The sequence below is a fragment of the Bos javanicus genome, chromosome 6, assembly GCF_032452875.1.
Source record: "Bos javanicus breed banteng chromosome 6, ARS-OSU_banteng_1.0, whole genome shotgun sequence".
NCBI lineage: Eukaryota > Metazoa > Chordata > Mammalia > Artiodactyla > Bovidae > Bos > Bos javanicus.
The window spans coordinates 15,168,964-15,240,279 of NC_083873.1; the positions used below are offsets into that span (position 1 = coordinate 15,168,964).

The 71,316-nt window shown below is 43.8% G+C and overlaps 2 protein-coding genes and 1 long non-coding RNA gene across 5 annotated transcripts; 2 read left to right on the forward strand and 1 right to left on the reverse strand.

Annotated features, from left to right (window-relative positions):
• Positions 1–16,245: 16,245 nt before the first annotated feature.
• Positions 16,246–18,638, reverse strand: LOC133249255 (uncharacterized). The gene is made up of 2 exons (XR_009736894.1): positions 18,278–18,638; positions 16,246–17,323 (listed from the first exon to the last, which is right to left on the reverse strand). It is a non-coding gene; the product is annotated as an uncharacterized LOC133249255 (long non-coding RNA).
• Positions 18,639–19,463: 825 nt separating this feature from the next.
• PITX2 (paired like homeodomain 2) lies at positions 19,464–39,790 on the forward strand. 3 transcript variants are annotated; one of them, XM_061419390.1, is made up of 5 exons: positions 19,464–19,927; positions 23,785–23,840; positions 24,305–24,442; positions 35,791–35,996; positions 38,529–39,790. In XM_061419390.1, exons 2-5 carry the CDS (start codon positions 23,795–23,797, stop codon positions 39,090–39,092), a joined length of 954 nt encoding a protein of 317 aa, XP_061275374.1. In that variant the 5' UTR covers positions 19,464–19,927; positions 23,785–23,794; the 3' UTR covers positions 39,093–39,790. The 3 variants fall into 3 exon arrangements, with proteins under 3 accessions (XP_061275374.1, XP_061275375.1, XP_061275373.1); XM_061419391.1 differs by lacking the exon at positions 24,305–24,442 and having other exon boundaries at positions 19,552–19,927; XM_061419389.1 differs by lacking the exons at positions 19,464–19,927; positions 23,785–23,840; positions 24,305–24,442 and adding an exon at positions 33,997–34,926.
• Positions 39,791–40,581: 791 nt separating this feature from the next.
• LOC133250038 (uncharacterized) lies at positions 40,582–45,047 on the forward strand. The gene is made up of 4 exons (XM_061421206.1): positions 40,582–40,652; positions 41,148–41,184; positions 41,491–41,918; positions 44,755–45,047. The coding sequence occupies exons 1-4, from the start codon at positions 40,582–40,584 to the stop codon at positions 44,993–44,995; spliced, it is 777 nt and encodes a 258-aa protein (XP_061277190.1). The 3' UTR covers positions 44,996–45,047.
• Positions 45,048–71,316: the final 26,269 nt, after the last annotated feature.

A 71,316-nucleotide genomic window follows, 5' to 3' on the forward strand; every position in this document is an offset into this window, starting at 1 on the left:
AGAATCCACCTGCCAATGCAGGAGACACAAGAGAAACTGGTTCAATCCCTGGGTACGGAGGGAGTGGGAAACGGCAACCTGCTGTAATATTCTTGCCAAGGAAAGTTCCACGGACACAGGAGCCTGGCGGGCTACAGTCCATGGGGTCACAAAGTGTCAGACACGGCTGAGCATACACACACACAACAGAGAGTTATAATCAGCCTTTTCTCCTTGCAACAAGTCTGGGGGTGGGAGTTAGGCCTAGGGAATAAGCCCTGAAGAGGTGAGACAGAGGTTGGAGAAGAATTAGGACAAGTGAGGGGAGGAGCTCAGTGAGAAGGGCTCACAGGTAGCCAGTAAGCAGTGTGGGGACACCAAATTCAAAGAGACTGAACACAAAGCAAGGAATGGTCTCTCCCTCTCTCAATCCTTCACTTCATTTGACCTCATGTTCCCAACTTTTCTTTGGGGGATTTTTTTTTAAATAAAATCCCTGTTTTTGGTGGAAAGATCATTATTGCCTGTCTGTATCACACACACAAAAAAACATTCATCTTTCCCTGAGGCCCTTCAGCTGTCTCCTCCCACCAGCAGAAACCCACATCCCTTGGCGTGTGTCTAGTCGGGAATGATAGAAAGGATATCCATCCTATGATGTTATTTATATAATGCCAGTGCTGGAATATCAGCTCTTCCCCATGTATTTCCTGCGGCTGCTCCAACAAATTATCACAGACTGGGTCACTGAACACAGAAATCTATTCTAGCACAGTCTTGGAGGCCAGAAGTCAGATGTCTAGGTGCTACACCTTCTCCAGAGGCTCTGGAATCTTCTCTTGCCTCTTCTAGCCTCTCATGGTGGTCTGCACTGCCTGCACTCTGGCTTGTGGCCACACCGTCCCAATCTCCACCTCCACGTTCACCTCGTCTTCCCCTCTGCATTCTCATCAGTCAGCCTCTGCCCTTGAGATAAAGAGACTTGCCACTGGCTCTAGATCTGCCCAGCTAATCCAGGATAACCTCATCGTACCAAGATCGCAACTTAACTACAACTTCAAATACCTTTCTTCCAAACCAATTGACATTCACAGGTTCTAGAGATTAGGATGTGCTGTGTATTTTAGGGGGCCACCATTCAACTATACTCCATCAGGACAAGTGAGAACACATGGGACAATACAGGATGAAAAAATGGAGTTGTACTCTATTTTAGAACTCACCTCATCAAGGAAAATGCCAAAAGAAGAGGTTGTACAGTGATGCTCTGAAGAGCAGGCCAGAAAAGAGCACTGGGTACCTGTACCAACAATGTGATAAGCATGCATGTGATCTTGGATGGTTCTCTTATCCTTTCTGGGTCTCAGTTTTTTATCTATCCATGAGGGATTGCTCAAATATTCTTTGAGGCTTCTTCCAGACTCTGCATCTTATGATTCTACTGAAAATTCCATGCATATCTGAAGACCCAGAATGCCTACTTAGAAAACAGACAAAAGTAATACTATCACAGCTAGTCTTTCAATCAACAAATGCTGCTGAGTGCCTTCCTTTTGCCAGGAAAAGGAAGGGTATATCGATAAACAAGCCATCACATTGAATAAAAAAATTCCATGATGCTAAAATTAACAAGCCTCCAGGAAATCAAGCTGTTTTATACAAAGTCTATCCTGTAGAAAAGAAGAAAAAGGAGGAAAAAAGAAGAAAGAACCCTGGCATAACTAATCTGAAACAGGGCTGCCTAGTTACCACTAGAGACACTTGATTTTGTTCTATGCTAGGGGGACATTGTGCTGGAAAAGAGTGTGAATTTTGCATTCAGTTCAATCTGAGATTGATCCTAACTCAGTGAGATCTTGAACAATTCACTCAACCTTCCAGAATCTGCTTGTTCATGGGGGAAATGAGGAAAAATAATAATGCATATTTCACTGGAAAATGGTGAGGCCCCTACTTGACAAGGTACAGCAGGAATTTAGTGGCAGCTGCCTGGCATGTGTCATTTCCTTCCGTGTGCCCTGCCTGGGAGAAAGTAAACAGATCGGACCTTAAACAAGGTTGTAAAGTGTTTAAAGCTCACTTTTCACCTGCTCTCCTGCACTTTTCTTTTCCCTCCTGTTGGTTACCTTTCCAGGCAAGGAACTTGTCATTGACAGTTGTTTATTGGTTGAACTGAAATGATTCATCCCAATATGTTGCCTGGAAGCAAATTTCCAATTATTTTGTCTCTAACTGTAGAATGTATGTCAAAGAATATTTGGATATAAACAGAAAGATGAGAGGCAATCGGGACGGGAGCAGAGAAGCTGATTCTGAAGTCCCCTGAAATGAACCGGGCCTCCTCTCCAGATTCAGAAGAGGAATCTCATTAGACATTTGGGAAGTGCGTGCAAAGACTGAACGCAGTGGTACGCAGACTTGTGTTTCTCACCAAAGCCCGGCTGAAAGCTAAACTCTCTCATTCTAAAGATGATTTGGAGTGCTACTAAAGGTGATTTAAATAAAATAATGACGGTTAGTGACAGTGCATATATTCAAAGCCTACTGCATTGTCACATTCACATTTACCTATTGTGACTACTTCCTATGTCCCCAAGATACTAAGATGCATAATGAATGTTTTCTGATATAATTTGTGTTTTGTTAATATTTGATGTTTTTTTCATGCCCAAGCCTTTCCCATAGCTGTTATCCAAGAAAATACCCCCAAGGCTTCTAATTATAATTACGAAGTTCCTGAAAAGTGCACGAGCTAAAATTATACTCTTCATTGACAGAGGCAGTTGGAGTGTGTACATTTGGATCTGGAGTCAGACAGGCGTGCGGCTGGGTTTGTATCCCAGCTTGTAGCTATTTGCTCACTCTGTTTTTGCAAGAACTTAGGAAAGTTACTGTTCCTCTTTAAGTCTTAGTTTTCTTATCTGCAAAATGGGGACAATAGCAGTACCAACATAATAAATTGCTTAGCACAGTATACCCACTACATTTGAGTTATTATCATCATCCAAAGCATATACTCATGAAAAGGAAAGCTGATTACTTCAATCCTGAGAATGAGAAAAGCGTTAGTCTGAATTAATGAAATATTTAACTGAAAAATAATATTAAGGAAAAGGACATAAAAGAGTCCCACAGTATTGCCTGGTATAAGTAAGACATATTTGGAGATCCATATAACAGACCTAAGATGGGTAATTTGACTTCAGTGAAACATAAAACTTAAAAAAAAAAAAAACTTTTTTAATGAACTAAGTTGCCAAAACAACAGTCCAATGTAGTTATATTATCAAAATTGCCAGATAGGTCATTTTCAGTCCTGATTATTTTCATCACAAGGATGGTTTGTCAATTTGATCCACTTATTCTTCTATTCCACAACAGCAATTGTTGATATCAGGGAATTGTGCTAGGAACACAGAGATTGACAATATTTAGCCTATGGCCTCCCAAAGCTTACAAGCATGTACTGGGCAGCAATAATAATGCAAGTAGTCTAGATAATCATTTGGAAATTAAGGTAATTTAATGTTTTTCATCTTTATAATAGAAATAGTTACATACATTCCTTATTTCTCAAGATTACTGTTAAAAGTAAAGAATTTGTTAAATAAGATCTTTAAATCTTTGACCAAACAGCATACGAAGTATATGGTTCATTTTGATTATTTTTATTGTGACACTATATTAATATTAAAACTATTTTGAAGACAATTTAAAATGTAGGAAATTGATAGAAATATAAAAATTCTGACTAATTTGAATGAGCTCTCAGAGCTATTGATTAGATTAATGTATTTGTCTCTATCTGTTTATCTACATATTTATTTCTTCTGTTACAAAAATTAAGCTGAAGCAGCACAAGCAGCTCAAGTATGCAGCACTTAGAAGCCTAACCCAGGTTCAGTCAGTTCAGATCAGTTCAGTCGCTCAGTCGTGTCCGACTCTTTGCGACCCCATGAATCGCAGCACGCCAGGCCTCCCTGTCCATCACCAACTCCCGGAGCTCACTCAGACTCATGTCCATTGAGTCAGTGATGCCATCCAGCCATCTCATCCTCTGTCGTCCCCTTCTCCTCCTGCCCCCAGTCCCTCCCAGCATCAGAGTCTTTTCCAATGAGTCAACTCTTCCCATGAGGTGGCCAAAGTACTGGAGTTTCAACTTTAGCATCATTCCTTCCAAAGAAATCCCAGGACTGACCTCCTTTAGAATGGACTGGTTGGATCTCCTTGCAGTCCAAGGGACTCTCAAGAGTCTTCTCCAACACCACAGTTCAAAAGCATCAGTTCTTCGGTGGTCAGCTTTCTTCACAGTCCAACTCTCACATCCATACATGACCACAGGAAAAACCATAGCCTTGACTAGACGGACCTTTGTTGGCAAAGTAATGTTTCTGCTTTTGAATATGCTATCTAGGTTGGTCATAACTTTCTTTCCAAGAAGTAAGCGTCTTTTAATTTCATGGCTACATGTATACTTGAAAGAAAATAAAAGAGCGTTTCTTTCAAAATATTATTTAATTTAGACTTTCATTAATGGGCCCTGTCATTCTACCTGGTGTTTTGTTGTTGTTTTTCTTCTGTTTTTTTACAAGATAACCCACTTAGCAAGCTGTTGCCAAGTCACTTAGGAATTTTCTCTTCATTATGACAGATGACAACAAATCAGATTTCTAATTTCTCTTCATATAAATAAATTTTTAAAGCAAGTAGCAAAAAATAAAAATAAAGAGTAAGTAGCAAAAGAATCGGAGAAGGCAATGGCACCCCACTCCAGTACTCTTGCCTGGAAAATCCCATGGACAGAGGAGCCTGGTGGGCTGCAGTCCATGGGGTGGCTAAGAGTCGGACACAACTGAGCGACTTCACTTTCACTTTTCACTTTCATGCATTGGAGAAGGAAATGGCAACCCACTCCAGTGTTCTTGCCTGGAGAATCCCAGGGACGGGGGAGCCTGGTGGGCTGCTGTCTATGTGGTCGCACAGAGTCGGACACGACTGAAGCGACTTAGCAGCAGCAGCAGCAGCAAAAGAATATAATCCAGAATGGTTTAATGTTCTTAGGGAGAAATAAAATTTTTCATGAATTTCAAACTTGCTGTACTTTCAATACAGTTTCAGTACAATACAATAACTACCCAGCTTCTTTGACAGAGTATTTGGATGAATGAAAAGGGACTATTTTTACCTTCCCAGGGCCAAAACAATCTAGTGATTGAAACTGGCACATGGTACACCATCTAAAAATATTTCAACATATCATTTTATACTACCAAGACCATGTCACTTATTTTTTTTAATTGGCCTGAGACAAGGAGGTTTTCATTACCTCTCACCAACATTATTCCAAAGAAAAGTCAGCTTCAGATTAAAGCCATATACTTTTTTAATTACGTGTAACCGTGCCAAGGTGTTCTTGGGGAGGAAAAATAAAAAGCTCCCTTATAACCCTTACTAAGAATCTTACCATGGGGACTTTACTCTTATTTAAATTAAGAGTCAATCCTTTATTAAATATATTTTAACTAGCTATTACTATTATAGGAAAATCACCTCTATGAATGAAGAGATTAGAGGTAGGAGCTGCAGGGAGAGTCTGAACTGGATTGCTTATTCTCTTACAGTTCATCAATACTTCACAATGCTTTGTAAAAATATAAGGCATTATTTTTACACTTAAGCATTATCCTATACTAAATGAGGTATGCAGTTAAATTTTGTGCTAGAACTTAAACAAGCATTACACAAGTTCACAACATATTTGAGAAATAAATTGTAAGTGATATAAAAGAATTTATATTTCAGTTCTTTAAATGAGTCAAAGAGCTTTCCCAATTTGATTACTATTTATCTTATTCTTTGTCTTTGTTGTCAAAATTATAAGCAGATAGGACTCACAGGAAATGTTGATATATAATGTATGTATATATGTACATAAATATTTAGACATACATTTATACAGGGTGGCCTATTTAAAATCATAATACTTTACATCAGATCAGATCAGATCAGTCGGTCAGTCGTGTCCGACTCTTTGCGACCCCATGAATCGCAGCATGCCAGGCCTCCCTGTCCATCACCAACTCCCGGAGTTCACTCAGACTCACGTCCATCGAGTCAGTGATGCCATCCAGCCATCTCATCCTCTGTCGTCCCCTTCTCCTCCTGCCCCCAATCCCTCCCAGCATCAGAGTCTTTTCCAATGAGTCAACTCTTCCCATGAGGTGGCCAAAGTACTGGAGTTTCAGCTTTAGCATCATTCCTTCCAAAGAAATCCCAGGGCTGATCTCCTTCAGAATGGACTGGTTGGATCTCCTTGCAGTCCAAGGGACTCTCAAGAGTCTTCTCCAACACCACAGTTCAAAAGCATCAAGTCTTCAGCACTCAGCTTTCTTCACAGTCCAACTCTCACATCCATACATGACCACAGAAAAAACCATAGCCTTGACTACACGGACCTTTGTTGGCAAAGTAATGTCTCTGCTTTTGAATATGCTATCTAGGTTGGTCATAACTTTCCTTCCAAGGAGTAAGCGTCTTTTAATTTCATGGCTGCAGTCAGGAGAGAATATTTAAACACATATTCATTCCTCTATGTATAGAATACAGAGTATAGACAGGGAGAATATATTCATAACCATGTGACTATTTTATTTTTTATTTTTTTAATTTTTTTTTGAAATTTTGTTTTATTTTATTTTTTTTATTCTTTTTTTTTCCCACTTGCATAATATCTAAGACAGAACTATGTCATACCATATTCTTTTTTTTTTTCTGAAAAATTTCACAATATAATGTAGATAGTTTACCATGAAGAAATTAAGAAAAGAAAATAGTTTCTAATGTTTATCCATGTATTGACTGTTCGTAGTGCTCTTTACTCCTTCCTGTATTTCCCAGTTTTGTTTTGATATTATCATCATTCATAAAGGACTTTATCATTTTTTATAGCTCGTGCATGCTTCCTTAGCTTTCATTTCTCTGAAGGTGTTTTCACCCCCATTTCAAAAGATACTTTCAATGAATATTTATTACAGAATTGACAGCTTTAATTTTTCAGCACTTTATTATTTTTTTTTATTTGATAAATTTAACGCCTTTTATTGCCATACCTCATTTTGCTGTGCTTTGCTTTAGTGAGCTTTATAGATACATGTTTTTGTTTTTGTTTTTTGTACCCAGATTATTGTACCCAGCAAGGATCTCATTCAAGTATGAAGGAGAAATCAAAAGCTTTTCAGACAAGCAAAAGCTGAGAGAATTTTGCACCACCAAACTAGCTCTCCAACAAATACTAAAGGATATTCTCTAGACAGGAAACACAAAAATGGTGTATAAACTCGAACCCAAAACAATAAAGTAAATGGCAACGGGATCATACTTATTAGTAATTACCTTAAACGTAAATGGGTTGAATGCCCCAACCAAAAGACAAAGACTGGCTGAATGGATACAAAAACAAGACCCCTACATATGTTGTCTACAAGAGACCCACCTCAAAACAGGGGACACATACAGACTGAAAGTGAAGGGCTGGAAAAAGATTTTCCATGTAAATTGGGACCAAAAGAAAGCAGGAGTCACAATACTCGTATCAGATAAATTAGACTTTAAAACAAAGGCTGTGAAAAGAGACAAAGAAGGTCACTACATAATGATCAAAGGATCAATCCAAGAAGAAGATATAACAATTATAAATATATATCCACCCAACATGGGAGCACCGCAGTATGTAAGACAAATCCTAACAAGTATGAAAGGAGAAATTAACAATAACACAATAATAGTGGGAGACTTTAATACCCCACTCACATTTATGGATAGATCAACTAAACAGAAAATTAACAAGGAAAAAAAAAACAAACAAACAAAAACATGTGACTATTTTAAATCATTTTTTAATTAAAAAGGATAAAAATTAAATGAAGCAAAATTCTATTATAAAGTTTAATTGTTTTACTTCTAAGTAGAATAAAAATATCTGATTTAGCTTTCTTAAATGTTTTATGACAGCTTAATTCTCATAAGTGTTTTTATGTAGGTATGAACTCAAATATAAAGGAAAAAAATTCTGGCAAGAATAAAAAATTCAGAAAAATCCATAGTTCAAAATAATAATTAAAACCACAGTCAATGACTTCCAACAACTGAGATCTTTTTCAGTTCAACTAAAACCTAATAGTAGTAAAGAAAAAAAAAAAAACACATGGCTATTATATCACAGCCCGGTTATCAGTTGTTTTAAAGATCCAGAATAACATCAATCACAGTTTTTGAATATCTGCTTATCACCTGAGGTGGGAAATCAGACATAATGAATCAATTAAAATCCATGAATTCTATCCAGATCAGTAATTCATCCTATTTTAGAGATTATATATATATATAATTTTTTTTTTAATTTTACAAAGAAAGGGTGGCTTTCTTGTTTTCTCCCAACTCTTTGACTCCACATAGCATGTCTTTGCCTTCCACTATCTATGGGGCGTAGCCAGGCCTGCATAGGACAATGACCCCATCAGTAATAAACAGAATACAGAAGCAGATTCCTGAGGGGGCAGCCAAGATTCCTGCACCTGGTGATAGAAGAGAAGGAACCCTGAAGGTTCCACTACTTCCGTCCCAGCTTCCTTCCTCAAGCTCCTCTTTCCCAGAACACTCCTCATTCTACTGGGGCTACATGACCTCCAGACTCGGAGCATCCAGGATGTACCCTTTGGGGAAGAACTCTCATAAATATCCATACCTGTGCAAGATTCAGGTTTGCTGGTTTGGTAACAAAGCAAAACAAGAGCAGCCTTGAACCTGATCCAAATCCTCCTCCTTGCCATTTCTTATACTCCAGATTTCTGAGGTCAGGACTAGCTCAGCAAACGAACTGTAGCTTTTAAGTGAAATAGTCCTTGGAAGGGCCTGGGAGTAGTGTACTTTCTTACTTTTTTTCAAATCTCCAAAAGATGTAATTAAAGGAAAAAACTAAGATAGCAATATTTAAACTAAATCACGATATTCCTTACAATACAAATAATGTTAAAGAGGTGAGATGTTAACTTCATCTGAAATTAGAAGTAAATTTTCTATTTAAAAATGTAATACTATTTAAATTTAATCTGGGAAGCGAAAGACTCAGCAGTCTCCTAAATCAATTTGCAAAGCAGCCGACTCTAATATTCTCTCATCTTTGCCCAACCCTGCACCCTACCACATCTGTTTAGCCATCTCTCTTTTCTTTTTCTGTGATCATTTGCATATAATTAAAAGATTTGGTTGGCCTTTTTAAACTCAGTTTATGCCCATTAAAGATCTAGAAACACATTTCCATCCTCCAGAGCTCAGCTTAGCAAATTACCACAAAATGAACCTACCAAATTAACTGAATCATCTTGTTGAACCACAATCTTAGATTCCTCCTCTCCTTTCTTCTCATTTTAGTTGAGTTGAGTCATTCCTTTCCCTCTTGTGATTTTTTCTCTGTATTCCACATATTCTTGTGGATTTGGAAAGGGTGGAAGGAAGATGAGGAAAGAGTATGATTTATGTCCTCTTTCTAAAATATAAGAAAACAATAAATAAATCCTTCCAGATAAAAAGCATTATCTTCATTTTCATTGACTTTTGTAGACCCTACTTGATTTCTGTAAATCAGAAACCAGTAAAATGACATTAATGCTTTGGAAAAAGAAGTATGAGTTGCCAACTGTGGCAAAAAGAATAAAGAACTGAAAGGAGGCAGCTTTAACCCACACAATTCACAGCTGCTCTCCTGTGAGAGAGGAAGATGTTATCTTCCAGGGAATGCATATCTGAGATAAAGAAGAAATAATTCAGGGGAGAATAAGGAGAGCAAATATAAAAAAAAAAAGAAAGAAAGAAAATGAAAGGACTTCCCTGGTGGTTCAGTGGTTGGGACTCCATGTTTCCAATGCAGGAGGCACAAGTCTTACCCTGGTCAGGGAACTAAGTTCCCACATGCCACATAACACAGCCAAACAGAAAAGAAGGAAAAATAAAAGAAAATGAATAAGAATCCTTTTGGTTACATTCAGGAAAAACAACTCCCCACCCTGCCCCCCTACCAAATTGTGGAACATGTGAATTTAAAAAAAGAAAGAACATTTCTATCCAGATAAGGAAAATGCATGGAAAATCATACTTGGCCCAATATTACTCCAACATTTTCTTTCAGGAAATTTAAACATTATAAAATGAATCGGTGACTTCAGTGTCTTGAAGTCAGGCTTGGGAAAAAAAACTAAACGCATTTGTGAGAAAACACACTTCCAAACAAAAGGGCAGTTGTTACAGCATCATGAGTGACATGAACAAAATGATCAACATCCGCCCAAGGGCCAGCACAAATATCAAACGTGCTGATAAGTGGAGGCGGTCCCCTTGTCACAAAAGGTGTGGTGTGTGTACAGTGACCACATAAGCACAAGATCATGGCACTTAAACAGCAGCAGCACTGTTGGTTACATGTGATATTTGACAAATACGACAACCATCTCAATCTGCTCAAGTAGCACTCATGGGAAGGGTGAAATTTCATCAACATTGGTTAACTTATGGTGTATTAAAAAGCCAGCAAGGAGATAAAGTGATGGATTAAAAGATAAACTACTCACAGGCAGACAAACAGAAGCACAGATAGAGTTACAAACAAACGTGTGCTTTACTCAGACAGAAAGAGGATAACCAGCCCCAAGAAGTGATGTGTCTGCTAGGAAAGCCTTGAACGTAGAATTTTCTGACTTCATCTTTAATTTAGTTCTTCCAGCGCCATGCAGCACAACCAGGGATAACTCTCTAAAAGTCTCTATAATAAAGTTATATATCTATTAAATGAAGCTAATAATGTTTTCATATAGTTCTTTGAGGATAAAAGACCTTTGAAACATTTACAAAGGTCCTCTATTCATGCCCTCTATTCATTGGAGCTACTTGACATGATATCAATCTCTTCAGACAGATACACAGTGTATATATGAAATTGTGAAGCATCCAAATGCATTACCAGTAGACCTTAATGTGCTCTATGCTGTAAAGAATTACTGATGATCTTTCTGGGAGTAATTTAAACATTGGACGAGGGCATCTTCTAGATCCTTTCTAGTTCTTTATTCCTTTGAAGCCTAATTTCTCTTCCCTGTTTAGGAAGAAAATACTGTGAGACTCACAGGATAGAGATGAAAAATAAGAGTGTGTGTCCTCAAATTTTTCTTTCAAAAATACCATGGCATTTACTGGAGATAGTCTGGATTCCTGTGACAGAATGAGTTGAGATCCCCCTTGAAATGAACTCACATGCCACTTTCCTTTATATGAACTTACTCTTCATGCTTCCTTACTCTACACACATCCCAAAGGAATGGGATGTTCATTGCCAGAAAATAGGAAACTGGATTGATTCTTCCTTTTTTTTGTCTTATATAAAATTGGGACTCCATGCATACACTTATATGAATCTCTCCCTTTTGGAAAAAGCCATGTGGAATCAATGGTGGCTCCTTTTTGACAAAGAGACAAACTTGAATTGGGAAGAACCTTTGGGGTCAGTAACGGGCCTGAGGTGATGAAATGGTCCTGGTGGAAGGTTCCTTGGCATCCTCTCCTGGCGAATGTTCTACCAGCAACTGGTCCACGGATGTTCCCACAGACAGTGTCCTTGGGATTGTTATTTCTCCCCTTCATTTGTCTCCTGACACCCCTCCACTCACGGTTTCTTCTTCAGCATAGGAAGTCATCTCATTTAAAATTTCAAGTGACTTGACTACAGTAATAGAGCTCTTAGGATACAAATCAGACAGAAGTAGGTAAAGATAGGTAGGAATCCATCTCTCCTTTGAGCCTGGCACAGATTAGCACAACAACCAGATTCCTAACAGGTTTTTCTAGATTTCACTCCCCACTCCACCTGCATGTTGTCCTTATTCTTATTACAACGTGGATGTTCTTATTACTCAATTCTTACATTCATCTCTCTTTGGTTCTGGGATAAAACTACTCAAACCTTAATTTAGATATTTTATACTCCCTTAGAATCTCTGGGAAAAGAGATCTTATAAACTAGATTCCCGGGTCTTATTAGGCTCAGACCAACCTGACCATTAATTTTCCTACTGTTCACAAACATCCCTGAACTTCTTTCTCTTTCCTGGGATGACTGGCCCATGACAGATACTGGAGTTTGGCCTTTCTTTTATTCAGACAATTCTCTTTTCCTCCTCTCTCGCACTTCAGACATTTCTTTCTCTATCCCCCAGGTAATATATTTGCTTTTCTTGTTTCTGCAGTTTCCTTTTGTTTTTTGAAATGTTCCATGTGGAAGTTCTATATTTCTTTCCCTCAGAGGCTTCTGACCCTCCAGTTCTGCTTATCAGTGTACTTGTTAACATTTGGAACTCTGAAGACAGACAAATCTAGATTCAAATTCCCACTGTGCCACTTACTGCCTACGTGATATGAAGGAATTTCCTACTCACTCTGCACTCCGGTGCTTAGAAACTCTTGCTCTTTTCAGGTGGGTGACCTTGGGCCAATGATACAATCACTCCAAACTTCACTGTCCTCATTTGTAAAATGACAGTACATACCCTACAACATTAGTATGAAAAATAAATGTGATGATCAATACAATGGCAAAATAATCACTCTATAAATATTAGCTATTACCATTATTAGCAATTCAAATTGCCAGACCCATTTGGTGTGTATCAGGTTTCCTGACTTCACTTTGTTCTCAATACAAATGCTATTATTTCTTAAATGTGGAATTTATCAGACCTCATTAGCCAGAGGCATTTTCTCATGGTCCACATGAAGTTTAGAGAGCTGGGAGAGCCAGAAGCTTTTACACAGTTAATACTATTTAAACATGTCTGAGTCCTGGTGAGTCCTCACTCGTCCTGTTTCTTCTGTGTGCTAGAGCTTACTAACAGAGCAGTTTTCACCTAAATGCATCAGAACCTAAATGTGGACATTATGACAGTAAGTATGAGAACTACAACCAAAGAATATCACTGAGCCAGAGACCTATAAAACAACCAACCTGGTGCAGACCACGATGCAGGACTCCACACACATACCGAGTGCTTTGGGATCCCAGAGTGAGCAACTCAGGGCTCCAGTTAAAGAGAAAGTCAGAGTGGGAGACCTGACCACTGCATCAGTCACTTCACTCGACTCAGGCTTATTCCTGCTGAAGTGTCTGATGATCTCCAATGCCCCCTTCCGCCTTCATTGCTCTAAAGGCCACTCCTCCAGAAATGAGAACCCAGAAAAGAGCATATCGTCTGTGAGAAAAGCTATTCCTGATGCTGCATATAAGTTAAGTTCACGAGGTACATTTGTAGGATGACACTAAGTCAGATGCAGTTCAAGTACCAATTATTATACAAAAAAGAGCTTACTTTTTGTATGTTGTTATCTCTGGTGGTGGTGGTGATAGTGGACACAACCCATTCCTCAAAAAGGAAAAGGAACACATATAGTAACACTAATTATTAATACTTGCAAAACAAAACAGAAGTTCTGAAGGAAGTAAAAACTGAGGGTTTTTTATATTAAAGATTTCTGTTATTTGAAAACCAAGATTAAACTGGCAGGAAAGTCTACTTCAGAACAGTAATTGAACTTGCGCTGCAGTGAAGGTAGATTTAAACAATGATGTGAAGTCTGGTGAGAACTAACAAACCCCAGCAGAGGGTCTAAAAAGATCATACGCAAACAATATTAAACCCCTGAGCTTACAGAAAGCATCAACTCAAGGGGTTTACCCCCAGTTCACCATGTCATATGGCTCTACTTTCTAAAGTCACTATAGTAAATTAAAAGAAATTCTGTATAGCTGCTTTAAATGGGGACTCAGATCAGTAGGTGTACATAAAACATATAAGGCAGTTTGTGTCTTATTTACTCCCACTATTATAAACAAAATCAAACCACTGAGATTTGTAGACTTTAGGGGTCTCTTTTTCACTGTTGAACCCAAGGTTATTTCTCCTCTTTAACACCAATAACCATGTTGACATATTTTTCCTAACTCTGCATGTACTGAAAATAGGTGGTTGCAAACAAAACTCAGAAACATAACTAGCATTCTAAGAAAATGACCCTGAAATTATTCTTTTTACTGCGGCTTTACTTGATGCTCCATGATGCAGGCTCCTGAGGGTCTCCTGCTTGGAATGATTGAATGTAGATGATAACCAGAGTTGAATGAGGAATCCTGAAATTGGGGATTCTGATTCCTAATGCAATCTGTATACCAATCTACAGCATGATTTCCTCTTTGTTTACCATTTGGTAAAGAATGTAGGTGGAGATGTTGTGGGCACATGGACACAACCGTTCAAACTGCTTTGAAAGGGGAACGCAGAAGAGAGAGAGATCCAAGTGCAAATAGGCAGGCATTTCAGATTTCGAGAGACAACTGAAAAGGGAACATCTGTTGCATCCCCTGGGTTTGAGGGCAGTCTGTGTAACTCTTCCTATCTCTGAGAGTGTGCACAAAGTGGAGACGGTGGAGACTTCCAACCTCAAATCTAAAAAAGATTGAGAGATTTCGGAAGGCCCGGAGGCGCCAAAGGTCAGGGGGATCAATATACAGACCCTACCGTGGGGGAAGGGAAGAGGAAGGGAAGACTTGTATTGAAAACCGCTGCAAAAGGGAAGCCAATGAGAGGGAAGGAAGTTTCTGAATAATTAAAAAGTTCAGAATAAGCAAACCCAGTTGCCACGGGGGAAGGAGGTGGGATGGGGGATTTTAAAAAAGCGGTTGATGTGGTAATTAAGAATTTTGGTGAGCGCCTGGGCAGGTCACCTCCTTTCTCAGATCAGAGCCCCATCAGAAATTCTTTCAAGTGTCCTTCTGCGTCGCCAAAGATGACAACAGCAAATCAATAAGTGCTTGAAATGAAAGGGGATGTTGGCGAGCCCCCAGGCTACAGATTTCCCGCCGCCAGCCTGTTCTGAACTCCTAGCGTGCCTTTGCACCGTCTCTCTTAAGAAGAGCTACCTTTTATTCCAATTCTCAGGACGAAGGTAAGTGCTCAGTTAGCATATCTATTAAAAGTCGGCTCTTTTTCCAGCTCTCGCTTCGGGCCGAGAGAGCGCTGCCTCCGTTCGCCAGCCGGCCGGCGAGGGGAGAGGAGAGGAGCTGGCTGGCCAGGCCGCCAGCGGGGCCACACACCTCCCGCGCTGGCCCAGCTGGCCCCAGGATTGAGCGCTTCTAGGTCCGAGCTGGAAAGTCCTGCCACAGCAAACGGCCTGAGCGACGGCGGCCTCCGGAGCGCTTCTTCCACTTCATTTATTTACAAATAAGCACAAAATCACTAACAACAGAGAAGGGCCCGTGCTCCAAAATTACAACTTGGAATCACCGGAAACTCCGTTCTGAGTTCCAGACCTTGGTCTTTTCCCCTACCAATAACCATCTCTCCCCTAATATGCCTTGTTTTGACAATCTTTCCAGAGCCCAATATCAGGAGACGTTTTAATTAGGTAATTCATTAGTGAGTCAATACAGACATTGATATATTCTTTTAGCTCAAGTGGTTAAGTACTAATTTCGAAATGATTATAAAACACCGGAATAGGCAACACATCGTAATTTTAATTTATATGCAAATCAATTGGTTCATCTTTAACACCCTTATAAAAAAAAAACAATTATTGTATTGTAGCATCGGAGGTAGGATCAGACCTCCTGAATAAATTTGGAAATAAGGCCTGGACTGGGAAGAAAATTTAGAACAGCCAACAAATCAATAATGTTTGAGGCAGTTAAACATCTTTAGCCATTGGTATTTACATACTCGCTTGTTTTCAGATAAGGAGCTGGGGAAATTGCTTGCCAGAGCTGAAATCATAATCCAGAGTGAAAAAAGTAAATGGTAGCATGCAGCCAGTCACCGCGGGCTTGAAAATAATACTGTACCTTTCCTAAATCCTAACTCTTGGGTGAGAGGAAGTTGGCAGAGGTCACCCCACATTTGTCCTTGGTTTTGCCCTGGTTTGATCACAAAATGCTATGTCCTCCCTGAGTTTCACAATATGCTCCTTATTCTAACAGTTCTGTCACTTGTTTCAAAGTGTTAGAGGGAGGGGCATAATTCAGAATCTCACTAGAACTTTTCTGAACCCATGTAACCAGCACCACTTTTCCTATGCTGATTTATTGGGGTGAGGGGTTGCCTTATGTCTAATTCTCTGTCCCCCCCAACACACACATTAAACCTGATCATCAAAAAAGACAAAAGGAATGGGCAGTGAAAAATGGTGCAGCGCACAGGTTTAATGGAAAGTTATTATCTTTAGACATAGTTCAAAATTTTGGAAAAGTGAAAAGCACATTTACTTCTGGGGGAAAAAATTTGTAAGATGTTCTAGAACAGTGAATCTCACCAGGCGATCGGCGCTAGGGTTGTTTATGTAAAAGTGTAACATCCTTGAAATTCACTGATATAAGGTCAGTGTCTCCCCACCACGGCTCCCAGCCAGGAGATCTGGCCCTTAAGGAGCTGGTACCTTTGATGCTACAATCTTGTTTACATCTGCAGGGCAGGGAATTGCTTGCTTTGCTTGAACGCTCCCTCCACCCCCTTCTAATTTGAAGTAATCGGAATCTAAATACAATTGCCAGGGCCCACTCTTCCATTTCTGCTCCGAGGAGAGAAAAACCTGAAGTCCACGTCTTAAATCAGCTCGGTCGGTGGTTTGTAGCACACACACACACACACACACACACACACACACACACACCAGCACCCTGCCTTTCCTCTGCATGCCTAATGTATTCCCTGGTGGTTCTGGGCATTAATTAGTTGTTTAATAGGAGTATGACTAAAAATGTAAAAGAAGGATTAGGAGCATGAAACGTATGTCCAGCTCCTTCCACACACTCGAGGAGGGAATGAGAATCATTCTGTATCTTCTATTTCTCCAGGAGCCATTTGCATTTCCCACCAGCTGCTCACTTCAGCTGCACTGGCGCTGGGCGAGGCGAGGACCCAAAAGCACGGCGCGGTGTCTGCGGCGGCCGGGACTGGGGTTAACTAGCCCCTGGCAGGCGAGACTCCAGACAGAAGGGGGGCGAGGGGAGTGTGAGCTTCCCGGAGCCCCTCCATCCCAGCCCCGGTTTGCAAACCTCGGAATACTGAAAGGGGGAGGGGGTGGCACGCGCTTATCTGCGCGTCTCTCCAGCGCAGTCCCTTTCTCTTTCCCTTGTCTCCCCGGGCGTCTCCGACTGTCTCTGGTTTTCTCACTCTTTCCCCACTTTTCCGTGAGATTCTCCATCCTTGCCTCCAGATGAAGGCAAGGTTGTTCTGCTCTGAGCGTCTCTTAATCTCTATAAAAATAAAAGAAAAGAAGGAGGCAGACATTAAACCATAACTCAGGGGTCTGGGGAGGCGGCAAAAAATCTTTGATGGGTAGAGAGGAAAATGTCTTTCTTGGACTAAATTATGTGATATGTTGTGACCTTAGATTTCAGTCGTGGGACTTGGGAGAAATTTGATTTTCTTGCCTCAGCACGATTTCAGAAATCAGAAATAGAAATCCTCCGAGACAGAGGGGAAATAAAAGTAAAAACAGCACGCGGGCATTTCCCCCTCATTTCTCTCCCCTTAAATAAAACTGTCTTGAATTTCCACCAGTAAAGAGAGAAAGTTTGAGTTTTCACGGATGTTATGTGGAGGTTAGAAATGGCTTAAAAATCTAGACTTCTCGTCAGTTTTCTTCCTGGCTGAAGAGGCTAACCCTTTCCATAAAATGAGTCCATCTGTCGACTGTTAGCTATTTCAAAGTGAAGGGATTTAGCACTCAAAACAAATTGAGCAAGTTTGTTTGCCTGTTTTTACTGCTAACTCAAATGAATTCAAAACACGGAGTAATTCAAGAAAACACATAACATATTCCAGACAGCTCCCAAATGTAGGGAAAGCCCAGCACCTATATGGTGACCTGGGTTATTTTAAACACCAGGCTTTCAAAGATGTATATATTTCACACACATTCTCCTGGCGTCATTATATTTTCTTAAAATTGCGAGATTTGGTATACTGATGTAGGAAGAGCAATACAACTTTTAGAGGGGATTTTATCCTCTCCTGAGACCCAAAGATGGGGGGCCTCTCTCATGGTGGGCCTGGTTGAGTTTTGCTCCTATGCAGGAAATAATATTAATGAGAATATAGGACCAGGAGCTGTGGTTGTTTTCCCATACTTTCCAAAAACCTACACTAACAGGATGCCCTAGAGACTGAAAGAACTTTGTCCAATTTGCCTGGCAGAGCCTTCCCACCTGGTCTTCCAGCGACTGGTGTTTATAGTCCTACCACTCAAAGGCGGGGTACAGCGAAAATATCTTCTGGCCACCAAAACACAAGCCCTTGCTGGAGTCAAGAAATCAGAAAATCAGGGTTTAGAAGTAGGGCACGCTTCGGAGAGCGAGGGGCAAATGCCCCTTCTGTTTTTACCCTTCTGTTTTCACACGTTCTTCGATTTTTAGGAGCAAATGTGGATTTGAGGGGAGCTTCCTTTCCCACCCCCACTGCCATCCCTTGCAATTTAATACCATGCCCGCCAGGAACCTTAACCTCGTCATTTTAAAAAATGAGATAGCCGTGACCCGGAGTGAACTTGTTGAGTGTAAGTACAGCAGAGGAAATTCTAGACTCCATGAGCACCGGAGCCTTGTCCAGCGCAATCCCTCGGTGCACACCGGTCAGTACGCGGCCGTGCCCACCTGCGCGCAGACACCGGGTGCTGTGCGCCGGGTCCACTCGCCTTGACCTCGACATGGTGTCGCCGCCGGCTGTGCTGGGCCTTCCGCGGAGGACAAGCCGGTAGCTCCCTTCTAGCTGTCTCCCTCCTACCCTCTTCCCAAACCCAGCCATCCCACCGACCCCCTGCTCATCCCACTTTTCCAGATTTCTGCTGTCATCCTCTTTCACCCCATCCCGCAACCTTCTCTCCAGCTTCCGGCCTTCCTCCGCAATCCCTGGTATCTATGAACTCTTTCCTCACCCTTGCAAGGCCTGAAAGAAGGTCACACACAGGCATATCAAACTCACACCCTACAAGCCTCGCCCCCAAACAAACCCAGGCATACTGTCCTTTGTTCCATTTCTTAGGCCACTTTCTCTGTCCCTGCCTCCCTCCCCGTCCGGGTTTCCACACACACACACACACACTCGCTCGCTCTCTCTCTCTCTCTCTCTCTCCAGGAGAACGTTTCTCCCCGACGTCTCCCCGACGCCCTTGCCCTTCCCCTCTGATTTATGAGAGCTCCTGGTTTGGCGCAGAATCCTTTTTCTTCTCCTCCTTCCCATCCTCCCTTCTTGCCCTCATTTCCACAGTGGGAGTGCTCGCGCCTGCTGCTCTGTCCGCTCCTGTCTGAGCGCCCTGCCCGGCTCCCTCGCCTGGTTTCCTTCCCCGGGCTCCTCCTCGGGCTCCCGGCTCCTGGGCCCGCGGGCCTTCACCTCCTGCTCCTGCCGGGTTTCCCGTCGCCCCTGCTGGCTCCCCCCGCGCCCTCCTGAGCGCCGCGCTCGCTCCTTGATCGCCCGCCGCGCTGCAGGCTCGGCCGCCCGCCCGCCCGCGCGCCCGCCACTGTGCAGTGGAGTTTGGTGGAATCTCTGCTGACGTCACGTCACTCCCCACACTGAGTCGGAGCCGAGGGAAGAGAGAGGGATGAGAGCGAGGGAGGGGAGAGAGAGTGCGAGAGCGAGCGAGAAAGCTGGAGTAGAGCGCAAAGAAACTGCCAGTGACGGCTAGATTCCGGAGGCCGCTGCGCGCCCTTGGACCCCTATCGGAACTTGGCACCCTCGGGAGCCCCGCAGTCCTCTCGGCCCGGGCTTCTCGGGCGCCGGCGGTGCAGTCCGCGTCTCGGTTCGCTGGAAATCTCTCCGGGACGCGGCGGGACGCGCAGACTGCAGCTCTCTCCCGGTAGCGGGTAAGTGGAGGCCGTCTCTCCCGCAGGGATGTGAGATAATGCGAGTTTGGAAATTTGTTCCACTTTGGAGAATCTTCTCCGAAGGTGATTTGTGGCTCTTGGGGGCTGTCTTCCCCCCGAGGTAACGCAGTTGGCAAACAGACCTTGCAAAGCCCTGTTCCTCTGGTCCCCAGCCACAGACACTAACAATCTATGGGGTGCTGAAGTCGAGTGGGAAGCGAGACCATGGCTGGCATTTAAAAGGAGGTATCTTCCCTTAAATCTTGGTGCCAACACTGCAGGGACAAATCCTCAGACAGAGGATTAGCATTCTCAAGATGAAGGGCCGGGTACAAAGTTTCAGCTACTGAAAGATTAGCCCCCTTCCCATTGTTACCAATTGGAAAAAAGATTCCATCTTAACTGGCAGTTAGTGACCTCTCAGGCCCAAGCGAATTACCTGGGAGCCAGGCCTGAATGCCAAGCTCACACAATTACTTCGGATTATAAATCCTTTAAATTGATTACCAGTCAACTCCAATCTTGCACTTTGGGAGATACATTTTAAATGGATACAGGGGAGACGACTATTTTCCAACCATCCAGTAAGGGAAAAATTATGATTCTAAATCTTAGAAATATGTTCCTCTTTTTATTACAATTTAATGATTTCTTTTCCGTAGCAATTTAGATGTCAAACCATCATAGGGTCCTGTGATTTTTATTTTATTTGTGCAAGCAATATGTCTTATTAAACTAAAAATTTTTTAAACTTTTACTACCATGAATTAAAATAATATTGGAGTTCATACATCCTAAAATACTTTATGAAAAATTAATTTGATTAGAGATATTTCCTCACATTCTTTTTAGGCCATTAATAAGAATTAATGTTGCTTTTAACATCATTTTGGAGGAAATCCATCTAAAAATACAAACACCAGTTATGTAAAGGAAACAAAGCACATAAGCAATATAGGCTGAGGATTTCTGTTGATATTACATAAAATAAGCATCCAAAGTTTCAATAGTCAAACTTTGCCTAAAAATGAAATAGCTACTTCATGTATGGAATGTTTTGCTCTACCTCAGCAAAACAACACTTAAATTATTCAGGTGCTTTGTTCCTCAAGTTGAGCATGTTTGTCCCCAAGTGTTCCTAAATCACCAATATTAATTGGTTTAAAAGAAGGCTTAAACTGCTAAAATACAGAACTGCATTAAGCAGTATTTTAATTTCCTTAAATGATTACCTACTGCAAATTAATTTACTGACTAATCTCACTAATTTAGTTCATTTAAAACATATGTTCTTATCATGTTTATTTTTAAACTTTCATCAAAGATTTTGTTATAGGATAACAATGTGAATGGAAAGGAGGGAAATGTGAAAGGATGTGGAATTATTAGGACTATGTTTCATTCCTACAATTTCATCTTATGGCAATCATCAGAAATTATTTTTAAGCAAATTGTTCTATTTCTTAGGGCTTGCCTGCTTGCATTAGCCAGTGTGGTTCAGGGTGTTCCCATTAGCTGTGTTGTGCTTTTTAGTGAGCTCACAATAGAAAACTCAAGTTGACCAAAACAAGATTGCCTGGCATATACATTCCAACCAGGACATGAACTTTTGGGGTGAGAACACCTTTCCAACAGGAAAAGTTGCTCATCTTAATTTGTGAGATTAGCCACTGAAGCCCCTCTCTAAATCTGGCAGCCAAATTTGTCTTGTAAGACTTGTCTTGACAGGGCAAGTTTAAGGATCAGCAGACGGGAGGGAATTGGAGGTCTCTTTTAAAAAATTACCTTCCCCAGTTATTTAGATTCAATTCATCTAGCAGGTTTGGTCATTATATGAGGGGGAAAAAAGTGCAAATCTCAGGACTCATTTTGACTGCAAAATAAATCCCCAAGTCACAAGGACATGTAGGAGTGAGCTAAGGAACATGCCTTGACCTTCTTTTCAGTCTTTAGAGAGGAGTTCTTGAAGATTTGTTTTGTATTGCTTTGTTTGGTCTTCAGCACTGAAGCGTGGGAGTGGGGGGGGGGGGGTAGGGGAGAATGTGTAATAATCGACTGACTTTACACTGAGCAATCCGATCTTTTTCTTTTATAGATTTTACTATTTTTAAAAATAAAAACTATCTGCGGTTACCATCTGCAAAGCTCTGGCTACCGGCTAATAATGCAGCCAATTCAGAAGTTAAAAAAAAAAAAAAAAGATTATCGAAATGATGATGACATGCAAATTTTCCCCGAAATTATCATAAGTAAACATTTGAAGTCTGGACTAATAAAATCCCATCTGTGTTACTTCATATCGAGTTAGTAGAAAGCTGTGATAATGAATTTTGTAATATCTCACGAACAGACATCTCAATCAGGGACTAATCCTGTGATTTTACTGCAGAATCACTAAATCTGGAACCGCCAAACTGCTACTTCTGGGCCCCCGAGCCCGCCAGGATCGGCAGAGCCCCCGCCCGCGTCCACCCGCGTCTCCAGGCTGGTGGGGGAACCGCCTGGAGAGCCCCACCCCCTGGATCCCCAGGCCGCTGCGCTAGGCAGCGACCTTGGCCCGAGGCCCCTGTGTCCCGGCTCCTTCCAGGAGAGGCCGAGGAACCTAGAAATGCGACTTAGGCCAAAGCCAGACCCTCCCCCCCCCAGCTCCCTGCCCAACCTCTGCCCCTCGAACAACCGGGCAAACGCCCGCCCGAAGCCCCAGCCCTGGATCCGAGCGAGAGGTGCCCTCCTGCCGCCGGCGTACCCTGGTTAGCGTGGAGCGAGGCAGGCGCCGAGATCCGAGGGGCCTGGGGAGCTGGGACCTTCATTCTTTTCTTCTGTCTTTAAAGCAGCCGCCGCTCTTCTACCCACCCCGACAGAGCCCCCTTGCCACCCACCTCTCCCGGTTTGCCTGTGGCGGAGAAGGGGGCGCGCATTAAACGCCTGGCTCGCTGCGTTGTGGTTGGAAATTTAAAAAAAGATTTGGTTTGCCGGGCAGGAGAAGGGGGAGAACTGGGGGGAGCCGTTCTCTCAGAGCTATTTCTCTACCCTTGGCGGGCAATAAACGCTCCGGGGACGTTTGCCCGCTCTCCTCAATCTAACTCACTCCACCTCGGTTCCCCTACTCTGCGATCTTAAATCATACTTTTGGGTAAATAAATGACCGGGTGAGTATCTCCAGGGGAAAGTGTGGCTAAATATGGAAAAGTGGCTTCTGATAGAAGAGAGGCCCGAAGCCAGTCCGCTCTGAGCATCCTAGGCCTTGGAGTCCTGTTTGTTTCAGAATTACAGAAAATCGAGGCGGGGGTGGGGGGGGGGGGGGGGGGGTTCTATCTAGGACAGGAACAACTTGACTCTAACACTCTATAAATGTTTACTGAGCTTCAGCTAAAGGACAAGCGCTGTGCTGGCCTTCGCACACAGCTCCCCACGGAGAAAGTCCTCTTCACCAAAATTTTGTATCCCCCCCCCCCAAGCTTGTCCTCGTGTTCAGACGGGCTTTTAACCCCTGACACAGGCACCCCTGTGAGTAGTTCCACAGCTTGGGTTCCCAGAACGCGGCTTTATCGGCCAAGAGCCCCTGGACCCATTGGCGGCAGCTCTGTAGAGAGATCCCCCCCACACACACACACTCCCACCCCCTCACACACACACTTTGGTAAACATTCAGATGTCCAGGACCTGGGGCAAGGGTGGGGATGAAGCCAGGCTCGTGCTGCCAGAGACTGCCAGGTCCGAGAAACACTCCTGAAACCTAGTACGGAGAGGCGCCTGATGGCTTGTGTTGAAGTCATCTGCCCCACAGGTAGCCTCCTGCGAGCCCTGTGCGCCCGCCCGCCGCCGCTTCTCACGGGCCTCCTTCTCTTGTTTTGCAGGTAACGGGGAATGGAGACCAACTGCCGCAAACTAGTGTCGGCGTGTGTGCAATTAGGTAAGAGTCGTTTCTTCTGCCAGGGTCACCCGACCTGAGACCGCGCCACGCGAGGGCGGCGAGAGGGCACTGGTCTTATAGCGAGGCCGCGCGAGGGGCACTTCCCGGAGGGGCCGGCCAGGGCAGGAAGGAAATCAGAACCTGGACGCCGGGGGACTCTCCTAGTGGGGGGCTGTGGGTGGGGAGGGAACCGCGCGCCGCGTCTCCAAGCCTCGGGCCTGCTTTTCGCGAGAGCCGCTGGTAGCCCGGGAGGCGCGGAGACAGAACATCGCCCTGCGCCGGGTTGCCAGACGGTCCCGGAGACTAGTCCGTCCTCCGCTCTTTCCTCTAACTGGGTCTCTGCTCTTTGTCCCTCTCTTTCCTCGTTCCTGCCTCCCTCCCCACTCTCTTCCACACCCCGATACTTTCCCCCGCCGTCCGGGGCGTCTCTCTCCCTGCACGTGGGGCGGGTGCGCGTGGCCCAGGCGTGCAGCCGGCGGCCGTTGAATGCCTCTTCTCCAAAGACTCCGAAATCAAAAAGGTCGAGTTCACGGACTCTCCGGAGAGCCGGAAAGAGGCGGCCAGCAGCAAGCTCTTCCCGCGGCAGCATCCCGGCGCCAACGGTAAGACTTGGAGCGAGGCGCAGGCCGAGCGCTGGGCGCCCGCCTCCCGGCCTCCGGGGCTCGAGTGAGGCGCACGCGGGCGAGGCCGCCAGACGGGGCGCGCCTGCTCGGAACTTAAGACTCTTGGCCTCGGGTTGGGACGGGAAGCAGCCGTCCAAGGAACGTTAATTCCTTTCCCGAAATTATACTGCACTCCTGAGACCCATCACCTCTCCCTCTCCCTCTTTCCTGATGATCTCCTGATGTGTGGCCTGATGTACGCACACCCCGAGCTACCTCCGTGCCTCTAGCTGGAGTGGAAAAGTGGTCCAACAGCGACCTCTGTCGCTCACTACGTCCCACTGCATGCAGCACCAGCAGGGCCCACCCCGTCCCGGCGGCCCTCGGCCGCGCCCCGCCCAGGCTTGTGGGTGCGGGGTTTACCGCTGAAGGCCAGCGCGCGAGGCTTGGGTTAGCATAGGTTCGCCCCGGTGGCTAGGTGGAGGAGCTGACAACAGCCCTACGGAGCCGGAGGGCAGCGACTGCGCGCAGCAGCTGAGGGGGGAATGGAGTGTGTGACCCGGTGGCACCACCTACCTGTGGTGCTGGTTGCAGGGTCTGGGTTTTGGCGGTGCGATCGATGGTCTGGTTTTATTCTGGAAGAGTCAAGGGCTATTGCTGCTCGAAGTCTGCAAGCGTAAAACTTAAAACGTCCTCTATGCACAGACCCAGTTGAATTGAATCGTGGTCTTTAGGGGTGTGTGTGTGAGGGGGAGGGAGGTTGAAGGGACAACCTTTCCTTAGGAATACAAGAAAAACTCAAATTTGCCGTTCGTCTATTCTCCATGTTTTCCAGGCTCCTTAATAAGTAAGTGCCTATTCTTAGGAGGTTGTTGACCTTTGATAATGTGAGGACATAACCACCCACCCACCCACATACACACACACACACACAGACCTCCGCCCCTAACCACCACTTTCTGGATTAAAATGTAAAGATACATATGTAATATGTGCTAGAGGGGGGCGAATTGGGACCCCCGCCAAGTAAACTTGCCAAGAAGAAAACAAAGACTCCGCATTGGGCTTCCCAGTGAATCGGAGAGAAAAGCACCATTTGTTGGAATAAAACGCCCAAAGTGGTATGGAGCTAACCGGCCTCGACACCGCGAAATATCGCTAGTTCTCCTGCTGGGCCAGTTAAACGCTCACTTGTCCAGGATTAACCCCATGGGGTTAAATGGGGCCTTGCAGAGATAACGTCGGGTGATTTCTGTCATTAAGATTGTGTTAAATTCTTCTTCTGTTTGATAATCGGTCGTAAAAATAAATTATTACACCGGAGTATGTTTGGGATATGGTTAAAAATCAAGAGCAGCGATGACTCCCGGAGAAAATGCTTTGTGCTGGTTGAGCCCTGGCTCCGGCCGGACTAGGGGAGCTCCCCAGTGTCGCTTCGCACAGCGCGGGCTGGCCGCCGCCCAGCCGAGGCTGACATTTCTCCTGCTTTCGGGGCCGAGAGATGCCAAATGTCTTTTCCTATTCTCACACGCATCTACCTGTTTATTGCCCCCAGGAATGGTTTTGAGGACAGGTGGTTACCATGGGAGTTTAGGACCTCTTAACCGAGAAGTCTGAGGTGGGATGTGGGCTTCCTATGTGGGCAAGAAGTGGGGGAGAGCCGGGGAGTCCTGTTCGCTGCAGTCAGTCACAAGTCACATCCTGGGCAGGTGGGCCTGGGTGTTTGCTTTTAATAATTAGCAAGTAAATAAAGAGCTAGAAATAATAAATGATTTTTCTTAACCATTACGTTTAGGCCCGGATTACTTTAGTGCTGGAAAAGGCTCTTCTCCACACAGCCAATAGTGTGTTTTCTGCCTTTTGAACTGAAGAAGAAAATTGCTGCCCAAACATGTTTAATGCCATTAATTAAGAAGAGACACGTGATAGGAAAAAATGCTGAAAATCTTGATGTTATTGGCTTCTAGGGAATTGGGTAGACCAAAAATGTCACACGAGTGGGGCAAAGCTACATAGTACCACTGAAAGAAGGTTGCCAGAGTCCCCTTAATGAATATAAGTAAACTTAACTTATGGAGTATGCAAACTCCTAGCCACAGCTTCCTTTAAATAAAAAAAAAGAAAGAAAGAAAGAAAAGATTTTTTCTCCTTAACTCTTTAATAGGTTTTATTTGCTTTTTTTTTTTTTTTAAGCGAAATAACTGACTAGGGTCACTATGATTATTTGATTCTTAAAAACTAGCTTACTTGCTTTTAAAAAGAAAAAAAAGTTTATAATGACATGCGATTTTCAAAAAGGGCCATGATATCCTATTATTATATTGGCACTACCCTCTCCTCATTTCCCCCAAACACCCTGTCCTCACTGAAGACTGAAAACGTTCTCTGAGTTGACAGGGTCGACCTCCTGGAGGCCCCTACTCTGTGTACCATCCCAGTTGAGTCCCCATTCTCTTGATACCCTTTGGAATGACCCAACGTCTGGCTCGAACCCTTAAACGGGAGTGGGCAGGAAGTAGGCTGAAGACCTCCTAAAGCCAGAGGTTTGAGAGAGGGTGGAGAGAGGAGCGGCTAGGTATGGTAAGTGAAGAGAGGAAGAGTTGACACGTTAAACAGTACTCTCCCCCCTTCCCGGCCCCCTTACAGAAGGGGCAGAGGCCCGCTTGGAACATCTCCCTAGAACAGACGTCCTTGGCTTTCCTTCCCTTTGGGTGTCCCAAAACGAGTTTCCGTTTGGCAGAACTCAAAAAGTTGTCTTGACCTTCAGGAAGAGGATGGAATGATCCTCCCCTGCCAATAACCTTTAAATTTCGGGGTAGTGACCCTGGATTGGGGGCTGTAATCCACCGACCTGCCGAGATCGGTCCCGGCGCCTGGCTTCGCGACCAGACCTGGGGCGGGTATCTTCCCCGGGCCTCCCCCAGCGACTCGATTAATTTTTAAATCGTTCTGGCAAAGCAGTTGAGCTGAAAGCGTTCGCCCCGGGCCTCTGGTGCGCGCACTTTCTTCCCTAGGGACGAGGACGCCAAGGCCCCAACCGCGACACACACCGCCTCCCGAGGCAGCAGCCGGCTCTCCGTCTTCCTCAGAGCACCCGGGGTAACCCCGACGCCTTAACGGCCGCAGAGCCCTATTCATTCAATCACCAAGTGCTCGCGAAGCACATTCACCACTGATTCCTAATGTCCCCCAAAGCAAGTCACCCGATTTCTCTACGCCATTACCAAACGACTTTAATGCTAACAAGCAGACCCACAAAAGCAGCCCAGACCACCTCTAGCAAAAAGCAAAACCGTGCTGCGTGGGGCGGCGGTTGGACCTGAGCTTGGTCAGAGAGAAAGGGGAGTATTTAAAAGGGTGGTGTTAATCTTAGTGCTAACAGGGGGAAGGGGACCGGGATGTGCTGGAGGAGAGTGAGGAAGAGCGGACGTGGGGAAGGAGAGCATTCCTTTTTTTTTTTTTTCTACTCACAGCCCACCCCGCGCCAAATCTGCAGTTTATCCGCAGAGCTGCCTCTCCTTTGTGTGTGTGGATATGTTTTCCCCAAGAGGGGAAATTGTCCGAAAGTAGTCAGTCCCCAGCGGTAGGCAGTCTTGACCGGTCGCGTTCTTCGGTGCCGCCGACGCGGTGCGCGCTCCAAGGTGCGCAGGGCTGGCTCTGCAGTTAACCCGCACCGCCCGCCGGTAATATATGCAGCAGTTGTTAGAGCGACTCCGGGGAAAAGGAAATGTATAACGAAAGCTTATTCGTGAGCAGGAATATACTAATGGAACAATCTGATGTCTTCTTAATCCTATGTAAAAAGCTTTGTCGTCTTCCTAATATTGACTGAATGGGTAATTAATGGCTCTTCATCTAGGCGAATACCCTATAATCCAAAGATAGGCAAAAGACAACAAGCCCAAGGTGGAAGACAAAAGGCCCAACTGCGGTCGTCACCCTCCTCCCTCCCACCCTGCACTGAGGGTCTTCAAATGGGAAAGTTTCCTCTCAGGAGAAAAAAGGCAAGAGTAGGAGAATATGCATACTTTTCCCGGGCTAGATTTAACCACAGAACCTGGCTGCCCAGCTCCATACTCCACAACTCTGTCTCTCCCCCACCAGCCCTTCCCTCTGCGTTTCTTTCTTCTCAATTCCTCTAGAAAGCCCCCCACCCCCCGACCCTTCACTGTGGCCCAGTTCAGCACGTTTCCCCCCAAGGCACCCATTTTTCATTTAGAAAAGCGATTGATCACAGAGGACCAATATATGAGGTCCTCTGAGTCAGGCAAAGAAATAAGTGCCTTTCTGAAAAAAGATAGAGATTCCATTCTTTTACAACCCAAGACAGACAATCGGTGAGAACTAAGGTAGTTGGGAGGGGATGGAAGAAATTAATAGAAGGAGAGGTAGTAGGCAAAATTATGTATACATGTTAAAGAGTGATCAGGAGTGATGGAGTCAACTCCACTGTGAGGATCTGACATGAAGAGTGCCCAAGATTCTCCCAGCGTGTTTTTAACAGGCTGACATTTTAATTTAAACCTTTAGAAGTAATATATTACTTGGGTTATTACAATGAGGTGGGTTCCTTTTTTGGGGGGGGGGTCAGCTGACAGCTTTTAAAATATTATTTCACTAGGGAAATAAAAGCTTCATCTCAGATTATAGGTGGGTATTTTTGGATTTATGTGATTTATGGTCACCATGACAACTAATGCTGAATGTTAGCTACCAGCATGTCTGGGAGAGGGGAAGACAGAAAGAAGGGGAACAAGAGAAACAGAAAGGGAGACAGACATGAGCAGGAGAGGGGAAAAATAGAGAAAAAGAGAGAAGCATTTCAATCCAGTTTTTTAAAAAGTGACTTTAGTTAGTCCCATGTCACTTCTGTCTCTCTGGACCTAGAGATTGATGTTTATTCATTCCTTGTCTTTCTTGTATCCCATACACAAGTATACCGTTCTCTTTATTTTTCCACGTGTAGTTGTGTTCTGCGATTAAATGAGCACCTAATAAACCTGTAGCATTAACAGGCTGCTGTGAAAAGGCACTACTGCGTGCCTGCTTAGTGATTGTAGCACCCCCACTAACACGACCCAGAGCTTCCTCCAATCTCTGGCTCTTCTCTTCCCCTGCCAGTGTGGGGTGAAGAGAACCCCCCAGCCAGTTACCACAGACTTGAGGTGGTTGTGTGAGGGACAGAGAGATGGGTACCATTTTCAGGGACCCAGAGAGGGTGGGTGTTGCTCAGTACCTCTACAGACTTCTGATTCTGAAAGAATCTGCCACTTTTTGCAAACCTGCACTTTTTAAAATTGCATTTACGGAACTGGGGTGGGGGGGTGGATCAGTCACAATAAACCTTTAATTTCTGGGTGTTCCAGCTGCATGGCTCAGGTCTGGGAACAGCAAAGAGGCCCTTTCCAGCATGATTTGTGTGCAGAGAAAAGCCAGGCAGAGGAAGGAGGGGAGGCAGAGCCACTTCTCGGGCAAGGTGCAAGGTCTCCCTCTGAGCTCTGCACCCTACACTGCATGCTCATGCACACACACACACACACACACACACACACACACACACACACTCATGCCTGTCACAAGCCTTCGAGCTGAGTCCGGCAGGATCTCATCCTTGAGCTAATCTGGACCGTAGCAAGACTCCCACCCCTCTATGGCTTGACAGCTCAAGGAGACATCTAATTTCACTATCTTTCATATGGGCTTTGAGGACAGACTTTTTCCCCCCAGAGTCTCGAGTCGCTCGCTTGGGTCCCAGTTCACATCTCTGCTGCCCGCTGCAGAGAGGTTAGCGGTGCTGCCTCACCCCTCTCATCGAGATGGCCAGAGGGCCTTTGTGCAACTAACACTAAAGAGTGTGAAATTAAATAAGACCTTAAGACTGGTAATCGGTGGCAAATACCAGCTAGAAACATGCCTAACCCTGTGTCACACATTTCCCTCCTCAAGGGTCTTTCTTTGAAAGAATAAGCAAGAAAACCTGATCAAAACGATATCTTCTGAGTGGAAAAACCAAACCCATACTGCGCTTCCTGTCCTCTCCCCACCCCAGCCATGCAGCTTCCCTGGACCAACTATGCTGATTTTTTTTTTTTTTTTCTGGAATGACAATTTCTGTGATGGCTGCTGAAGACATAGTCATTTCTTTTTTTAAAAAAAATATTTATTTGTTTGGCTGCACTGAGCCTTGGTTGTTGCTTGTGGGATCTAGTTCCCTGACCAATGATCAAATCTCAACCCCTCTGCACTGGGAGCACAGCCTTAGCCACTGGACAACAAGGGAAGTCCCACAGTAATTTCTAGAACCAGCTAAAGAGTGGGGTGGGGGATAGGTCATGTAATAGTAGTGTTGAACTTGCAACATACCTAAGATTCCCTTACTTTCAACTCCTTTGTCATCTATATTGCCCAGACCTGTGCACCCACAAGTTTTTTGTAGACTAAATCTAAAAATTGCCCACCACCACTACAGTTTTAACTGAAAAGTGTTTCTTGTACTATACACTTGCTTTTCCTCTTCTAGACTTGTCATGTTGGAGCACCCCTACCAACCATGGAGTGAACATGTTGGGTGGGCCTGGCAGGGTGTCACCCAGTATCAATGTGTAAAGTGATCTGAAGATTAGGAGGGAGTTGAACCTCTGGCTAGAAAAATGCAAAGAAATACCTCCCCTGCTCCTTTGGGGTGAGGGGAGGATATATTATGTACATTCATTTCTATCTATAGAGGGGTATATGCATGATTTTGTTTTCACTTAACCAGAGTTCTTCAAATAATTTCTTTCTTTATTCGCCACTTGACTTTGCAGTGAATCAATACAGTTTAAGATTCTTATCTTTGGGGGCTTTCAAGCTGATCACCAGCACTTACAACATCTCCTACACTTTGGCACTGTGAGGAGCTCCCACTTGCCCTTGGGTTTTTCACCCACTTTGGAGTCTAGGTTAGGTCCTTCATACGTGTGTATTTGCCTTGAGGAAAGTTCCGTTCATTGAAAAAGCCAATGAGCTTAAATCAAAATTCCATGCATTTAATGAGAGATGGGCTTAGAAATCTACATGGCTCTGTGGAGCTTCTCAGCTCTTCTGAGTTTTGAAAACCACTCAGAGCCTTCACCAAAAATTGTAACTCCAGGATTTGAAACTTGAAGAAACAAGGAAGAGAGTATGTTCACTGTGGAGGAGAATCTTTCATTCTCTGATGTGATGGAGTTTCTTTGTGATATGAAGGCATGAGCATGTGCTGTTGTGGGGACTGTAGCTATGCCGAGGTTTAAGAAAAGGTATTGGAATATGATTAGTAAACATATTGGGCAGAAAAGAACTGGATTCATATTGACTTAGTTATAGGTCATCGGCTGTCAGTGCAGTGGGAGGAGATATTTACTTTACGCATATACTTTATGATCTTGAGGGAATTAGAGGAAATTCAATAAGAAAATGGCTAGAAACATTTAAAACCCTTATTTAAAAGACTTAAGCAAATTAGAGTCTTATCAGATTAAAAACCACTACAAATGTAAGAGCATTGTCTTCGGTGAAACACTGGGGGGTCTGAGAAGGAGAGTCTACCAAATCTCAGGGATAAAACGCGTCATTTAAGCACCCGATAATGAGCAGAATGTAAATTAATTTAACCTTCTTTACCAACAGGCTGCTTATGTAATATGTATAATTTAGTGATAAGATTTCAGAACCTAATATAGCTGGATGGATGAGTCTCAGCTAATGCAGACCTGTCACATGGGGATGTGTTCTGCTCTGAGCAGGTGTGTGTGTGCATGGAATGGGGTTAACTGGAATAAAAGGTTAAAAAAAAACAGAAATGCTGATTTAAAGCTTCCTATGAAGAAAGCTCCTCCTGTTAGCTAAAATCTTCTTACACTAGGATGATACTTTGGGCAGAGACTAAAAAATTCTCATTTGGTCCTTTGGACTGCTCTCAAGCTTGTTTAAGATGGGGGAGGAGTTGCAGATACCATGAGGTGGGGGAGCAGGGCAAAGGAGAGACACAAAAGTTACAAACATATTTGTTGTCCGCTTTATCCACTCCGCCTCAAACTGAATGAATTTCTCAATCTTGGGAACAAGAACAAGGAGGGAGTTTTTTGAAGATACCTCATACTGGTGTTGCAAATCATTGACTGTAATGTCAAACAAATACACATTCAGGGATGATAACACTAACTCCACAATAAAGCAATCGTCAATGCAGAAACCCAGGGGAGATTAGTTTGTGCTCTTCAGCTGACCTAAGCCAGAGGACAAAAGGACTTTCACAAATTATTTTGAATAATATCTTTGGATTTATTTCTTTAATTTCTGTGGAAATAGTGCTATAAAGATTTACGTGTCCCCAAAGGTGTTTTTTCCTTTTGTCTCAAATAAATGAACAAGGCTTTATTTTTCCTTGTTGAGTGTCCTCCTAGGCTTTTGCCCTTCACCCACAGCCTACTTCTCTGCCTGCTTGGACTCCAACAATTCAAGACAGCCTTGAGCTCCCTAGGAATAGAAAATGACTTCAAAATTATCCTTGAAATTGGTTATTTGGCAACATTCTTAATTGTACGGAAATTCATTAAAAGCATATTTTATATATAATTAGCTCAAAGTTGTTGATTCTACAGGCTTTATGGATTTGAATCTGATTGATAATAAAGTAAACAAGAGAGTCAAATTTAAAGCAAGATTCTCTGTTGGGTTAGGAGGTGCTTAATACAGTGTATAAGGAATTTGAAAGCCCTAGGATATGTGTCTTAATCAACGTTAAGTAGAATGGATAAGCTTTCAGCATTTTGAAAATGCTGGGTTAGGGTTTCTGTTCTATTGTGTGTTTTCTGTCTGGGGACTAATAAGCATTACAGAGAACGTGATCTGAGGCGACTTTTTATTCTTGTATAAATCCAGAGTGAACCACCAAACAGTTGTTCGTTTAAAGTCAAGGTAATTTTCTTTTGACGGGTCCATTTGCTTCTGATTTCTAATTTATTAGCCTCTCTTCTCAGGGCTCTGTCTTCTTTGCAATTAAAGTAAAGCTTCTTCAGATTAGCGCTGGAGCATTCACTTGACAGGTTGTTTGGAAAATTTAAGATCGGAGAGATGATTTGTTGGTGTTTTAAATTTTTTCTGGTTTTAAGTAGTATGTCTCCTTTCCTTGCAGGGGGAGAAAAACACCTCTAGGTAGGGAATGAGTGTAGTGAGACGCAAAAGGGGAGGGGGGTGCTGGGTGCCTGCCTTGTTGATCCTTGTACCCCTCAGCCTTCGACCTTTCCGCTTTTTTCCAAAGAGCTTTTTACTCCCAGCCTCGTCTTTCCACCTCCCCATCAAAACTAAAAGCCGGATCGTCTTGGGCCGGGCCGGAGCAGAATTCCCGGGAGCCGGCGGGTGTAGACTCTGCGGGCGCACCGAGGTATTAGCCCGGCCCCGCACATCTGATAGGTGCAGACAGGATGGGCCCGCCGTCACGGCTCGGGGGCTCCTGATTGGTATGGAGCCACGTCACTCCAGCCGGCGAAGGGTCTGGGAGGAGGCGGAGGCGGGGAGGGTCGGGGAGGGTTGGGGAGGGCAACGGCCGAGTGACGTCTCGGCACCAGGAAGCCCGCCTCTGGTTTTAAGATGTTAGGCCAACAGGGAAGCTTAGAGCCGCAGAACTGGTCCGTCGCTCGTCTGGGTGCTGGGAGCTGAGCTGCGGCGAGGCCAGGCTCGAGCTCTACTGCCCGAGGGGGTGTGCGTGTGCGCACCGCGGAGGGTGCGCCCAGAGGCCCGCGCCGCTGCCGCTGCCGCCGCCGCCGCCGCCGCCGCCGCCACGGGAGATCTAATATCAGCTACCTGTCCCTGTCACTCTTGACACTTCGCTGTCAGGGCTGCCGCGCGGGGGGCGGGCAGAGCGCGAACGGCGTTAGCTTTCCTTATTGGAGGGGTACGAGGGGGAGGGAGGGAGGGAAGAAAGGGGTCTTTGCCCACTCTTGTTTCGCTTTGGAGCTTGGAAGCCTGCTCCCCAAAGACGCTCCGAACCATTCTCTCCTACCCACATCCCCATGTCTCTCCATTGACCCGCTGACTTTCGGCCGCTGGATCCTTTCGCTTGAGCCTTCGCAAGGAGCCGGGGGGCGGCTCGGCTCCAGGACTCCGCGCGGGTTGTGTTCCCGGCTCCGCCCGCGGCGGCCACCGCGAGGAAACTCCGTGCCTGGAGCGGGAAGCGGAGCAGGCGGCTGCGGCGGCCACGGGGCTTCGGCGGGGCAGCAACCCAGGACTCGTAGGGCGGCGCGCTCCTTCGTCCATGAACTGCATGAAAGGCCCGCTGCACTTGGAGCACCGAGCAGCAGGGACCAAGCTGTTGGCCGCCTCCTCGTCCTCCTCTTGTCACCATCCTCAGCCGCTGGCCATGGCTTCGGTCCTGGCTCCCGGTCAGGCCCGCTCCCTGGACTCTTCCAAGCACAGGCTGGAGGTGCACACCATCTCTGACACCCCCAGCCCCGAGGCCGCAGGTAAGGCGCCGCGCGGCCCCGAGGAAGTCGGCCCCTCCTGGGGGAGGCGTGGTGGGAGTGGTCGTTCGGCTCGCTCCCCGCAGAACTTCCGGAGCCAGGGTTGTACGTATCCCGCGTCCCTTCGCTCTGCATTGACTGCCCGGCTGGGGTGGCGCGAACCACGCGAGTCGTTCTGCACCGCCCTCTCCCCCCATTACGACCCTGACCTCCCTTCCTTTTTCTGGGTCACAAAAATCCCAGCATCTCCGTTCTAGACCTTCAGAGGCCGCCCCCCCCCCCCCGCCCTCCCCAACCCTTATGCGGTCCCTGTTCTTCTCTCGGCTTTCAGCTCCGAATAAGCTCCGCTTGTTAGAAAAATAGTTGTGAAACTACGCCTCAGAAGAACGGGCGTTTTTTGTTTTTGTTTTTTTCTTCTTCTTCTAAAGGGCAGAGGAACTTTGGTGCCTCGCCGAATCCCAAAGCGTACTTTTCCTAGCCTTTGGAAACCGCATCGATATCTGAGCTTTCTACCGGGGGAGTTCTGTAAAACACGCGCGTGAGGGTGCCCCGAGAGATTTGATGTGTCCGCTCAGAAGCGCATAAATACACTTGAAAGCACAGGCTATAAAAATGAATGTGCCGTAGCAGTGAGATAAACATGTAAATAAAACGTGCGGCGCTGGGGGAGGGGAGGAAATGGGGCGCGCACACCCACACTCACGTCTGTACACCCCGCAGACGCAGCGCTTTCCGTGGCCCGGAGCGGCGGCTCGCACACTCCTCCCCCGCCAGACAGCCCGGCTCTGGCCTCTGCCGCCTGGTCCAGTTGGCGTTGGCAGGCAGCAGGTGGGCATGCTGACGGGGACCTCTGTGTTTCGTTTTCAGAGAAAGATAAGAGCCAGCAGGGAAAGAATGAGGACGTGGGAGCCGAAGACCCGTCCAAGAAGAAAAGGCAAAGGCGGCAGCGGACTCACTTCACCAGCCAGCAGCTACAGGAACTGGAGGCCACTTTCCAGAGGAACCGCTACCCGGACATGTCCACGCGCGAAGAAATCGCAGTGTGGACCAACTTGACGGAAGCACGAGTCCGGGTAGGAGCCCGCACGGAGCCGGGGAGGGCGCTGCTGGGATGCCGGCCCTGTAGATCAGGAGGGAGGGCGAAAGGCAGAGCCGTCACCAACCTAACGGAAGCACGAGTCCGGGTAGGACCCCTTACGGAGCCGGGGAGCGCGCTGCTGGGGTGCCGGCCCTGTAGATCAGGAGGGAGGGTGAAAGGCAGACCCGTCCGGGAGAGCTCGGGTGGGTGCCTTTGCAAAGGCAGAAGGCCTCGCGGAGGCCCCAGTTGTGAGGTCACAGCTCCCCCTTCCGAGACCAGCCGCGAGCCTGAAGCAGGCGCCGGGAGCGGCCCCGGCTCACCGCCCCCTAACACAGCGCGCTCCCAAACGGGGCCGCGTGCATTCCGCTGCACAGGGCATTGTGTTCCCGGTGTGCTTTCGCCAGACGAGCGCTAATAAAATCCTTCCCAGGCCGGGAGCTGAGGACAGGCTCCGACCTGCGCGCATTTAACAAGGAAAACCCGCCTGAGACACGCAAGGGTTGGCCCTCCCTGGAGAACTTTCGTGCCCGGCCTAGCCGGGCCTTTTCTTTACTCGGCTCACCCTCATCACAAGGTCTTTGCGGTTTTTCTGCCACTCAGTTGTCTCCCACACCCTATACTCGGTTTTGTGATCTGCGGAAGCAGTTTTAATACAGAACTGCTATCCTGCTGTCCTCTTAGAAAGAAAAAAAAGAAGAAAGACTTTTCTACTTGGTTTATTTATCTTCTCTCAGGAGACTGTTACACCCTTCCTCCCAATTATAATAGTTTTATTAAAGAAAAGGCTTACCTTTGTAGCAAATCTGTGCTTAATGAATTGGCAAAAATGAACTTAAATAAATTACACGGTAGCAATATCCTGGTTTGTGCTGGTCGGTGGAAAACTCCAAATTTGTTAGGATTCTGGAAGTAGAAAACACATAGCAAGATCCAGAGGTTTTGCTGTTTAAAAAAAAAAAAAAAAAGCTCTGGATGGAAAAAGAGCCCCCAATTAGAACTGAGAAAACACTGTATAACACTATTGATGAAAAGAATAGACCAAAATGCGCTCCCAAAGCAGAGAGAGGAAGGCAGTCTCTGAGTGGCATCTGTGTAGGGAATGAGGCTAAGCTAGTGGATATAGGAACCAGGATGAAGTTGGAAATGGTTTTAGTTTAACAGCGCAGACCTATGTTCAGGCCCGGGCCGCGTGGTTTTTGCGCAAGGTCAGTTTCTCGTTAGCTTTCCTGCGCTTCTGGGGAACGGGCCTCGCACGTACTCTTCTCGCCTGGGCAAAGTTTAGGCGGCCAGGGTAGAAAAGGCAAGTAATTTAAATGAAAACAATCTATGGGGTCTCCGGAACCCTTTGGAAAAACCCTACCCCACCCTCTTCCGCTTTTCAGCAGTCCCTCGCGAGTCCCCTGCCGCCGCTGCGCTGGGCTCTCGCTCCCTCCGCCTGCCTCCTTCTAGGCCCGCTGCTTGTCCAGCCAAGTGGGGAATGAAGCTTGCTTTTTATAGCTGTCGGGTGCAAAGAGGAAGGGGGATAAAAAGGAAATCGAGAATGAAAGGGAAAAAGAAAAAAAAAAAAAAAGCGGATTAGGCGTCTGGGCCTGGCTGAGATGTGTAATGTGAAACATCACCGGTGTCAGCTCGGAAATCTCGAGCCAGGCCTCACTCCAATACACAAAAGCCGCCGTCTGGGGCGACGGGCGGGCCCGATGTGGATTGAGAACGGGGTTGCGTCTGGGCCATCGGACGCGGGTGGGGGCTGGCCGGGCTGGGCGACCGCCGGCAAAGCCCTGCAACTAGGCCGGGCCGGAGCAGCGCCGGGCGCGCGGGCCTGCCCTGGGTGGGCGGAGAGTGTGAAGGAGCGGAGCGAGGGGTGGGGAAGGCTGTAGGAGAGACTCGCTCAGGGTTCCCGGAGATGTACACGCCAAACTCATGGGGTTTAATGAGCTGTCGGGGAGGTGGGCTTTTGCTTTTTTTTTTGGTTCTTTTGGCTAGGCGAGGAAGGGGGTCGCGGCCGGGTGCCTGATGAGGGCGCTCGTTCTGTGGAGTAGCGGGGCGGGAGTGAAGATCCCAGAGGGGAGGAGGGGTTGTGGGAGAGAGCACGGGCCTCCCAGCCCCTTGTCCTCATCCCTGGGTCTGTGGCTTTGGAATGCAAGCAAGTTTGCAAGGTGGCCGGGGAAGGGTTGGGCAGAGAGCCCGCTGCTCCGCATTTATTTTTCAGTAAGTGTTTTTGGCCCCTGAGGAGGACCGGGGTTAGTGAACACGCCACCCGCAGGCCGCCTGGCGTTGAGCTGGGGTTTGTGGCGCGACTCAGAGGCCGGACTCGCAAGCCTGAACCGGTCGGGGCCTCTGTGTTGGGACGGGGCTCTGGCAGCTTGGGGCGCAGGGGAGGGGAGGTGGGTGGGGGCGGCTGAGGAAACTTGTGGTGGCGAGGGTGTACACTTAGGTATCGGAGGGGGGGATTGCTAGTGCTTTCCGGGAGCAAGGTTTTGCTAATCCGATCTGTGGCGTCTGTTCGATCCTTGCCCTCCATCCCCAGGTTTGGTTCAAAAATCGCCGGGCCAAATGGAGAAAGCGGGAGCGCAACCAGCAGGCCGAGCTGTGCAAGAATGGCTTTGGGCCGCAGTTCAACGGGCTTATGCAGCCCTACGACGACATGTACCCGGGATATTCGTACAATAACTGGGCCGCCAAGGGCCTCACTTCGGCCTCCCTGTCCACCAAGAGCTTCCCTTTCTTCAACTCTATGAACGTCAACCCCCTGTCGTCGCAGAGCATGTTCTCCCCGCCCAATTCCATCTCGTCCATGAGCATGTCGTCCAGTATGGTACCCTCAGCAGTGACCGGCGTCCCGGGCTCCAGCCTCAACAGCCTGAATAACTTGAACAACTTGAGCAGCCCTTCACTGAATTCCGCGGTGCCGACGCCCGCCTGCCCTTACGCGCCGCCGACTCCTCCGTACGTTTATAGGGACACGTGTAACTCGAGCCTGGCCAGCCTGAGACTGAAAGCAAAGCAGCACTCCAGCTTCGGCTACGCCAGCGTGCAGAACCCGGCATCCAACCTGAGTGCTTGCCAGTACGCTGTGGACCGGCCCGTGTGAGCCGCGCCCCACCGCACGGGGAACCTAGGACCGTGGATGGGGCAGCTCTGCCCTTAAAAGACTGGGAATTATGCTAGAAGGTCGTGGGCACTAAAGAAAGAAAGGGAGAGAGAGAGAAGATATAGGGAGAAAAGGAAACCACTGAATTAAAGAGAGCTCCTTTGATTTCAAAGGAATTTTCTCAACGTCTGACATCTTTCACTAAAAGTATTTCCAACAGTTTCGAGGACACACAAATGTTTGACTGGATATGACATTTTAACATTACTATAAGCTTGTTATTTTTTAAGTTTAGCATTGTTAACATTAAAATGACTGAAAGGATGTATATATATCGAAATGTCAAATTAATTTTATAAAAAGCAGTTGTTAGTAATATCACAACAGTGTTTTTAAAGGTTAGGCTTTAAAATAAAGCATGTTATACAGAAGCGATTAGGATTTTTCGCTTGCGAGCAAAGGAATGTATATACTAAATGCCACACTGTATGTTTCTAACATATTATTATTATAAAAAAATGTGTGAATATCAGTTTTAGAATAGTTTCTCTGGTGGATGCAATGATGTTTCTGAAACTGCTATGTACAACCTACCCTGTGTATAACATTTCGTACAATATTATTGTTTTACTTTTCAGCAAATATGAAAAAAAAATGTGTTTTATTTCATGGGAGTAAAATATACTGCATACAAATTGGTCTGGATTCTTTCTGCCCTCCTCTGTCACCTGGCCAGGGTTTCTCAGTCACTACTTCCTAAACAAACCAGTTCCCTCTGCCTGCCTAGTTAAATACACAAGGCAGCAGGACTTATTTAAATTTGGTAGAAATAAATTATAGTCATTCATCAGAAACTCAAAAGAAAAAAGAGGCACTCAGAAAAAAAAAAAAAAGCTGCAGTCTGTTCTTGTCGCCCAGATTTTTCTTTGGCTGAAACCCAAGGGATTCCATTATTGCTAGCTAGCAAATAATATAAGAAAGAAGAAAGGAGAAAGAAATATAGAAAGTACCTTAGCTTGGAATGACTCTCAGGTTTACTCCTTTGGGGAGGGAACCAGCACACCCAGTAAATTGTTCTGGAGAAGTATGTATGTGTGTATACATGTACAGTTTATATACATTCCTCTCAAGAGGAATAGGTCTATAAGTTTACAAGGAAACACCTCCAGTTCAAAATATTTAGGCCTCCACGTTTATCTTTCAGGCTTAAGTAGAGAGATTCTTCATGTTATATTACATTACTATTTCCAAATCCTTTTGAGACTTTAAAAGAAACAAAGCCCATTTCTAATAACCACAGCCCTTTAGTTTCTCAAAGAGCCCAGGGGTTGAGAGGTTAGAGTGGAGTTTCCTGAGTCTTGTCGAGCAATATGTAGTTGAGGCAAAGGTCATGCTCCCCGTGTTTTGTTTTAAATAATATTGACCCATTAATTCTAAACCTGCTTGTTCCTGAAATTATACAGGATTATAGTTTGCAAACTGCGGGACAATGAAGCAAATCAAGATGAATTACAGCCCTGGCCCTCCCTCCCATCCTCTGACATCTAAACGGGGAATGAGGTCGGTGTGTTTAAAAGAGCGTTAAGCACCCACTCTTCTTTTGTTGGTGGTTTTCAGCTTTTTTTTTTTTTTAAATGTGAAATTTAATTTTGTAACAAACAGTAGCAAATACTACTTAGTCCCAAAGACTTCATAACCGTGGCGCAAGGGAGCTCGGTGTGTTGGGGGCGGGGGTTTGGAGGGGAAGTTCTGAGGTCTTTTGCTATTCGGATCACTGCCCCTCCTCCCCCCGCGGTGGGCGACGGCGACAAACATCACCCTGGGGAATCCGGAGCGAAAAGTAGCCGCGCGTTTTCTGGGGCCGAGAAAACCTGTGATTTTGCGCTTAGGTTGCTTTTATCTGACTGAGACTCTACCTATAAGCTTTTGGAGTTCAGACCCTGAGTCTTTGTTCTGCATGCGACTGCTGCTGCCACTTAAAGACATCGCAGATAATGTCCCCGATTTAAGACCAGTGCTTAATGCACATTAACTTTCTTTTCTTTCCTTTTTAAGCTCTGCCTCCGACCTGCGGAGGGATCACGCGGCAGTGGTGGGCAGATAAAAGCCCTTTGGACGAGGTTCACCTCCGTCCTTGTTGTTCACTTGAGAGCAGTGGAGAGGAAAACGGTCCCCACGGGCGGACTTTGGCTTCTAGAGCCGCGGGGCTCGTCGGTCTCAGCCTCGCGGAGCCTCCGCCGGGCTCGGGCGCGGGGGAGGGGCGGCGGGGGAGGGGACGGGGAGAGGGGATTTGGGGCTGGGGGGCTGGAAGCGCTAACAAGACCTGCTGGGAGGATTGGCGTCTGCAGGCCCAAGAGTGACTTGGGAGCGCTGGGTGAGGAGGTGGATCTCGGCCTAGTCTGCTTGTGCTGAAATAGAACTCTTATTTCGAGGAAATCAATCAATCCGCAGGAAACAAAAATGGAAGTCGAGGTTTGGGAAGACTTGTCACTTCCCCGACTTGAGTGGTGCGGGCTGGGGGCGGAGACTTGGGAGACTGAAGAGAGGCCCTTTCTCCCACCTCAGCGCCTTTCCCAGGACTTCTAGAAGGGAGAATGACCCTCCTCACCTCCCTTTCCCAACCCACCCTGGCTCGGCTTTCAGTCCCTTTCTGCACCTCCTTTTCCCTTCAAGTGAGAAAAGCCTAGTTCCCGAGCTGACGGAGTCGGTTCCCTCGCCCCTCCCGCTTCCACGCGGGTCCCCCCCCCCCACCTCCCCAGTCATCGTTACTGCCACCACCTCGGTTCCACTCAATCGATTTTTGCTGCAGGTCAACATTTATTACCGGTGAGTGTGAGGGTATTTTTTCTCCTTCTCTAGGTCTCTTAATGATTTCTGAGCTAGTTGTGTATTAAAGTGCTTAAAGGAACCTTTAACGTAATCTATAGCGTGAACACCAGCCTCCTCCTCTTGGGATCAAAGATGGCGAGCTGGAGGTCGGGGCCCCCAGGAACCCAGGCATCCCGAGCCTTCAGTCCTGGTCGCCCACCTCTGGGCCCCTGAAGCTGGGAAGGGCTGGAGCAGGAACCCCGCGCAGACCGTTCGCGGTCCAGGGGCTTTTCCTTCCCGCCCCCCTCACCTGTTACTCTAATCCTTTCTCTGGCCTGTCGTCCTTTTTTAAACTTAACATTTTTAAGGCCCAAACTCGTCTTCTCCCTAATACTGAATTCAAATTGGTGGAGATCTGGGAAAAGGTAGATAGAGCCCACATTTGTTTCAGTTTCCCCCCACTTCCTAAATCTGAGTTTTACGGCCCACAACACGATTAGAAATTTAATTTTTAAAAATACGTTGTGCAACCTGGCCCTGTAGGCGGTTTGGTTAGGAAGCTCATCCTCCCCTTTTCCTCCTGGCCCTGTTCTTTCTCCCACCCCCACCCTCTTCCTGCGAGGTGCTGAAACCCCGGAGTCACTTTAGGAGTAGAACCAAAAAAAAAAAATTAATGGGAAAAAAAATAGTCTTAAAAGTCCCAATATTCCTCGAAAGCCCCATAAATTAACCCTATGAAGAGCGGCGAGTTCTTTTAAGAAGAGTCTATAAAAATCTAGCGCGATCTCGAAGGAGAACGACCCTCCCCCGCACCCCCGTCGAGAATGTGACCAAACAAAGGTCTGTCCTGCAATCCACACCCTAATCCACGGGCGCCCTCGCCGCCGTCGCCAGGGCTCCCCAGCCTCCGGCCGCTCTCAGAAGCTGCAAAGCTGGAAGTCCCCGGCTCGCTGCTTAAGTTTTTGAGAGGAATGGGGGAAAAAGGAGGGGAGGGAGGGAATGTGTAATCAGATCAGAGGCATTTATGAATATAGAGTCCCTATTGATTGTCTTATAAAACCCCTTTGCAAGCTGCAGTTAATCTGAGCACAAGGAGAAGCCAGAATCGTGGCTGATGGAGGAAAGAGAGGTCTGGAAGTAAACGGGAGAAATTTCTTATAGCAGATTTTCAGAAGGAAATTTTAAAAGCTCTCCTTTCTCTCCCAGCCTTCCTAATCTGAAAGTTGCATTTTAACTGAAATTGAAAAAAAATAATAATTGAAGATGAGATTTTTTTTAAAATGGGTTATGAGGAAATCCGATTTTAGACACGTTGCTAATTTACTTTTTCAGGTTTTTACTTTGATCTTAAGTTTATTTATCACTGGCCCCACCCCACCCCTAAAAGGAGAACTTCTCATTGTCTTTCTATCTGAAAAGATAGAAAACAGAATTTATTATGCATGGGATGCATAACTCCATTCACTTCCGTGCTGAGCATTTTATGCACTTTATATAAATGTTGATTTTAGATTTTGTTTGAAGATTAGAGAAGGCCTGGAATAAATAAAATAGCCTGTTAAAGATGTATTTAATTCTACTTAGTTACCTTAAAAAAAAAAAAATCATTGCTACTCCTGTTGTAACAGTGCGCTGTTAACAATTCAATGGCAGTTGTAGAAAACAGGAGATAGTGGAAACTAAAGTTACTCAGTCAACGACTGATTGAAAGAACCATCTCCTGTTAAAAGAAAAAATTTAAAAACATTAATGAGTATACGGTAAAGGTGTTTACTTTTAGGGGGCTGTGTGGGGAGCTGCATTTTTTTTCTCCTCTCAGAAGGGCTAAGAGAAGTTCAGACTCACTGGGCCCTCCCTGAGCAGGGTGTGTATCACCATCCCCTGACATTGATGGATCTTTCCTGAGCCATTTCTCCTATTCTGTTGTTCCTGCAAAAATGTTTAAGGTGTTTGCCCCACCCCTTGCTTTCTATCTTTTTCTCCCCCTATCTTTCCCCCTCTTCTGTTTTCTTTATCCACTCCAAAGTGGGCTTTTTGTTTATATGCTTGCTTGCTTGTTCTCTAACAACTTAGAAAATGACCCGCTCACTTGTACCAGGACTAAGGCTTGGGGTAGTTTCCTTTGAGCTCCGAGACTCCCTCTATCAATGCTTCCTCCGTCCAGGAGCTGCGAAGTCTTTCTGGCTCCTCCAATAATTTGCAGCAGTCCCCCCTGCAGGCAGTCCTGGGCAGGAACCTTTATCTTCCTTCCTTTGGGGAGATGAGACCTGGAGTAATTTCTGCTGTCCCCGAAGAGTCGGTGGAACAGCATATGGAACGTGACTTGGAACCACGACTAATGGTAACCTAGTTTGGGGGCACTTTCTCCGTTCTGCTTAGTACCAACAACCCAACTCACTCAACCCTGCTTCTCTAGGCGGATATCTGGGTGGGGTTACTGCACCCAGGTGAAACTTGGTGGCATCTTTCTCGGTCCTCCCGGATGAACTGGCACAGACTTCTCTAGTGTCACTTTACGCGGCCGCCTGTGTTGGATGGACCGTGAGTCTGACTGATACACCCCGCTGCATGTGGCCACGGCAGAGGTGGAGACCCTGCCGGCTGTCCCCAGCGCCACAGAAAGGGATTTGCCAACTGCCAGAGCCCAGGGCGACAGACGACAGGTCACTTTGTTAGGAAATAAGATAATATTCAACAAAAGAAAGTAAAATAAAACCCTTCTTAGGCGGGCGCTGGGCCTCCGGGCGATGTTCATTCACACGGCTCTCCTAACCTCAGTGCCTCCACCCCAGCCTAAAACCCATGAAATCATAGGAGCCACTCTTATCTGATGAGGCCGGGTCTTGTTTGTCAGATTCTCCGACAGGGGCGAAAAAAATCCCGTCTGCAAATTCAGGGCTGCAGCTCCCGGCGCGAAGCTCCCCTCCCCAGCCCGGAGCCTCCTTGCCTCGTGCAGCCCCGCCGGCCTGTCAAGCTCCCCGCGCCTGGAGTGCCAGCCTGGACAGCTGACCCGGGCGTTCTGGACCCCTGGATTCTGCAGGGCCACGCGGCCCAGCCCTGCGGGGGACCCGCGAAGGAGCCGCTGCCCCACCTGAACGTGCCCCCGGCAGGCGGCATCACCCTGGGCCTCCCTGGACGCCCGAACTGTGGCTCCGGCACCACTTTGTATTGACCACAACAGCTGCTTTATCTTGATGTTCCATTTTTTGGCCGGCGACGTGGGAGAAGGGCGGTGGCCAGACGTGCCGCCTCGCATGACCCTGACGGTATTTTCAGAGGCACCCGGAGAAGCGGCGGCCCAGAGGGCAACCTACGCACCTCCGGGGACTCTTCTCGGGTCCCTCCGGACAACAAAACTGGAATCTAATCCGCAGCTGCCGCCGCCCGCCCCCCTCCCCCTCGCCTCCCGCGGCGTGCCTCGCCTGCCTGCCGCCCCGGGCGAGCGTCGGACCCAGGCGGCCAGGGCGCCACAGCCTGCCCTTAGAGTCCCGCTGGGCCGAAGAGCCCGCCGCCCCTGCACGCGCCGCTCAGGGCCTGGGCGGCGGCGTCGTGGGCGGTCGGGGCCCGGCCAGGGCGCGGCCTCCCGGCTGCGCTTCCAGGGACGCGCTGGGCTCTGACCGCGGATCCGCCTGCTTCTCTGCCCTCTGGGAATCCGCTTAGGGAGGCCCTGGCAGGAGGAGACCCCCCCCCCCCCCAACCCCGCCCCACCGCATCCCCCTCACCCTCTCTGGGGCTTCTTCGCCTTCGCTCCCAAGCGGCCATATACCTTGAATGGGTCTTCCCTGGCTGCCTCCCTCCAAGCTGCCCCTCCAAGCCCCGGGGTTGAACATTAACCAGTCGGAGCTATAGAGTGGAGTAAAACATTACATATAAAAATGAATCATCTATCCGATCCTGGGAGAGAGAGCCTATAGCGAGCTCGGCGTCTAGCGCTGCCTCGGCCATGTTACCAGTCCGACGCACCGACCCTCCTGGCGGCCACTTCCCCAAGGACCAATGCCGGCGGCTGGGGTTTAGTGGGGGCTGAAGGGCTCAGAGTTCTCGGATCAGTCTTTCTCCTTGAGGAACCTAATGTCTACACCTTCTAACACAAGCTCATGTCCTTTCCTCCCACACCTGAGGTACACAGAAAGGTCTGGAACAGTTTTTTCTCTCTTCCAAAGGTTAGTGGGAGCAGCTACTGTTCCAGGACGAGATGCAGCCCAGGGGATCTGGAGAGCCCAGGCTGAGCGGTTGATTCCGGGGATCGAGCCCTAGCTCTGGCGCTCCAGGTGGACCCCGGGAGGCAGGGCTGGGTGGGCAGGGAGCTGAGCCGGAGCCGGTCCCGAGTGGAGGCGTGCAGTGGGCGGTGCAAGGGGCGGGTGTCCGGGTCCCGAGTCTTGAGACCGCGAAAGCCCTGGCCGGAGATTTCAGGCTGAAATCCCAAGTTCAGGTCCCACGCCAAGCCGCACTCGCCCGGTCCTGCCTTCTTCCTACTCAGACCTCTTGTTTCTTTAAACGTAAATGATAGAAAGTTACAAGGGTGCTGACTCGCGTGTTAGATCCACGTGCCCAGTCCAACGTACAGAACTTACAAGAAGATAACAAGAGCTGGAAAAGCAGTGCGCCTCCTGAGTTCTTGTGCCCTCACCTGAAAACGTTACGAAGGTGATTCCCTTTCTGTATGTCTGTCTCTGCCTGTCTCCTTTCCCTCTCCCCGATTCAAGGAAAGAAATAAAGTGTCTACAAACACGAGAAAGATGTGATGTTACAAAAGCTTTCAGGACTCGCCAACCAAAGTGCACAACAGTTCTTGAACCTCTTAAGAAGACTGATTTATTTCTATGCAAAATAGCTGCTTTACTCAGAATAGATTGCCTGACCCATAATAACCTCTCAGAAAATATTTTTTGAACAGGTGAACTTCCCTCCCCTCCCCACCTCCACCGTATCAGCTCATAATTTTTACTGAGAGCATTCACCCAAATCTTTGTGTTTGGGTGTGTGATAAAGTGGCTGTGGTGGCGTGGATGTCTGGGATGAACTCTGCATCATTCCATTACTCTCGTGGTCATGTCCTAGCTTCTTCAAAGGCCACTGCTTCTTCTTCAGTGTGTTCATGTTGAAACTGAGAGTTTCCAGGGATGGGGGAGGGTGGTAACTGAGACAATGGTGAACAAGGTTTTTCAGAGAATCAGCAGGCATCAAGTATGTGGGAGTATTATGTATATGTATTAGTTGGGTACTAATCAGTTCCAGAAGAAATGGCTTTGAATTTAAGATGTGGTTGCAGGATGTCCACTGCTTCATGCAGTGTCACAGCTCTAACTTCAGTGCACACAAAATTCTTTGTGATTCCCATCGAGCAATACAGCCCACTTTGTCATCACCCAGCTTTGTGTTACCCCTCTTCCCCCAAGAAAAAGAGAATTGACTCAAATGTTCTAACCCTTAGCTTCCCAGAGAGAATGAACAGATGAAAGGAAATGAATTTTTTAAACGGTAGGAGTCATGCTCAATTGCCCTCTGGTGACTTAGAGATACAGAGAAACATAGATGGATAAAGGACATTTATTAATACTTTAAAAGATGTGTATGGTTGGGGAAAGGGGTATTATAAAGGGTATTGCAGTGCTCCAACTATCTCCTCCCACTATCTCCTCCCTCACCAAATTACCATGTTATCTGACACCCTCAATCTATTTGTGTCCTGGGTAACAGACAGTTTGACCAAGAGGTCATAGACTACAGGGCTTGGGTGATTGGATACAAGTTTGACAAGAAAGGAATCTGAGTGAGGGCCACAGTGATGGCAGAGAGAAGATGAGGCCGCAGTGGCTGGAGCAGCCTCGCAACGCCAAATCTCTGCCAGGCCTTGCATCACGTGCAGTGCCTTGTCAGGGAACAGGGAAGCAGGAAGAGCTAACTGTACAGCCTCATCCGTGGAATTTCAGTATCTCTCCACATCCCTTTTCTTTACCTTCCTATTATTTCCTGCCTTCTTCATGTATTCCTATTTTGCCCTTCGCCCATCTCTGGAGCCTCTCCCCAGAATTCTAGCTGCTACTGGAGTAAGCATCCTCTGCTTGTCCCCATTTGAATTAAGGCTTCAGAGTGTTTGTAGTATTTACTCTTCCAGATAGGCAATGTTTTATTTAATTGAGGGTCTTCTTGTAAACCATTTGTATTTATAAATATGGAGTGCTTGAATAAACAGTAAATGTGTCAGAGCCAATAGGTAAAGCACGCGATACAGGAGTCTGCCTTTTCCTAGCATCAGGCACTGCGCACATTCTTTTAAAAAGCCGCATTGCATCCTGGGTATCCTGGAAGTTTCGGTGAGCACACTCCTTTCATCCCAGGCAGCATTAACCTTAGCATTATGACTACCAAAGTAGTAAATCTCAATTCAGTTTACTCTTCTTATTTTGGAAGTACCTTCTCTGCCTGAAACTATCACTTGTGGGTTTGTACACATTGTAAAAATTATACATTGCAGGAGAAAACATAATAGTCCTGTGTAGAGTTTATATACTAATGTGAGTTCCCTGAATTTTTCCACTTAAAAAAGCATTTAATTTTCTTGTGTTATATCCTATTGTTATTATCTTGGCAGTATTTGTGCTGCAAAAGATGCTTAGCAGTATTTTTTTAAAAATAGTAGTTTGTATATGTTACTCCCAAACTCTTAATTTATCCACTGACTTTCTCCTGTGGTAACCAGGAGAAAGCATCCTCTGCTTGTCCCCTTGTTTTCTATACCTATGGTTCTACTTCTGTTTTGTAAATTAGTTCATTTGTATCACTTTTTTTTAGATCCCACATATAAGCAATATCACATGACTTTTGTCTTTCTCTGTCTGGCTTACTTCACTTAGTGTGACAATCTCTAATCCATCCATGTTGCTGCAAATGGCATTATTTCATTATTTTTATGGCTGAGTAATATTCCATTGTAGAAAACTATTTTTTCCCCCCATATTATGCCTTTGTCAATTACCATGTGGGATGTTTTAATGTGAGTTAAGATTTCGGGGGTCATTTTCTTTTAAGCTTTTTGTGGGAGCCTGGCATAGTACTTGCTATATAGTAGATGTTCAATAAATGTGAATTGATCAAACAGTATAATTAAAACTTTGTTCACAAAATTAGGGTTCAAAAATATTAAAATGTTAAATTGTCATAAATTAAATCTCAGATTAATTCTAATTGATCTCTAATCTTTTCTTGACAAATCAAATATGTAAAAGAATTCTATAGAAGAAATTTCATCTTAATCTTTTTTTTTTTTCCTCCAATTTTATTTTATTTTTAAACTTTACATAATTGTATTAGTTTTGCCAAATATCAAAATGAATCCGCCACAGGTATACATGTGTTCCCCATCCCGAACCCTCCTCCCTCCTCCCTCCCCATACCATCCCTCTGGGCCGTCCCAGTGCACCAGCCCCAAGCATCCAGCATCATGCATCGAACCTGGACTGGCAACTCGTTTCCCACATGATACTTTACATGTTTCATTGCCATTCTCCCAAATCTTCCCACCCTCTCCCTCTCCCACAGAGTCCATAAGACTGTTCTATACATCAGTGTCTCTTTTGCTGTCTCGTACACCGGGTTATTGTTACCATCTTTCTAAATTCCATATATATGCGTTAGTATACTGTATTTATGGTTTTCCTTCTGGCTTACTTCACTCTGTATAATAGGCTCCAGTTTCATCCACCTCATTAGAACTAATTCAAATGTATTCTTTTTAATGGCTGAGTAATACTCCATTGTGTATATGTACCACAGCTTTCTTATCCATTCATCTGCTGATGGACATCTAGGTTGCTTCCATGTCTTGGCTATTATAAACAGTGCTGCGATGAACATTGGGGTACACGTGTCTCTTTCCCTTCGGGTTTCCTCAGTGTGTATGCCCAGCAGTGGGATTGCTGGATCATAAGGCAGTTCTATTTCCAGTTTTTTAAGGAATCTCCACACTGTTCTCCATAGTGGCTGTACTAGTTTGCATTCCCACCAACAGTGTAAGAGGGTTCCCTTTTCTCCACACCCTCTCCAGCATTTATTATTTGTAGACTTTTGGATCGCAGCCATTCTGACTGGTGTGAAATGGTACCTCATAGTGGTTTTGATTTGCATTTCTCTGATAATGAGTGATGTTGAGCATCTTTTCATGTGTTTGTTGGCCATCTGTATGTCTTTTTTGGAGAAATGTCTATTTAGTTCTTTGGCCCATTTTTTGATTGGGTCGTTTATTTTTCTGGAGTTGAGCTGTAGGAGTTGCTTGTATATTTTTGAGATTAGTTGTTTGTCGGTTGCTTCATTTGCTATTATTTTCTCCCATTCTGAAGGCTGTCTTTTCACCTTGCTAATAGTTTCCTTTGATGTGCAGAAGCTTTTAAGGTTAATTAGGTCCCATTTGTTTATTTTTGCTTTTATTTCCAATATTCTGGGAGGTGGGTCATAGAGGATCCTGCTGTGATGTATGTCGGAGAGTGTTTTGCCTATGTTCTCCTCTAGGAGTTTTATAGTTTCTGGTCTTACGTTTAGATCTTTAATCCATTTTGAGTTTATTTTTGTGTATGGTGTTAGAAAGTGGTCATCTTAATCTTTTTTATCATCACTACTATCATATTTATGTCAGCATTTTTAGGATGATGATGAATCATATATTTCTTATCGGGATTCATAAGATACTGTAGATATTTTAATGTTTAATATATCTTTACTAAAATTAAAAATTAAAAAATACATAGCTTGGGACATGTGTGTGGTGATGGAGACAGAAAGGAGATGTGTGTGTGTGTGTGTGTGTGTGTGAGTATGGAGGGGGCTATAGAGACACATAGATGACAGAATTTTCCAGCTTACAGTGTCAAAACCTAGGATCACTTTATTAATAAAGAGATTATAATCTCCAGCTCTCACAATTATTTTACGCTTTTAACAGTTTCAGTATTCACAAATATACAGTAAAATTCAGTGCATCAAAATATACTTGGAATAAGTTGTATTTTCACTTTTATAGTAAGAGGTGAAGAAATTTGAAAAGTTAAGAATGTTAGTCGACCTAAAAACAACAAAAAAGTGTTAACCCAATTAGACACTGATTAAAGTCATAAGCTAAACAAACCATAGCTAATTTTATCTCTGTTAATTGTTGCCCAGTAAGCTTCAAATATTTTTTATTAGTTTATTGGTGACAAAATATCCCTTAGATCACTTATCCCATCCACTCCCACTTTCCAGCTGCTACTGTAAAAAATAAACATGCTTCAGTATACCAATGGGAGAGTGGCGTTACTTTTGATAAGACACCTCTGAAGCACTTAATATTTTTTATTATACCAGATAATAAGTGTTTTGCCTTATCATGCCAAATAAATGAACAAACAAGTAAAGACTGGAATGGGAGGGAGTTACAGTGTAGTTGGTTTGGCAGTGCCTGTAGACCTTTCAAAAATCCCAGTTTCTGCTGGAGAATCACTAGTCCTGGCCTGGCTGTCTCTTACAAGGCACTCTAAGGAGGGTTAGATTACTGAGGATTAAAAAAATCAAGAAGGAGGATGATTGGGAACTTACAAAATGTGATAATGTAGACAAATATCTCTGATTGGTCCAGGTACTATGCTGCTAAGTCGCTTCAGTCGTGTCCGACTCTGTGCGACCCCAGAGACGGCAGCCCACCAGGCTCCCCGTCCCTGGGACTCTCCAGGCAAGAACACTGGAGTGGGTTGCCATTTCCTTCTCCAATGCGTGAAAGTGAAAAGTGAAAGGGAAGTCACTCAGTCGTGTCCGACTCTAGAGACCCCATGGACTGCAGCCCACCAGGCTCCTCCATCCACGGGATTTTCCAGGCAAAAGTACTGGAATGGGGTGCCATTGCCATCATTTAAAAAAAAAAAAAACACAAAACTACACACTCATAAAATAATGGGCCAATATTATCTTGATAGCACTCTACATATATTTTTACGATTGTATTTTGATCTTATTTTACTAGGAATTTTTCTAAATGTATATAAAAAGTGATACAGAAGATCTGAGTTATTGAGTTCTTTCTCTGAGTCAATGAGCAATATGATTTTCATATATTATCTCAATCAGTTCTCACAACAATCCTATAAATTAGGTACTATTACTTTCTTATTTGACAGGTGAGAAAATTTAAGCTCAAAAGTAACTTGCCTCAGGCTACCTGGTTAATGAATGGCAGAGTTGAGCCTAGGGCAGGACTCAAATCAGGCACAATCTGACAAGAGGCTGGTTCTCATAACCACTTAGCAAACTACCAGTGTGAAGGAATTTAGTCTTCTGCATCATTTTCTGCTGATGTGATCATAAAACACCCTTCATAAGAGGCGCGTATGTTAGGGAAATATATGAAAAGTGCTATGAGAATGATATTGCTCAGTTTTTGAGATGAATAGTGTTTGAAAAAATGATGATTACAGCGACTAAGGCAATCAAAGGTAAAGTTGTTCTACACTTTTCACGTGTGTTTCACGGTACATTTCTTAGACTAAAGCAATAAACACAACCTAAAGACATTTTGAAATGTGACATTTTAGGTATGATAGGTAAAGGAGCAAACTTGCTGCTATTAAAGAAAGGATACATACACAGAGAGATGTCAGTTGGCATACGATCAAGTGACTTTTTTCTTGGTCTTGTAGACTAAAACCTGCTTCCCTCTGTCTCACTCTCACTTCCATTGCCCCTTTGGAGACTGACTCTAGATCTCAGCCTAGACATCCTTAGTGTGGAAAAGGCCTCACTGACATCTTGGCATTGAATCAGGTTAAGGTGCTCCTCCTGTGTGCTCCCACACCCATATCACAGCATACAACACACTTCCATGAATTAACACCTTTGAAGATTATAGGCCAGTTATTTTGAAGAATGTCTCATGTGTGTGTGTGTGTGCATGATAATTTCAGGTGATTAGATTCACATTGCGTATCTTCCATGTTATTGAAGTGAAGCTATGTCCTCAGGCGCGCAATGTCCACTTAGACAATATTTGGTGATGTTACATTGATACCGTAATGAAGGTGGGGTCTGTTAGTTTCTCTATTGTATTGTCACACTTCCCCCATTGTAGTTAGTATTTCACAAGCAGCTTTATGGTGAGGAACTGAAAACTCCTGCTAACAACCATGTATGTGAGTTTGGAAGAGGATTCACCAGTTCTTCAAATGTCTGCAGCCCTGGCCAACAGCTTGACTGCAACCTAAACTCCTTCCAGATTCCTGACCCCCAAAACTGTGTGAAATAATAAATATTTATTGTTTTAACATGCTAAGTTATAGAATAACTTGTTACATTGCAATAGGTAACTGGTGCACTGTATCTACCTCCTGTCTTCTGAAAGTTTCTCACTTTTCATCTGTTACAGTCTTTTCCCCTTTTCCTTTGCATTTAGAGGTTTATTCTATTTTTCCCTTTTCTGCTTCCATTTTAATTGTATTGAGGGGAAAATAAAAATAAACAAATGTGTTCAATTCTCCACATTTTATCAGAAGTTCAAGGAGGTGAATCTTAAGTACAGATTTGAAGAGAATAAAGAGTTGGACTTAACAATGCTGTATAAAAAAATTTGAGACAGAAGACATATGAGATAGATGCTAAGAGGCAGAAAAGTATTTTATAGAAAATAAGCAACTGGAAAATTTTTAATTTCATATTTAGTAAATATAATTCTTATTTTTACATATATAATTTTAAGAATAATTTATTTGTCTGTCCAGCATCATACTCCTGTAAACAGAGCTGACTACCTTCAGGAGGAACTGCTCTTCTCTTTACTCAAATTCTGTCATTCTAGTCAGAAGGCTGGTAACTCTGGTCCTATCCTGAGAGTTTTCAAATGAGATATAAAGAAGAAAAGCAGTCTTTTTCACAATGAAGAGATGAGACATCAAAAGTCAGGTTCTTCAGAACAGAAGGTTGCTGTGTCTAGTAAGAGAAAGCTGACTCAGAGGAGCAGAAATGAGAGCTGGCTGGAGAGAGTTTAGTGATGTCTCTGTTCCTGTGATCCTGGAAGTCCAGCTGAATCCACGCCCTTCCTGAGATTTTCCTGCTCAGGTCAGCATATTACTTGTTTTGCCCATGGTAGTTCAAATCTAGTTTCTGTTAGCGCAACCCAAGGAGTTCTTACTTCAGCCGTACCCACCCCACCCCCATAAACAGTCATCTCCCCTAACGAGAGTGGAAGAAAGTGTCTTTGGAGCTGGGATTTGAGATAAACTTCTCAGGTCCCCAGGGGCTCCAGAGTTATACTTCGTAGAAAGTTAGTATAACTTACTTTCTTATAAGTAAGTTATATTTACATAGAAAGTAAGTATAAAGTATATATACTTTCTACTTATGTAGAAAATCTCATCTTCCAGTGGCTTTTTGCTAACACTGCCTGGGGAGTATTGAGGGGGTGAAGGAGAGTTGTGTACATAAACACACACACTCACACCTGTCCAGCTTTTTTGCCAACACAATAATATTTACTGAAGGTCTATTATATTTCAGGCACTATCACAAACATCTGTTCTGCATTAATCTAAGAAACCAGATTTTCAGACTGTTCCTAATTATAGATGAGATAATACATTTCATGTAAAAGATGTTAAATATTAGTCTTTATGAATTAGGAAAGTTATGAGCAAAGGCTCATTCTATGCACCTTTCTATACCTTCTCCAGGTTTAAGCATCATGTGGGTGTCTCTTTTGCTTTCATAATAAAAGGTTAGCCCAAGAAACTTGAAGCAAGATTTCAAATGCAAATGCTATTTCAATATTACTATTTGAATGACTTGTTTCTAAAGACATTTTTAAAAAGGCGATGAAAAATGAACAAAAAGTCCAAATTAAACTATAACTAAATAGCGTGACTTGCCTTGAAATTCTAGCTTTATTCATGTAAGTCTGTATCCTCCAGCGAAGCGGACTGAAACAAGTCAGCCCAAATCTATATAAACAGACTTAAGTTTGGGAGAGCTGCAGTGTTAAAGGCATTAATTCCAACTTTGACTATTACTTTGAAACTTGGACAAGTAGTGTCTGTCCAGTAATTTTTCATGTGTTTTTCCCTACCTCGGTCTTCCTGGGGGAAGATGGTTATGACAGCTTAGAGCTCTCTTCTGAAGAAATTTCCACACTGGCAAAGGTACTAACTTTTCACTTTTGCAGTGGGTGGTCCAGCACAGAAATTCCTCAGTGGCTGAGATTCTGGAGTCTGACTGGGCCTCCCATAACTTACAGTATTTAAACATAAATTTTATATGTAATTTAAGATGTGAACTGTTTTAATTAAAAATGGGTAATTAGATTTTTCCCATTGGAAAATTTAAAGGTGTTCCTAGCATATTCTGTAGAGTTAAGACTATAAGTCTGCGTCAAAAATTAAATTTTTTCTTGCTTACTTTTTAAAAAAATGTAATTTATTGACTTCTTACTTCACTTTTCCAGTTTTTATTCTGTATTCTCTACCTTTCTAATTTTTTTCTTAATTGTTAAATATACACATATATTTTAAATATTTAATACATTCATAATGTTTTGTTTTCTAAATAATTTATTTAATAAAAAGTTATCAAACACTGTTGTAAGATTCTGTGCTAGAAACAATAGAGGTTACAAAGGTAATAATAATTTATTAAGGCAAGTGTTCTATATCCAACATCTTTTATGATAACAAATCAATGAAATAGGTACTGCTACTCCCATTTTGGGCTTCCCTGGTGGCTCAGTGGTAAAGAATCCAGCTGCCAATGCAGGAGATGCAGGTTCTATCCCAGCATCAGGAAGATCCCCTGGAGAAGGAAATGGCAACCCACTCCAGTATTCTTGCCTGGGAAATCCCTTGGACAGAAGATCCTGATGGGCTAGTCCCTGGGGTTGCAAAAGAGTCGGAAACAACTTAGCGACTAAACAACAACAAATTCCCATTTTACTAATGAGGAAATTGAGATGCCAAGAGATTACTTTGCCTAAAGTCACCTAACTAGAAACTGGTAAAACTAAATTTAAACCTGGGATTGTTTGACCTCCAAAGGTTTTTCTCTTAACCACACTACTGTGTTTCTACTTGTTAACCTGAATCAATGTATAACACTCAACTCATTCCATGAAGGCTCCAACTCAGAAACACCTCTAAGTAATGTAGATGTGCTAACTATGACACATAGAATGATACAGCCTATGCAGGTAGAAAGTTTAAGATATACAAGAAGAGATAAATCACGTAAGCATATAAATGAAAGCTATCTGAAGGAGATCAGCCCTGGGATTTCTTTGGAAGGAATGATGCTAAAGCTGAACTCCAGTACTTTGGCCACCTCATGCGAAGAGTTGACTCATTGGAAAAGACCATGATGCTGGGAGGGATTGGGGGCAGGAGGAGAAGGGGATGACAGAGGATGAGATGGCTGGATGGCATCACCAACTCAATGGATGTGAGTTTGAGTGAACTCCAGGAGTTGGTGATGGACAGGGAAGCCTGGCGTGGCGTGCAGCGATTCACGGGGTCGCAAAGAGTCAGACACAACTGAGCGACTGAACTGAACTGAAGTTAGAACTGAGTAAGTATCTTATGAGTGGTACAAAGTACCTTGGACTTTCAGAAAAGAGTGAGTGTACTTCTGGTTGGGAGGATGAAGATGGTGTGTTTGAGATTTTTTTTTTTTTTGACTTTGGAAAAATGGGCAGGGTTTTAATAGAAATGGAGGAAGAGCATTTCATGCAAGGAAACAGCATGATAAAGATTTAATAGCAACTATGGGATGAGCTTAGTGAACCAAAAATAATCCAACCTGGGGAAGTAGTGGAAGATTTAAACTGTGGTATTGATAGTGAGAAAAGAGGAGACAGAGCTAAGAAAGGTAACCAAAAAACTACATTGGATGAGAGGGTTTATGGAAAGGACAAATTCAGATAAACTTAAAGTGTCTCAGTTACAAACTTCAGTTATTCTGACTAAATGATGATGCCATTAGCAGAAATATGGAAATGCTATTCATTTGAAGAGTAATTTCTTAAGTTGGGTGAATAAGAAAAGGAATCATGGCAAGGCAGATAGGGAGAAATACATTTTTGGAATCCCAACATCAGGAAGTTTAGGTTTCCCTGGTAAAAATTCCCCAACTGTCATGTTCAACCAAGAATGATTTTACTGAGAAGTCAAGTTGGTGGCAGAGAAGGCAATGGCACCCCACTCCAGTACTCGTCTGGGAAATCCCATGGACGGAGGAGCCTGGTAGGCTGCAGTCCATGGGGTCTCGAAGAGTCGGACACAACTGAATGACTTCACTTTCACTTTTCACTTTCATGCATTGGAGAAGGAAATGGCAACCCACTCCAGTGTTCTTGCCTGGAGAATCCCAGGGACGGGGGAGCCTGGTGGGCTGCCATCTATGGGGTCACACAGAGTCGGACACAACTGAATCGACTTAGCAGCAGAAGCAGCAGCAAGTTGGTGGCAACCTATTCTGACTTTTAAGGCAGCCAAAACTTGACAAAAACTTTTCATTTATTTGTCAACTGTATAAGAAAATTCATACCATTAGATAGCTTGATATGGATTCAGACTTCGAAAACAAAAGCTCCTTAAATGTCATTAGATTGTCCAACTTCTTTTAAAAATCAAAAATAGTCAAAATTTGATAGCTTTAAAAGCTCTCCTATCTTGGACTTAGGTAAGGTGTTGATACAGACAAGAGGAACTGGGTACCAAGAAACTTGAGGGAGGGAAATTCATGATTTCTTAATAATTTATTAATCAAAAGCTATTTTTAAGGATCAATTGGGCATAGGGCATCTTGCTAAATACAGGGGAAGAAAACAATGACAAAGCAGTTTAGTGGGCAAAGGATAATGAATTTATTTCACCTCATAATTTTGCCAAAGGCTAATATTTTGTGTACATCCATAGCAAATAGGTTACATGTTTTGGGTTTCCAAATTAGAAAATTTAAAACATTATAATCTTTAGTATTTATTTCTTGAGGGCTTTGTCTATCTGATTCATCAGTCTTTCAAAATGTGTTAGAGTTTCCTGAAGAAATTGGAGCTGCCCATTATTTAGCATACTATATTGACATGGTGCATGGGAGGACTGGACCCCTATTTATAGAAAATTAACTTAATAATGTATGTGTTATTTCTATAATGGTGCAGGTTAAGATATATGTACTTACTTTATCAACTTTAAAAGTCTAAATAGGCCTAGAGGCACAAGTATTTAGCAAGTTCTTTTATCAATAAGTTGTACTTTTAAAATTCCACAATATAACCCACTTATCAATCATTCAAAGCTGAGGAATCTTGCTGATACGACAGAATTAACATTCAAAAAGATCTGAATAGGTCGAAATATAGAATTAAAGCTACTACTGGAATTTAATGATAGATATAGGTAATTATTATAGTAAAAAAAATCAATAAACACCCAAAGTGATGAAGTTGGCTTAATAGAAACTCCTAAAAGCTAAATTATCAGGGATTTTAGTGAATAAAGCAGACAGCCTTCATGATGATCCCAATTATTCCAGGCTCCTCTAATTCACATCTTGCAGTCCCCTTTCACATTAAATAAAGTTAATCTATGTAGGATTTGTGGAAATGATAATGTGTGGCTTCCAAGGCTGGGGCATAAAAGATATAGCAGCTTTTTTGGGGGATCACTTTCTCTCGGGGAGAAGTAGCTGCCATGTCATGAGGACACTTAGGCAGCCTTATGAAGAAACCCACACAGTAAGGATCTGAGGCTGCCTGCCAACACCCAGTCTGAACTTCCCAACCATGTGAGGGAGTATCTCTGAAGCAGAACCTACAGCCCTAGTCAACCTTTCAGATGGCTACAACCTCAGCCATACTCTTGAATCCAACTCACAGTAGACTTTGAACTAGGAACCACTTAGCTAAGCTGTTCGCAAATTCCTAACTCATGGAAATTGAGATATTGTTGTTTTCAGCCAGTGAATTTTGTAGTAATTTGGTACATGCTAGTAGATTTGGGCGATGGCACCCCACTCCAGTACTCTTGCCTGGAAAATCCCATGGACAGAGGGGCCTGGTGGGCTGCAGTCCATGGGGTCGCACAGAGTCGGACACAACTGAAGCGACTTAGCAGCAGCAGTAGATGAGGGAGAGGCACTGGAGTGAGGCAGCGGCAGAGGTGAAAGTGAAAAGATGCTGAAGAAAGTACCAGTGCAAGGTGAAAATATTTGAACAGACTGTTATTACAAGTCTGATGGCTTTTGAGGAGGCTGCTAGTGAGGAAAATGTTATTGGAAACTCGAAGAGTGTCACTCTTAATTCAGTGACAAAAAGTGGAGCAACACTGTCACCTGCAGTGATGTAGGAACTAGAAAAATGGATCTAGTAAAATATATGATAAAGTGTTCATTCTGAGTGCTAAAGGTGCTCCTTGATTTCTTCTCACTGTTTATGGTCAAAGGAAAGAGGGGGAAGATAAGCTAAAAGAACAACTGTTAAACCAAAAAATGCCAAGACTTGTTAGTCTTGAAAATTCCCAGCCTCTCAAGATGGGAACCAATGGGAAACAAAGAATTGGCTTCTAAGCAAAGATCAACTCCAGGCACTGTCAGACAATCACTGTATAAAAATGAGGTTGAGGATATGACTATAAAATCCTTTGCTAAGATTTTAGAAAGAGCTAAGATTATCACTCATGAGAGTTGGCCAGACAATTAGCGCTTCAAGGAAGCTTAAGGGTACTGTCCATCAGTAATCTCAGTAGAAACTCTACATAGATAAGGGATTATCTCAAGCAGATATTTAGGTGTGGCTTTTGTATAATGAAATATGGTAAGATTCACAGGCTGCTGCTGCTAAATCGCTTCAGTCGTGTCCAACTCTTTGCCACCCCAGAGATGGCAGCCCACCAGGCTCCCCCGTCCCTGGGATTCTCCAGGCAAGAACACTGGAGTGGGTTGCCATTTCCTTCTCCAATGCATGAAAGTGAAAAGTGAAAGTAAAGTCTCTCAGTCGTGTCCAATTCTTCGAAACCCCATGGACTGCAGCCTATCAGGTTCCTCCGTCCATGGGATTTTCCAGGCAAGAGTACTGCAATGGGTTGCCATTGCGGGAGACCCATTTAAAAAAGTATTTAATTGTTAGAAACAGCAGCAGCTTGGACTGAACGGAACAGAGAAAGAACAAAAGGAAAAGAGTCTTTGGACCTATAGGCAGGAACCAGACTGAGAAAACTACACAGATCCAAACCTAGGCCACCTTTCGTGGAAAAATCAGTTAACTCAGAAGGCAGAAACCAAGAGCTTGAAAGTCAGAGCCAAGAGTCATGGAAAGTCACTCCCAATAAGCAGTAGGAATAAGTTCTAATGAAAGAACTTCCAACATTTGCCTAGCTAGACTATAGAATTACTACAAACCAGGGATTCCTATTTTTCTCTTGCTTTTTGCCCTTTGAACAGGAACGTATATAATGGTTATGGCTTTCCAGGTGGCACTAGTGGTAAAGAACCCACCTGCCAATGCAAGAGACATAAGAGATGCTATCCTATTCTTCCTCCATGATTGTATGTTGCGGGGTTCAGGGGGGTATTAGAGGTGGGTGGACAGATGTCTTATCTCTTTAATTCACAGGTTTTTCAGATCAATGAACTGTTCTCAAGGAACCATACCCAGAGAACTTAATCCATATCTGGGCCTCACTGAGACCAAAAAGGATTCTAGACTTTGAGATGATGATGTAATGGGATAAAACTTTTGGTGGTCTTGAGAAAGTATGAGTACAACTTATCTGTGGAAGGGAGATTAGTCAGTGAGGGGTAGAGGATGGACTCCAGGGTCAACCTCCAACATGGCCCCAAATAATTCTTGCTGCCTGATATTAATGCCCCTGTTTAGTCCCTCCCCTCTCACACTGGATAGGACTGACTTGTATAACCAGTAGTATATGAATATTATGGAAATGACAACATGTGGCTGCCAAGACAAGGACATAAAGGATATTGTGACTTCTGCCTTTGTTCTCTCTTAGATCACTTACTCTCAGGGAAGTCAGAAATCATGTCATTTCATGAGGACGCTTAAGCAACCCTAAGGACACATCCATGGTAAGGAACTGAGCCAGCATGAATTTGACTGCTATATAAGCAAGCCATCTTAGAAGCAGATCCTCCAGCCCTAGTCAAGCTTTCAGAGGATTGTAGACCTAGCTAAGATTTTAACTGTAGCCTCATGAAAGACACTAAACCAGGATTACCCAGCTAAGTTGCTCTCAAATTCTTGAGCCACAGAAACTGTGAAAGATAGTAACTGCTCATTGTTGTTTTCAGCCACTAAAATTTGGGGCAGTTTTAATGAAATAACAGATAACTAAATCATTGAACTGCAATTTCATGCTGCTTGCTGCTAAGTCACTTCAGTCGTGTCCGTCTCTGTGCGACCCCATAGACAGCAGCCCAGCAGGCTCCCCCGTCCCTGGGATTCTCCAGGCAAGAACACTGGAGTGGGTTGCCATTTCCTTCTCCAATGCATGAAAGTGAAAAGTGAAAGTGAAGTTGCTCAGTCACGTCCAACTCTTAGCGACTTCATGGACTGCAGCCTACTAGACTCCTCCATCCATGGGATTTTCCAGGCAAGAGTACTGGAGTGGGCTGCCATTGCCTTCTCTGAATTTCATGATGAAGCAATAGTTGAAATGACTGCTTAAGAATATTTTGTATTTTTTGACTGCATCAACTGAACAAAGGTTCCATATCAGCTATGGTAATAGTTCACTTCTAGACTTACATCAACTTAAAATATTGTATATAGTGTGAGTCATAGACTTTGAAAGACATTAGCAAACACTTTGAGAGCACTAAAAGCCTATCAGGATAGTGAAGACAACAAAATGTAACATGAAGAGTATGTGAAAACAGCTGGCGTGCCTGAGAATATCTGGGGATGCTTTGAGGAGACTTGGGGGTGACATGGCCTTTGTACATGTGTTTAAAGTATTAGCACAGGAAGCAGGTTATAGATACATCCAGCATGTCCTATGTTCCTTAAAAGGGGAGAATAAGAGCAAAAGGCTAAAAGTTATAGAACAGATGTTAAATAACACAGAGAAGCATTTTTGGATGCTTCTAGTGCTCTAACTAAAGAACAATGTCTTCACTGGAAGAATTGAAACACAGGCTAGATCATCACCTATGAAAATGCAGAACAGAAAAATCCTGGATTAGGATGTTGGATAAACTCTGCAAACTGTCTTCAAGGCTACTTTCTCACCTGTCTTAAGATATATTTATTCAGTTACTTGCAATAAAGAGCAGATTTATAGGAACTCCCTTACATGAACCTCTAAAATCTTATAGCAGTTTCATCACAGGTGACACAGTAGGCATTTTGCAGGTCCATGGAATATAATTAGTGTTTTCCCAATTACATGAGCATCTAGAAACAAAGCAGAGAGATAACTATAGAAGAAAGATACTGTATTAGTTCTGAAGATTTTAAAAGCTTCCCTGGGATAGATGTATTTTCTGAAGCTAAGATTCAATTGTTTTGGCCTCATTTAAAGCAGGACATTGTGGATTAGATTGATTTATAAGATTTAAAGTCAACTTGTATATCACAAAGTACAAAGAAGGTGAGCATAAATAAAACCATTTTCTGCACTGAGAATCATTTCATTATCTACTGTTTGAGGGACATCTAGGGGATCCATCATGTGCCCTATATGTATCTGTAACTGTTAAGCTTTCAATAAACTAAGCACAGTCATATAATTGTTGATAACAGAGTTGTGAAAAGAGCTGAGGTTTCTTAAATCTTAATGTAATATGCACAATTTGGGGGTTTCTTAAGAGCTATATTACTTTTTCTAGAGTAATAAGAAGGAAAACTACACAGGAGTTTCAAACTACTATGTAAAAAGTAATAACCTACAAGCATATATTGTACAACACAGAAAATATAGTAAATATTTTGTAATAACTTTAAATGGAGTATAATCTATAAAAAACATTGAATCACTATGTTGTACATCTGAAACCAATATAACATTGTAAATCAACTATAATTAAAGAAGAAAAACAAAAAATATACAGAAGATGGGTGAGCTGATGTCCTCATCCTTAAATAACTTCAGAATTATTGCTAACAAAATATTTGCAATTATAAAAACAATATGCTTGTAACATTTTATTAGATAATTTTGTCTAATGTAATAATATTTCTTTAAACAGAAACATAGGAAACAAAACTATACTCTTCACCAATTGTCTCTGAAGTTATTAAAGAAGCTTTTCTCAGTTTTATTATCTATAAATTGGGATTAATACTTATGTACAACATACATGAATGTTACACAAACACTGATTTTTTATTGTGCTTTGAAGATGTTTCTGATAACTGAAATACTTTTTTAAAAAATTTTCATTTCTCAAATTTATTAAGACAGTGATCGTATGTTCATTGAATAACGCATATTAAAATGCCAACCTTAAGTCTAAAGTAAACTTTTTTTTTTTTTTATGTTACACAGGCTCAGTGTCCTGAGCCCTTCCCAGGGAATGTAAAAGCCCATTCTTAGGTTGCCATCTTAGAAAAAGCCGATGTTTAACATCTTATCAATGATCCTCCAGGCTAAGCCTCCTGAGCTATTTTTCTATCATCATTATTTTTATTTTATATTACCAGTATAGATTAAGAAGAAAAATATATAAGGCAAAGTATTTATAAATATATCAACATTTGAACATGGATACTTGCCTTTCAAAATCTTAATTAATATGGCAAGATTTTTAGATTGTAGTTCAAAGTTTTTAAGTTCTTTGCTATATAACTGAGAGGGAATGTCTGCTTTTTCTCACTTCTTACAAAATGTTTCTAGCCTATGAATCTACACTTATCCTTGGGATCCACTGGGATTAACATTTATAAACTGCAAATACACAAAAAGCAAAGGGCCAAGGCTTTCCAAATAGGCATAATTTGCTCTTTGTAGTGGTGGTAAATGAGGTAATATTAATTATCAGTAAGAAGAATGGAGAATACTCATTTTCAACATATATTGCAATTAAATGCAGTTTCTTTAAAAACTGAATTGGTCTGGGTTTAGAATCTAGAAAACATAAGAAGGTGTATTTCTGGTAATGAATGATAGGAGCATCCACTGTTTCATACTAGATGGCTACTTACATGTGCCATGTGGCAATGTTAAATATTTAAAATACTGAAAAATTAATATATTTAGTTCCCTTCTTAGAAAGGCTGAGGGCTTTTTAATTGAAAAGGCACTGTTGACCTATGTTTGAAGATTTAGTTTCAAGGACATTGTAGTACAAACTAACTAAAATGTTGAATGTCTTTGAATGTGGAATATAATTTTGCATTGCTATGTATTTATTTCCTATAATGGAAGCTAATCTCATATAATTTTTATTTTTATTTATTTATTTTTTTGCATGCAGGACCTTATTTCCTTGACCAGAGATTGAACCCATAATCACTGCGGTAGAAGCTCAGAATCCTAACCACTGAACTGCTAGGGAATTTCTTAAAATTTTAAAAAGAAAATAAATTTTAAAATGTACAATGAATGTATTTCTCTTTTTTCAACCATTTTTAAAAATAAATCATACGCCAATATCAAAATATCTCATTGTTACTGACATACAGAATATTTTGAAAGTTCAATATCCCTTTTCTTTAAGACATAGCTTAAAGTAAATTTTCAGTGTTTGCCTTAAAGATAATTAATCCAGCCTCAACTTGTGTGATCCTTCACCCTAATAAATTGGTTCTCCCTTTGTGGCTTTGATATTTACAATTTAATTGGCACTATCAGAGCAACAAATGGTCTGTATCTTCATATTTTAGAGTATAATTTCATAGAATTTTTGATACATTATAGATCATAAGAGTCTATCATTAACTCAGTGCATTAAAACAACACTGGAGAAATAAATACATACAATTTTAGATGGTATAATGGGAAAGAAGAGAGAGTCACACTGCCAGGGATTCATGGTTACTTATCCGTTTATTTTTAGTCAAAAATAAGACTGAGGAGGTATTCAGCTCAGGTATTCAGATAGCATTTCTTTAAAAAGTGTTTTGAGGAAGGCAGTTTGAAGAATGTCTGGCCCATCGACATGCAAATAAATACTAGTAAATACTTGCAATTGCTAAAATCGACCATTTATATTCTAAACAAGTCACATTGATTGGAACACTGTAAAACTTCGCTGGGGCTTCCCAGGTGGCGCTAGTGGTTAAGAACCTACCAATCAAGGCAGAATACGTAAGAGGCTCAGGTTCAATCCCTGGGGCAGGAAGATATCCTGAAGGAGGGTACAGCAACCCGCTCCAGCATTCTTGTCTGGAGAATTCCATGGACAGAGAAGCCTTGTGGGCTATAGCCCATAGGGTTGCAAAGAGTCAGACGCAACTTAGCACGCACGCAAAAGTTTTCTTTAGCTCTGAGCTCGTATGATGGTTTTCCATTTATTAAAAAAAAAAAAAAAAGGCAGAAAAGCCACTCCTTTCAACAAAAGATTGGAGGGAGATTTTGAAGTACATACGTGTGTGTGTGTGTGCGCGGGTGGAGGTGGGCGAGGGCGAGGGAGGGTTGGTTCCCAGGTGGCTCTAGTAGTAAAGAACCAGACTTCTGACGCAGGAGACATAAGAGACGGGTTTCGATCCCTGGGTCGGGAAGATCCCCTGGAGAAGGGCACGGCAACCCACTCCAGTATTGTTGCTTGGAGACTCCCATGGACAGAGGAGCCTCGTGGGTAAAGAGTCGCACACAACTGAGCGACTTAGCAGGCACAGTTCTTTTTAAACGTAAATGTAATTAAATTATGGGGAAATTTTATCTTAAAACCAAGAAAGAAACTATGAATTAAACTAGATCTTATATATCTTTGTATATCCTCAGATCCTAACAGAGTCAGGTATAAATTCACTAATTAGGAATTGAATGAATTATTTTACAAATGAAATAAAACAACTATTTTTAGATGTAGCATCTTTAGTATTACCAAGTTTGGCATCAATTCAACAATAGCAACTCAGCTTATTTTGTTTTCAAGGGCCAAATCTGTATCATTAAACATCATTTTATAGGTAATTTAAAAACTATACAGGTAGGCACAGTTGTATAAATACTATTTATTAATTCACATAAATTTAAAATTAATTTTTAAATTAATACAGAATCATTTGACGTTTTTCTGGTTAAAATCCCAAGCATGAAATATATCAAATAGGATGCTAATATAAATGAATTGTTGATGTCGAATCACAAACAGCTAAAAATCAGAAATGTGCAACAGAAATGTGAGTAGGTCTGAACATCTGTCACTTATATTGCTAACTAGAATAAGCAGGTTTTTTTTTATTGAATCTGAAGTTTATTTTCATTTATTTCAGACACTTGGAAACTAGCCGTTGTTACTGTGATTGATGTTGAATTTTTAATGGTCATATGTATGCCAATTTTAATAGGCAGTAATTTTTTGTCTAAAAGTATGAATGTGTGAAATTAAAACAAAATGGAAACCCTGACAGTTGTTTAGTTTGAATATCACTATCTTGCACTTTATCTTGTGTTTTCAAGTTCTCTTTTCTTCTCAGATGTTCAAGAAAATCTCTCAACAGCCCTTGGAATGGCAGTGCATCTTCACTGAGATCTCCTTGAATTCTGCATATCTTTATCCTCAATTTACGTTACATGTCCAGATCCAATTCTCTGACTAAATACATAAATAATACTAATTTCCTAAAAAGAATTGCTCCCTCTAGTGAATTCACAGTATTACTTCACTTTCTGATGGCTGCACTAATTTAATAAATGATATAAATGATTATGACTATCATGTTGACAATAGTGATTTGGTCTGCTTTTGTTGTATTATATAAATTTTAATGCTTTCTGTGCTTAAACATTAGGAAGTTTCATAATGATTGATATGAGCTGTTTGCTGGGTATTTCAGCACACTATTAATACATTAAAAAACTGCATTGAAAAAATTATTTATTCCTAAAACCCTTCATATTACTTTTGAAACACATTTGGTACCAAGTAATTTCCAGGGTTATGACCATGTTACTTCAGCAAAGTAAAGAGGGTGATTTAAAGCAATTGTCCTAATAGTTAAAATATAGTAGAAGTAAGTTTAACTGGAAATCCAAGTCTAGACATAATGCCTGTTTTTGTTCTGGTTACCAGAAAAATCAGACATTTTTAACCTTATCCCTCTCTATTAATCAGAAATGTTGTGCAACTAATGGTGGCATATACAAAAATACTTGACATTCTTTGGAATTTTATTTAAATTTCTATCACAATACTTGAATTTAAAGTAAAATAGGGGGCTGCAGTGAAAGGAGAGCACTATTTAATTCTCATTTCGTTAATGCAAGACCTGGCCATCAAATAATTCATTTTAAATCACAGGAAGGAGAAATTGAGAAGTTGTCCAGCTGATTACATTTATATACCTAATTCATTTAAATGCACCAGTAATAATAGAGTAAAACAAAACCTAATCAGTCAGGAGACTCAACTTTTCTTTCAAAGCAGGATTCCGTTTTGTGGGGAATTTGAATCGCTTGGATCATTACTTCTGCACTTGACCACTTTGCCTCAATAGGCAAAGCCTTTTTACAGTGTAATTTCAGTTAATAAAGCAGATGGTATGGGTTACCAATCCCATCAAGTTAGTTTTCCTCTATCAATAATAATAGAGTAACTCCATCAAGTTTTATGTAGTTTTCACCTTCTAAGCACTTAGCAAATATTAATTCATCATCGCAGCACTCTCACGAGGAGGTAGGAATTTTTAATAAATAAAATATAATAAAATATATTCTAGATTGATTTATTTGAAAGCATCCGTGAAAGACAAACAGAGAAACTCTAAAAATTAAATGATTATATTAATTATATGAAAGAAGGTAATATTGTTTTATGACTCACTCTCCCTGGAAGTCATTTCAGGAGGAACTCATGGGAGTCAGGGGCCTGTCAAGGTTTTACAGATTTTGTTTCCACGCTTCCTTCTCAAGGGAAGGAACAATTGGCCCCTTCTCCCTGGAGACATGACTGAGTGCAGGTGTGGGGCAACCCGGGTCTGGCGGCCGGCCCGTCCCGGGAAGCCCCGGGCCCCCGAGGGCAGAAGCCCCGCCCCGGGACGGCGGCGCGCGCCCGCGGGCGGGGCGGGGATTCCGGCGCCCGGGGCTCAGCTAGGTAGGTCCCGCTCAGGCTTGAGTTCGCTCTGCCTTCCTTGAGCCTTCCCTCCCCTCCTTGGACCTGCAGCTTCGCGCTCGGCCCCGGGCCTCTCTGCGCGCACCCCTGGCTCCTCGCTCCCAGGTGGAGCGGCGCCTCGGCCTGCGGGAGGCCTGGGCCGGAGCCCTGAGCCAGCCTGGGGCTGGGGGGCGGTGGCGCGTGAGGCGGGGCCCGGGCTGCGTGTGCGGGCGTCGGGCGCGGCTCAGGCCTCGGTCGCCGGCACTCCCGGAGTAGAGCAGACGGTGATCCAGGCTCCAGAGAACCGGAAGGGTATGCACACATCAGGCCGGCGGGTGAGGTTTGCGGGCTCCGCGTCCCACACGTTCTCTAGCGATGGGGGCCTGATTACAGTCAAGGGAGGAGACCCACTGTCAGACTGCAGGGAGGAAGACTTCCATCTGCAGCTCGTGTCACAGTTCTCGGCGACTTTCCCGGTTCCCCGGCACTGTCCTTTGTGGAAACCTGACAGATGTCTGCCCCTGAACATTCCCGAAACTTTCTAGTTGTTCCCGTGTGTGTTATTGAACGTTGTTTGCACCAAAGCAGCTGAGCCGTCGTTATAGGCAAACCTCACATCCCAGCACCACTGTTGAGGTTTATCCAAAGATGACATCGGTGCCTTTGTAGAAATAACTGATGAGGAAGAACATTTATTTACTAATTTTAATTTAGTAAGTAATGAGGAATCAAGGATTTGGATGAGTATAGAAGAGTTCAGAGGAAGGAGAAGGGCAAGAGTATAAAACCAGAAGGCATTTATTTGATATATTAGAAAAGGCCCCCCTTTGAAAAGATGAAATGAGATCAGGAAAGGTTCGTTGTTTCTCAGATGGATAAGACATTTCTGTTCTCCTGAGTATTTCTGCTTCTGATGACCTTTGACTTAGGGAGATGAAAAGGATAAGTAAAAATTGGACTTAGGTTGGACTTCATCAAACATGTCTATCTTTTGCTGCTGCTAAGTCGCTTCAGTCGTGTCTGACTCTGTGCGACCCCATAGACGGCCTCCTACCAGGCTCCTCTGTCTCTGGGATTCTCCAGGCAAGAACACTGGAGTGGGTTGCCATTTCCTTCTCCAATGCATAAAAGTGAAAGTGAAGTCATGTCCAACTCTTAGCGACCTCATGGACTGCAGCCTACCAGGCTCCTCCGTCCATGGGATTTTCCAGGCAAGAGTACTGGAGTGAGGTGCCATTGCCTTCTCCGTGTCTCTCTTCAGTGAGGTTTTATCAGCGTTTTCATTCCTTGAAGTTGAATACTGCACGTGCGCGTGCGCACACACACACACACACACACACACACACACACACACATGATTCTGACAATAATTGGCCCATTCAGTTAATAGCCTGTCTCTATCTTCAAAGAATTGAGGTTCAGTTTGGTCGCTCAGTTGTGTCCAACTTTTTTACTCCATGGTCTGCAGCATGCCAGGCTTCCCTGTCTGTCTTCCAACTCCCATAGCTTGCTCAAACTCATGTCCATCCAGTCGGTGATGCCATCCAATCATCTCATCCTCTGTCGTGCTCTTCTCCTCCTGCCTTCAATCTTCCCCAGCATCAGGGTCTTTTCCAATGAGTCCGTTCTTTGCATCAGGTGGCCAAAGTATTGGAGCTTCAGCCTCAGCATCAGTCCTTTCAGTAAATATTCAGGACTGATTTCCTTTAGGATTGACTGGTTAGATCTCCTTGCAGTCCAAGGGACCCTCAAGAGTCTTCTCCAACACCACAGTTCAAATGCATCAATTCTTTGGCACTCAGCTTTTTTTATAGTCCAACTCTCACATCCATACGTGACCACTGGAGAAACCATAGCCTTGACTAGATGGACATTTGTCAGCAAAGTAATGTCTCTGCTTTTCAGTATGCTGTCTGGGTTGGTCATAGCTTTTCTTCCAAGGAACAAGCATCTTTTAATTTCATGGCTACAGTTACCATCTGCAGTGATTTTAGAGCCCAAGAAAATAAAGTCTGTCTCTGTTTCCATTGTTTCCCCATTTATTTGCCATGAAGTGATGGGACCGGATGCCATGATCTTAGTTTTTTGGATGTTGAGTTTTAAGTCAGCTTTTTCACTCTCCTCTTTCACGTTCATCAAAAGGCTCTTCAGTTCCTCTTCACTTTCTGCCATAAGGTGATGTCATCTGTGTATCTGAGGTTATTGGTATTTCTCCCAGTAGTCTTGATTCCAGCTTGTATTTCATGAAGCCCAGCATTTTGCATGATGTATTCTGCATATAAATTAAGTAAGCAGAGTAATAATATACAGCCTTGACATATTTCTTTCCCAATTTGGAACTGGTCCGTTGTTCCATGTCCGGTTCTAAGTGTTGGTTCGAGACCTGCATACAGCTTTCTCAGGAGGTAGGTAAGGTGGTCTGGTATTCCCATATCTTTAAGAATTTTCCACAGTTTGTTGTGATCTACATAGTCAAAGGCTTTGGTGTAATCAATAAATTAGAAATAGATGTTTTTCTGGAATTCTCTGGCTTTTTCGATGATCCAACAGATGTTGGCAATTTGCTCTCTGGTTCCTCTGCCTTTCCTAAATCCAGCTTAAGCATCTAGAATTTCATGGTTCGCATACTGTTGACACCTGGCTTGGAGAATTTTGAGCATTATTTTGCTAGTGTGTGAGATGAGTACAATTGCATAGTAATTTGAACATTCTTTGGCATTGCCCTTCTTTGGGACTGGAATGAAAACTGACTTTTTCCAGTCCTGTGGCCACTGCTGAATTTTCCAAATTTGCTGGCATATTGAGTGCAGCACTTTCCAGCATCATCTTTTAGGATTTGAAATAGCTCAACTGGAATCCCATTACCTCCACAAGCTTTGTTCATAGTGATGCTTCCTAAGGCCCACCTGACTTCACATTCCAGGATATCTGGCTCTAGGTGACTGATAACACCATTGTGGTTATCTGGGTCATGAAGATCTTTTTTATATAGTTCTTCTGTGTATTCTTGCCACATCTTCTTAATATCTTCTGCTTCTGCTAGGTCCATACCATTTCTGTCCTTTATCGAGCCCATCTTTGCATGAAATGTTCCCTTGGTATCTCCAATTTTCTTGAAGAGATCTCTAGTCTTTCCCATTCTATTGTTTTCCCCCATTTCTTTGCCTTGATCACTGAGGAAGGCTTTCTTATCTCTCCTTGCTCT

Coding starts and splice junctions, on each gene's coding strand:
- PITX2 (XM_061419389.1), top strand. CDS start 34,719: ATGAACTGCATGAAAGGCCCGCTGCACTTGGAGCACCGAGCAGCAGGG. Junction 34,927..35,790: donor CCCCAGCCCCGAGGCCGCAG/GTAAGGCGCCGC, acceptor TTTCGTTTTCAG/AGAAAGATAAGAGCCAGCAG. Junction 35,997..38,528: donor TGACGGAAGCACGAGTCCGG/GTAGGAGCCCGC, acceptor CTCCATCCCCAG/GTTTGGTTCAAAAATCGCCG.
- LOC133250038 (XM_061421206.1), top strand. CDS start 40,582: ATGAAGCAAATCAAGATGAATTACAGCCCTGGCCCTCCCTCCCATCCT. Junction 40,653..41,147: donor ACATCTAAACGGGGAATGAG/GTCGGTGTGTTT, acceptor TTCCTTTTTAAG/CTCTGCCTCCGACCTGCGGA. Junction 41,919..44,754: donor CAGGTCAACATTTATTACCG/GTGAGTGTGAGG, acceptor CTTGTTTGTCAG/ATTCTCCGACAGGGGCGAAA.